This window comes from Panthera uncia (genome assembly GCF_023721935.1).
Source record: "Panthera uncia isolate 11264 chromosome C1 unlocalized genomic scaffold, Puncia_PCG_1.0 HiC_scaffold_3, whole genome shotgun sequence".
Lineage (NCBI taxonomy): Eukaryota > Metazoa > Chordata > Mammalia > Carnivora > Felidae > Panthera > Panthera uncia.
In genome coordinates this window covers 68,268,371-68,340,459 of record NW_026057584.1, presented here as the reverse complement: position 1 = coordinate 68,340,459, position 72,089 = coordinate 68,268,371, and the positions used below count along the sequence as shown (strand labels likewise).

Below are 72,089 nucleotides of genomic sequence, written 5' to 3'. Positions count from 1 at the left end.
GGTGATGGTGATGGCCCTATGGCTCTTACTTGCATAACAGATTCAAGAAAATGTGAATGTAATTGTGTAAGGTATGAAATTGTGACAGGTACGCTCAAGATCTCATTTGGATACTTCACTCTTAAGATTGAGAAACTGACTCTTATTTACAGGTGATAAATTATCTGGCCCAAACCACAAAGGACAATGGAGGCAGAACTAAGATTTCCACATAATTGGTGGTTTTATATTGCTTTTAGAAATTAAGTGTTAAGGGGATTCACCTAACTAACAAGCTAGAGTAGCTAGGGAAGGATAGTGTGCAGAACAAGCCTTGTACAACAGTTATGTTGCCAAACAAAACCATAATAATATCAAACTTTTATTGAGCACTTTCTATGACATTTGCATGTGGATTATGATGCATAATCCTCACAAGTATATCACATCCTGCTTATTTGTCTACTTAAAGAATAAGGTTATGCAGCGGTAGTTCAAGAGCATTGTTGCTATGGTAGTGAGACAAATCTTGAATGGTCAGAGACATAGAATAATCATAAGTACACTATAATATGTACTGAGCACCTACTATAGGCCAGGCACAAATAATAACAGCATTTATTGATCACTTATTGTATGCCAGGCATTGTGCTAGGCTCTTTACACAATCACATGTATCTATTATCCTAAAAACAGCTCTGAAAGAAATGCTGTTATTAACTTAAATGGAAGAAACAAGAGAGTCAAGAAGGCAAGTAAATCGTGCAAAGTCACCTACCCACCAAGGGTTGGAGCTAACATTTGAATAAAAAGTCTAAGCTCTATAATGTCTCACAGATGGCACGAGACCTAAGAGAGATGTGGGATGTGTGTGTGTGTGTGTGTGTGTGTGTGTGTGTGCGGGTGGATATATTTGAGCATATATACACATAGACACATGCATACATATATACATACATACGAATATACACATACATACATGTACACACACAAAATTCAATACAAAATTTAACATGTAAGATGGGCAAATAATTCTAGAACTAGGGAGTTGATTATAGGAAAAGAAGTAAAAAAAATTATAAACTAAGCATCTTCACCCATGATTTCTTTGTTGGCTCTAGCAATGGAGCATTCATAAAAACCGTTACGAATGAAAAAAAAAAGAATGATTCCTCCCCAAGAAAAGCAAACTTGTTAAAGGCTTTCATTCCTCAGTGAAGAATAGCCATGAAAGTGGGAGGGATACAGGAAAGGGGGAATGACTATCTGAAAATCCAGTGTTTTCTCTCATGTAACAAAAGTAATGATTCTGGAGCCTCTGGGCAAAAGCCAAAGTTGAGCAAAAGGAGGAAGATCAACAAAAAGTGGTGAAATGCCTATTTTATACGAGCCACCTCAGTAACCTAGATTAAAATAACTACATCACAAATCACTAAATGACACAATGTTAATGCCACTTGAAGCTACCTTTTGGAAAATTAGGCCCTTTAATATCATTTTATTACTTTGAGCAAATTAGTTAATGCTTTTCTAATGGGCCTCAGTTTTCCCATCTCTAATGTCTCTTCCAAACTTTGAAACAAAGAATTTTAAAAAGTATTGTTGCCATTGTTGTTTAAAGTAAGAAAAGTAGGACAATTGATTGATTGAAGAAATCATTCTCCTTTTGTTTAAATCCCCAAAGCAACTGGTTCTACCTATCTTTGAAGTATTGATTTGTAGGATTCGCAAATATTGTCAGGATTTGTCATTATCTGGGCTTTGTCGTCAGGAAGTACCACAGCCCTGAAACAAAGAGGCCAATTAAAGATGGTTCAAAAGCACAGGAAACATTTAAGATAAGCTTGCTTTGAAACACTCATATGTAGCTTCAGAATACACTAAAGAAAAACCACAAAATTTCTTTGCTATCTTCTGGCTCCACCACTTGCTAATTTTAAGTCCATCAAGTTTCTCCTTTCCCTCCTCTTTAAAATGCTAATAGTATCAATCTTATAATATTGCTATGATGATCTAGTGATCACAATAATGCTATGTGATCTCCTTACCATCACCATTATCTTCAGTAAATATTATTAATATTACTGCTATTGATTCATCCTGTACTTTTGTACCTGGATAGGAGCTATCTATTTTTAAAAGTCATCTTTGTTATGCAATTACAGTGATCTCATTTTGCCCTGGCATGTTTGAGGTTTTCTTTCCTTACTTTCCTTTCCTTTCTCTGTCTCTCTTTCTTTCTTCCTTCCGTCCTCCGGAGCTCCCTCCCCTCCTTTCCACCCTCCTCATTTCTTTACTTTCTTCCTCCCTACCTCACTCCCTTCCTTTCTTCCTTCCTTCCTTCCCTCCTTCCTTACTTCTGTCATAATGTTTAGCAGATGACACTTTTTAAGATCTCATGGAAGCACATTTAAGAGGACACTCTAGCTGATTAGATTAATTTCTCTCTTTTTTTAGATAGTACCTTATTTTATGCTGTCAAAACATATTCATTTTAATCTAGTTCAATTGCCAAACTCGATGGTTATAGTACTATGTCCAAGTAATCCAAATATTTGCCTAGAAACCCATTTCCTCACAGGGGTAGATGTTGTGGAATTCTCTGTTCCCTTATTGTGAAGTGGTGCTGACTCTGGCTCTAGTTTTTGTTCCCTGACCCCCACTCCCATATCTCCATCCTCAGCCCAAGATCCCTTTTCTGTTTTCTATCAAAGGTCATCACTATATTTGAGTCGAAAGCAATGAGATAACCCAGTCCACTTTATCAGGACAAATCAGGTGGCTGTTTCTGTGTAATTTCTGGAGTTATTCCAAAACAAAAAATGATCTCCAACCCCACCCAAGTCAATCTCTTTCCCTTCTCATGACGAAATTCCAGGATTAGAAATCCATTTCTCTGTGTAAATCAATAACCTCTCCAGGCAATCTCTTTCAAAATGAAGATACTCAAGGGAATGTTCATCATTAAGCTCTTAACACCTCTGTGTGAAGGATTTTCATCAGCTTTTTCCCACTATGAAACAACAGCTTGACCCTGCAAGCCAGGCTTGGGTGGTGTGGGGCTGAACAGACACCTAGGCTGAAAAAAATGACAATTGGCTTCAGAAAAGAGTGTGTGTGTGTGTGTGTGTGTGTGTGTATGTGTGACAGATTTGCATACAGTTCAAACGTTTCTACAACAACTTCCTAGGAGTACTTTTAGGCATGGGGAGCATACCTTTCCTAATTGAAGCACCTAAGGGGCAAAATATAGAAGAAGAGTTCGACAGTACAGTTTGTCTCCATCACCTGCCCCAGTAGTTTCCTCAGGGCAAATAAATCCTGGCAGCAAACAATGGTGTTGATTAGAGCATTGGGAAAAGCTATGAAGGCAGAATTAGTAGGTGAGGCATATATGTGGGTGCCTAGCTAAATAAACAGAAATCCAGGTTCTTGGAGCCAAATCCTACCACCACTACAGACAGGAGATACCCAGGAGAGGAAAGTTTTAGCCACGTATGTGTAGACATAGTTTTTAGAAACCAGTCTGAAAACAGGCGAGACACAAAGAACCTAAGCTACTCAGAATGCTGACTGCCCACACACTGGCACTTAAGGAAAGAGCAGTGACTGTCCATGTCTATCTCTACAGCTGCTCCTTTCCTGCAGGCTACAGACCTTGCCTAGTTCTCCAGTTCTCACAAAAACAAGGTAGAAATTCTAGCTTTATAGTTTCTATGAGACAACTGATCTAATTATTTTCTCCTTGCTTCTACTCCAAGGAACCAGAAGTATTTATTTGGGCACAAATCAGCATTCTCTCAATTTCCTGGGATGTAAAGTCATGCCAAGCCAACCGTAGGCTTGAGGACTGTACATCTGCCCTCTTGTCCATTGGGTTCTTGATTGTTTTCCTTGAAAACTTTCGGAGAAGGCTACATTAGCTGTAGACAGATGCCTCTGTTCTCTCAGTGCAGAGACAAATAATTGGAAAGAATGAGAATGTACCAATGCAAATTTGATTTTTGTCTGTTGACAATTGTCTCAAACAAATACATTCGTTTTTTTCCACAATTGTTATAAGTTAAAATATTTTAAGCCCTTCCTTAGTACCTTACAATTCAAAATAAACAAGTTAATTTTCCCTCCAAGATTAACTATTTGTTTGCTAAAAACATGCATGTGTGAACTTTGCAGAACTTCAGCTAAGAGCTCATCCATGGGCTGTAGGGGTGGTTTCCTGCTCTACAGTCCATTGCTGATCATTCTTAAAAGGGCTTTCAGAAAAAAAAAATAACCTCACTGTTTCAAATTCCAGCACTACCCTTGAGTCCAGCTTTATCTCTCTCTTGTGTGCAGATGAGCAGCTCATATCATGGGCATAATCTCACTCCAGTTACCTTGAGTGAATAATGTCCAAGAGGTGGACATTGTGGACAAACAAAATACCCTGTTGAAGCTGGGAGAGTCACAGTGCAAAAAAGTTGTCTTGTCAAAAAATAGCAGAACTGGGAGAGATTATGTGATTATATCCTGTAAGTTTTTTTTTTTTTAATTCCATTTGAACACAAATAATACATAGTTCCAAGTCACATTCAAACATATATTCTTTAATTTACTGATTCTGACAGTATAAAAGTATTCCAAATTAAAGTTAGTTTCCTTTTCCTGCTAGGTTGGGCAATATTTGGGCAAGAGAATCATTGCCCAAAGGTTTTCTTAGATCAAACTGTTCTCCTTTGGGTCCCTTTTTAAAAGAGTTCAGGTACATACACTCAGCCTAATGTGTATGGCTTAAAAATAAGAAAAACATTTTTTCCCAAATTTTTTGCTGTGGACATTCATTCAAAGACTCATTCAAACACAAAGAAAATGGATAGTATGTTTATATGTCACCAGTTGGCCAATGAATTACATGCTGTGTTTCTCAACTTTCTGAAGTTGGCAGGGCACATAGGTACAATCTTATTTTCTCCCATATATAGCTCAAAATAAAGCTGAGGTTCAAGGAGATGACCTGACTGCCACAAGGATGTACAGGTTGTAATTGGCATAGTCAGACTTGAATTCAGGTGTGTTTCTCCCAGGTTTCTGGAGAGTATGTAAATGCTGTTTTATTCCTAGAATGTGAACATGCCTCTGAAGAAAGCTGGCCTACATTGAGCTGTTCCCTATAGCTAAGCTGTTATCTTGCCGTTGTTATAAGTGTCATTGTTTTATTCTGTGGCTAGGAAACCAAAATCTTCTTCTTTATTCCACATAATGCAGAAGAGAGCGTCCCCGGAATTATGGTATTTCTGAGTAGTGACACAGGGCCTGCCATGACCTTTCAGTGAACTTGAGCCTGTGCAGCAGGTTGGGGAGCCCCAGAGTGGTCAGGTGACCACATTGCCATCTGCAGTTCTGGACTGGTCATCTGGCCAGTGCTGACCTTTCGGAACATGATCCAGTGAAATCCAAACCCTGAGAACGGCTGGCAGGCAAAATCTGCTCCTCAATGTCAGTTTCACTGCTGAGTTGTTTAATTGTCCACTACAACTTGTAAAGGGCCCATCAGGCTCAGGTCATGAACCTCCCATTTAGCATTAATGGATAATCAAATCCTATTTGATTGGAAATGCTTTTGTCTTAATTGTATTTCCTTCATAATTATAAATACCTAACACTGTACTAACATAAACTTTAATATAATGACACTGCTTTATAAGACTGCCTTTAAGAGGCAACACCTATTGTTGAAGCTGCTCCATCAAGATAATATAATTTTATTAAAATTATATCCTAAAACTACATAACAATGATAACAATGGTGTTCTAGTCGATTAACATAGTGGATTCTAGTATTTGTTATCTGGCAACTTTTTAAAAGGCAAAGCTTAAATTCTTTTTCTTACATGACATTGATCTCCTTCTATGTCAAATAACCTGCAAGTTTACCAGCTCTTTGCCCAGTGATCATTCATTCATTCAGTCACCAAAAACTTTATCAAACATCTGCCAAGCGCTATACCATGCTATCTAGCAGGACAACAAAGATGAATAAGACCGTGTTCATGAGGAACTTGCAGCTTAGCTGGGATAAAAGACCTATAAGGATATAATTATAAAACAATATGGAAAAGAAACTAAGCTTTTTATGCATATGGGAATCACAGAGTATATGCGGCTGATACCTTCAAGAGTAAAAAGCTAAGGAAAGCTTAGGACATGTTGCATTTGAGCTGCTAATGAAAACCCAGAAGGAAATGGCTAGAAGGCAAATAAATCTCAGGAGTAAGGTTAAGCTAGTGTTATACATGTTGGAAAGAGCTTCATATAAGTAATAATTGAGCCATGGAAGTTTATGTCAGAAAGAAAAGAAGAAGTTCAAGGAGAGACTGTTAAGGAAAACTTCCATTTAAGGTTTAGAAGAAATTAGAAATGGAGAAATAACATGAAAACCCTAACAGCATAATTGTTATTACCACTAAGGAAGGGAAGAGTTTGAAGGTAGTGAAATACAGTTATCATGATACTTGAATAGCTAACAACAACACTAACATTAACCAGAAACCATACAAGTTGGAAAACCCATTGTTCTGGAATCGAATTTGAATAGCCTGGGTTCAAAGCCCTGTCAAATACTAATTTCCTTTGGATCCAGAAGCAGTAATTTATTCAGTCTCGACCTCATTTTACCTAAACCTAAAATAAAGATAGGATGTGAGGGTTCTAAATACCTCCCTTTTCATGAGGTCTTTAAGTATGAGAAAACTGGAGTTTGTTTAAGAAAAGCTATTCTGTGCATTTAAGATGTATCATTGTTCCAAGGAGCTTATACCTATTTATAAGACTAAGACTATTGAAAGTGAGAACCTTCACCTAAGTAGGCGGCAATTATTTAATTATGTGACAGTCATAAGTTATATATATCTGCACATAACAGGTTCTTTAAAAACGTGTACCACATAACTCTAAGGTAATTCTCCAAAGAGGCTATTAGTCTGTTGTGTCACAGGATATTATGTTATTAATAATACACAGATGAAAGAAAATTGTCCAGTTAATGTGGTTAGCTAGAGACACAAATTGAGAGGCAAGATTCATTGGTTCTATTTTGAGCTCTGCCACTGACTCGGAGCTTTCAGAAGTCACATATTCTTCAAAATAATATTGATCCCTCACAAGTGTACAGGATTTTAAAACCAGATAATTTTGAAATTCTCTGAGATCTCCTGAGCAGCAGCATATATATATTTTTTCAATTAGCAAAGGATCTTACAAGTTTCAAAAGTGTATGTCAGGTATGTTCTATTATGCACACACATTACAGAGAAGAGCTTTGAAATATTTTACATTTAGAGAGAGGCATTCTCAACAGATAAATTTACTAAATGAGCCATGAACATGATCTCATCTGCAAAGGAGTGGGATCTGAAGTAGATATTTAAGCAATAGTTCTAATAAAAGGTGATAAAGAAATAGGTAACAAATATGTTTTAAAATAAATGTAGACCCTAAATGCAAACTTTTGTGAAATATTTAACTGTTATTTTAATTTGGAGATACATCACAGTATCAGATGATGTCTGTGTTTTCAAAGTTCATCAGAAAATACAGTCTGGGGAACTGGAAAGACTGACGAATTCCCTATGAAGGCTGCCAATTAGAGTCATGTATGGGTGGGCTAAGGCTCCAGGAGTTTTCATTTTACTTCTGTTTCTCTGTTGGAGTTCCTTTCAAGCTGTCAGAGCTTGGGAAGAACCTGGGCTTTGGTTTTTTTTTTAATACCTTTCATTTTCCTACATGTAGCCAAGTTTTGAAAATTTAAACATGATAAAACTCCATGGGACATGACATGATTCAGTTAACATTTTGACTGTGTAATGATCCACAACTTAATACCAATAAGAGATTAAGATAGAAAAGGTGGTTATTACCGGGAAAAAATTATTATGTGAGGTGTGGAGAGACAAAAATGTCATGTTTCCCTTAAGTTGCATTAGGGTTCCTTAAAATTGCTTTCAGGAATTGGAGGACAATTCATGCTGTGATTTATATTGAGGGAGAGGGATATTATCGACAGCAACAATATATATCAAGTTTAAAATTATATATTATATTTAAAATATAGCAGAGAATATATAATTGTACATATAAATATGTACATAAAATTGTGTATATATATGATATATATACACATATATTGTGGAAGAATGTTTTGGATTTTTTAAGCAATTAGTACTAAATTTATGTTGTTCATTTTTTAAAATTATTTTCCTTTATATTTTATAGTCAACCATGGCAGGATTTTTAGTTTTCACAATTGGATAATATTTTAATTTCAGAACGATAGCTCCTGTGGGAAGGGAAATAATGCTGTAATAATAGGCAGCATTCAGAGCAGGGCCTGTCCATTCTTACACTTCCTTTCCTTTACCACCTCTCTTCTCCTCTCTTACTTTTTGCTCTGCAGCCCCATTCCTAACCTTCTTTTCTCTTGAACCAGTGGTAATTTTTGTGTGATTAGAGTATTAGAATCTATTGAGGGAGTTTGGTGAGAAAAGACAAGGAATATGAACACTCATTCACAAGATTATTGTTGGAGCAATATTAGTTCTGTTGATATTAACAAGAGACTGGATATAACCTGTATCCATCTAGAGCGGATGGGTTAAACAATGGCATAATCACAGAGTGGAATATTGTTTGATTGTATAGGAGACTTTAATAAAACTGAAAGTAAGGTAAAGACCAGTGTTTACATGGGGCGCCTGGGTGGCTCAGTTGGTTAAGCAACCAACTCTTGATTTCAACTCAGGTCATGATCTCACTGGTCATGAGTGAGTTCAAGCCCCACCTTGGGGTTCTCTATCTCCCTTTTTCTTCTCCCCCCCTCAAAAATAAATAAACACTAAAAAAAGACTAATGCTTACAATATTGCTATCTTTTGTATATTAAAGGGGATAAACTACTAAATCACATTAATATTTTCTTGCATTTGCAAAAATAGTCTATAAGGATAAGAAAAAACAATAAAAATGATCGTTTATGGAAATATATGAAGATGAGGGAGTAGTGAGACTTCTTACTACATTTTTAAAAAATTTCTGAGCCATATGAATTCATTACCTTTTAATAAAAATGCAGAAAGCACTTAACAAATGTTTGTTGAATGAATAAATGATTGAATGAATTAGAAGTCTTGAACCTAGTTAGCTATGCTGACAATTTAAAAATAGCTTGTTTAATTTCCTTAGCAACTGCCACTGTACTCTGAATCTTTAATTCCCTAAAACTTTGTGGACCAAGTTCTCATCAAAATGCACAATTCATTTGGAATCCTACTTTGTTCCAAGACATCTGTATGCCTGTACTTTGTTTGTATTTTTAAAATAGAGTTGAAGCTACTCTAGAGTGGAAATGATCTTTTGTGTTTATTTTTATTCTTTCTCCATCATCTCAATATAGGGCAATAATCAGAGCTAATGTTCAATAAATCATCAACCTCTATAAATTCTATTAATGTGTCATATAAGTGATGCTTATTATAGGACATAAAATTTAGATATCTTTTATCCTCATTCAAATTAATCGAGTCATATCATTTTACAATGATATGAGTCCTGGTGATATGTCATATATTCAGAAATAGTGGCTTTTGGATGCATTCCAGGTTACAATAAATCCCGAATTTCCTTCGGATGACCAATTCGAATATGTAGAGATAATTGATAGTGCTTTGGTGTGCCTCAGTCCTCATGCTAATATTAGGGATCTCCTCTCAGTGTAATATGCTTTTATTTTCCTTCCTTTCTCTTCAGGGAATTTGAAGTGTTGCCCTGTCACTTAGAAACCTTACTCTATCAGTCATCACAACTAAAATAATCAAGCAAAAAACGAACAAAAATTGAACTTTGGCCAATTTTTAGAACTTTTTTTCTAGTGTAAGGCATAGTGTTTATTTTATAAAAAGTTTCTGGGTTTCTGTATAAAGTCTTTTACTTTGTCATATGCCCCAGAGACTTTCTTTCATATTGTCTTAGGATCCAGGCTCATGAGAACACTTCATCGTAAAGCTTTTCAATTTGCTTATTGGGAAAAGTCTTCATTTAGTTATTTTCAAAATTCTTTCTCTTGCTTTAGAACGAAGACAGATCTTCACAGTGGTTGTTGTTGTTGTTGTTTTTAAGTTTATTTGTTTTGAGAGGGAGAGACAGCATGAGCGGGAAAGGGGCAGAAAGAGAGGAGAGAGAATCCCAACCAGGCTCCAGTTTGTGAGCACAAAGCCCAACTCAGGGTTCTATACCATGTGAGATCATGACCTGAGTCAAAATCAAGAGTTGGATGCTTAACTGACTGAGCCACCCAAGTGCCCCTCACAGTATTTATTTTTAATCAGGGTAATGTTAAGCAAGCAATAGGCACTCAATAATGAATAAATAATAAGCTTCCAGTGTTGAAATTTATATGTAAAGGCTAATTGTATGCAATACACTTAGTCACTGGTGAAAAATTATTGTTGGAAATATTATCTTCCCTTGTTTTAGCTAAAGCCTATAGTAGATAGTTTATGTGAAGATGAATAATACCTATCATAATATTTGTTAAATAATAGACTTGGTTAAGATATTTGGGCATAATACTTGAGATGAGTCCATTTGCAAGAGTTTAGAGAGTGCAGTTCCAAAATGTTTTATGGAGGAAACAACGTTTCAACAATTTTATAAGAATTTGAAACAATATGACAACAGAAAAGATAGAATGGCCATTCTATGTGGGGTTTTCTGTAAGTTCGTCTGGCTGGTTAAACACACATTAGACTGAAAAATGCAGTGGAGCTGAAAAAGAGAGAAGTGTGATGTAGAGGGCACAATGAGAATTGGGTCTCAAATAGAGAATATAAACTTGAAGCCACAAATGTGTTTCATTTAGCTCACATTGAATTAGTTCCAACTCCTACAAATTGGAGATTTCACGTAAGAATCCTATTTTCATCTTCTTTTAACAAAACACAGGGCAACCCTGGGAAGCTTGCCTCTTGGCAACCACTAGAGCTAATTAAAGGCTATTACTTTACATGGGGCATGTTCTCTAGAGTTCTCCGTAATTCCTACTTGGCTGTTCCCCGCCCCCCCCCCCCCCCCGCCCCAGTTAAGTTACTTGTGTGAGCCCTGTAGACACTTCAGTTGAAAAGGGGTTTATCTTTTATCAACTAGATGGTATCAGTTTCCCTTTCTGTCTGAATTTATATGGTTTCTGGGTTGGGATAGTAAGTAGTACCCAAACCAATATAACCACCATTATCATCAGGAGAGCTTGTTAAAAATATGGCTTCCAGTCATCTCCCTTCAGTAGATTTAGTGGGGCGCACGAGAGACATATATTTAACAAGTGTTCAGATAATTCTAATGAATCTGTTCTCTAACAGACTTTGGAAATTACTGAATGGGGATAGAGCAGCAGGTACATTTAGTCGGCTCTTGAGTGTGAGAAACTGAGCCTAAGCTGTTTCTAATTTATTCACAAATGTGACTGTAATAGCTTTGGCTCCTTGCCAGTGGTCCTGGGAATCTTGAGTTATCCCATTGGGTACTCTGATAATGGATGTTACATGAATACTGAATATAAATTTGAAGAAGTCTTATTATCATTTTTAAAAATACCTATCCTCTATGCACCAAAAGCCAAATATCAGAGGAGAGCTATGTCATTGTAATTAACCATCACTGTCTATTAAGTCCCTGTCATTAAGAATTTTCAAGATGGAGGGTATCTAGTCTAAATCATTCCAATGAGAAAATTGAGGCCCAAGGAATTAAAAGACTGATGCAGCGTCACAAAATTCAGCAGTGGTAGAGTTTGTCTGGAATTCCAATCTCCTTCTCCTTCCCCTTCTTCTTTATCTTTGTTGCATCACAGTGATTCACAGCATGTAGGTACAAAGGATGGATTTTGACATATATGTTCTAGAAGACCAACATTGTTTAGGGAGTATTGCATTCAGAGTTACAGTGTTATGGATTACAGATCCTGTTAACGTCTTCTTCCACCTTCTACTCCTTTTAGGTCTAAGAAGAACTCAGGTCTATAATTTAGCCTACTTTTACTAACTAACTCAATGTATTTAAGACTTTTGAATATTAGAAAATAATACATATAGGATAATATTAATATTCTCAGTAAGAGATGAAGCAAATATTTTGAATAATTAGTACTAGTTTAGGACTCAGAGGGGAAGATGGTGGCATAGGAGGAGGCGGGCTCACCTCATCCTGCTGATCACTTAGATTCCACCCACACCTGCCTAAATAACCCAGAAAACCACCAGAAGACTAGCGGAATGGACTCTCCGGAGCCAAGTGTAGACGAGAGTACACGGAAGCAGGTAGGAAGGGTGGAGAGGAGGTGTGCGCTACCGGACTGGCTGGGGGGAGCCTGGCGGTGGAGGGGCAGCCCGACCAGCAAGGCAGAGCCCCTTGCAAAAGCTGAGGGGCCGGATGCCATATGTTCTGACATCCAGAGGGACTTAACATCGGGAATGTTAAAAGTCAACGGCTCTGCTCTTGGAGAGCGGGGAGGGCGAGAGAACACTGGGAGGGAGAATTGTTGAGCCCTAGCAGACAGAGCTCAGCTCGGCGGGGGGTTGGGGGGTGGGGGGGTGTGGACAAAGGTGCTGGCAAGCGCCATCTCCCTCTCCCATCCCCCAGCCGAAATTCCAAAGGGAACCAGTTCCTGTCACCGAACTTGCTTGCACCATGCAAACACCCAATGCTGTGCTTCGGTGGATCCATCCCTCCAACGGGTCTGCCTCCCTCCTGGTGCCACAGAGCCTCTCCCGCAGGGAACCACCAAAGGCAAAGCGAGCTAAGCCTGCCCCTCCCACCCCTGTGCACTTGGTGGATCCACCCCGGCTAACACACCCTTGGACAGATCCAGTCGAAGCAGCACCACAAGCCTGGAAGTGTGCAAGTAGCCCAGACAGGGCCCACACCACTCCACAGTGAGTCCTGCCCCTGGGAGAGGGGAAGACAAGGTACACACCAGTCTGACTGTGGCCCCAGCGGTGGGCTGGGGAGACATCGGGTCTGACTGCAGCCCCACCCACCAACACAAGTTACTCCAGACAGCACAGGGGACGTGCCCTGCAGTTTGGAACCACCGCAGGGACTACCCAAAATGACGGGAGAATTAGAGAACTAAGTAATGCAATAAAACAGAAAAATATCCATATCATAGGAATTCCAGAAGAAGAAGAGAGAGAAAAAGGAGCTGAAGGTGTACTTGAACAAATCATAGCCGAGAACTTCCCTGACCTGGGGCAGGAAAAAGGCATTGAAATCCAAGAGGCACAGAGAACTCCCTTCAGATGTAACTTGAATCGATCTTCTGTAGGACATATCATAGTGAAACTGGCAAAAAACAAGGATAAAGAGAAAATTCTGAAAGCAGCTAGGGATAAACATGCTCTAACTTACAAAGGTAGACACATAAGAGTAGCTGCAGACCTATCTACTGAAACTTGGCAGACCAGAAAAGAATGGCAGGAAATCTTCAATGTGATGAACAGAAAAAAAATATGCAGCCGAGAATCCTTTATCCAACAAGTCTGTCATTCAGAATAGGAGAGATAAACGTTTTCCCAAACAAACAAAACCTGAAGGAATTCATCACCACTAACCCAGCCCTACAAGAGATCCTAAGAGGGATTCTGTGAGTGAAATGTTGCAAGGACCACAAAGTACCAGAGACATCACTACAAGCATGAAACCTACAGACATCACAATGACTCTAAACCCATATCTTTCTATAATAACACTGAATGTAAATGGACTAAATGCTCCAACCAAAAGACATAGGGTATCAGAATGGATAAAAAAAAAAAAACAAGACCCATCTATTTGCTGTCTACAAGAGACTCTTTTTAGACCTGAGGACCCCTTCAGATTGAACGTGAGGGGATAGAGAACTATCTATCATGCTACTGGAAGTCAAAAGAAAGCTGGAGTAGCCATACTTATATCAGATAACCTAGACTTTAAATTAAAGGCTGTAACAAGAGATGAAGAAGGGAATTATATAATAATTACAGGGTCTATCCATCAGGAAGAGCTAATAATTATAAATGTCTATGCGCTGAATACAGGAGCCCCCAAATATATAAAACAATTACTCACAAACATAAGCCACCTTATTGATAAGAATGTGCTAATTGCAGGGGACTTTAATACCCCACTTACAACAATGGATAGATCATCTAGACACAGGATCAATAAAGAATCAAGGGTCCTGAATGATACATTGGATCAGATGGACTTGACAGATATATTTAGAACTCTGCATCCCAAAGCAACAGAATATACTTTCTTCTCGAGTGCACGTGGAACATTCTGCAAGATAGATCACATATTGGGTCACAAAACAGCCCTTCATAAGTATACAAGTACTAGTTTACATGGACAAAGGCAGCTGTCTTACTAAATGGAAACACATTTAGAAATTAAAATTGGTAAATTAATGTAACTTTTCCTATGAGCCACCAGATGTCACTATTATAGGCATTTTGTGTCACCTTATATTAAGATTATTAGAGATTTTAGCCTCAAACAATGTTAATAATTTTGAGTTCATGAGCATGGTGTATACTTTGCAGAACATTTTATATTTTTATAAAACATTTTCTATTATTGATTTTTTTTATAAATCTTGATGTAAAGGAAAAAATGAAATAGAGAAATAAGAAAGATTGATTTCAGCCTAGAAATATTTGAGAAATATGAAACACTTGTGAAAGTCTAGTCCATCCCCCAAATCTGACAGTTTAAAAAATCATCTTTGTTCAGAATTGGAACTTTAATGCAATAAGTTATTTTACAACAATTAATTCGATTCCATTAGTTATTTATTTTTACCATTTATTCATTTTTTAGAGATGGAGGAAGACAGAACATGAGTGGGGGAGGGGCAGAAAGAGAGGGAGACACAGAGTCCAAAGCAGGCTCCGGGCTCTGAGCTGTCAGCACAGATCCGATGTGAGGCTCAAACCCACAGACTGCAAGATCATGACTTAAGCTGAAGTTGGACGCTTAACCAACTGAGCCACCCAGGCACCCCAATTCAATTCGTTTAAAAACCAGTAACTACAATTTGGAGACACTTAAGTGGATGCTAAAGGAATAAATATCAATAAGACATAAAAATTCTTGTCAAGGAACTTAAAATCCATTTGAGATACAAAAGCTAAACAAAGGTAAAATTGTAAATACATGGAAAGGGAATGGAAGGAGAGTGTGTCATTTAAATTGAATATTGAGGGGTGCCTGGGTGGCTCAGTCGGTTGAGCGACCGACTTCAGCTCAGGTCATGATCTCACGGTTTGTGAGTTCGAGCCCCGCATCAGGCTCTGTGCTGACAGGTCAGAGCCTGGAGCCTACTTCGGATTCTGTATCTCCCTCTATCTCTGCCCCTCCCCCACTCATACTCTGTCTCTCTCTGTCTCAGAAATAAATAAACATTAAGTTGAATATTGAATAAGTAGAGTTTTTTTTTAAAAGGATGAAGGAAGGAAGAAGAAACATAAAAAAAAAAAAAAAGACACAGTTGTGCAAGTACCTAGTATATTCAGGCAGGCAATTGCATGACTAAAGAGTCGGAATGACGGTGGACAGTAGTATGTCTTGAGTCTAGGAGCTAAGTTGGGTCTAATTGATGAGGGATGTCAAATGACATGCTGTCCTTTAATTTTCAAATTATAAAGATACACCTTAATAATTTTTGATCAAGGGAGTCATGTGATCTAATTACTGATTTGTAGTCACTGGCCCCATGAGTGTTGATGCATGAATTGGAGGTGCAAGAGGAAGGAGTTAGGGGGGCTTTTGCAATACTGAAATGCTTTGGATGGGAAAATGAAGGGTATAATATAAAGAAAGTCAATCCTAATGAGAGTTACAGAGGCTATGAAATTGTGCAAATTTTAGTCTTTTAAAAAGTATTACCACTAGCCTTTTTGGGGAAGGCCTTTTTAGGAAGTCTGATAAATTGTCACTGATGGAATTGTGGGCTTTTTTTTTTTTTTCCAATAAACAAAATGCCAGGTATTGAAAGGGCCTAAATTCTCTAAAGATTCATGTGATTATTACTAGTACCATTACTACGGTTATTATTAACAAATATCTGCAGTTTAAGAACATCTAAACCTATCCTACAGAGATAGTATTAGAGCACTGTAATTCTTATAAACTAATGACTTCAAATGCCAGAAATAAATTAGAATAAACATTTGAATAGAAACAAAAACGTTGACAAGAAATCTTAAGACAATACTGAAATAACTTCTTCCTCAAAAATCTATCCCCAGCTGTTCTCCCACAATGGCTAAAATACCCACTTCCCAAACCATTAAAGATTTGGTCTCCTTAATTAAGGTATTACGTTTCTAGAACGGCATTCATCCGTGCAACAAACATTGATTGCCTACCATGTGTCAGGACTTTGTAGGTTTTGGGGGATACAAAGACTAATGAAATGAGATCCCTGTGTTCAAGGACTTCATAGCTTTAGGAGATAAGTATGTAAATATTTTTCATACAATGTGAAGTATACTCCTCTTTCTTCGAGAAAGAATGCACTAACTGGAGGAATGAAGGAATTGGAAAAGGATGCCCAGGAAAAGTTATGGTTGAGGTGTCTTAAAAAATGAGAAAATCCTCAAGGCTAGAACAAGCCTAGTGAGCTGACACCATATGGAATAAAAGGACCATAGGAAGCTATTAAAGCAGCCCATTAATTTATTGCTAAAATCAACAAGTAGAGGGACTATCTATCCCATTTTCCCTGAAGTAGTCCCAGTTTTGACTTACTGCTGCCCTCCTTTACTCTTAAAAAAGTGCTAGTTTAGACAATAATTGTATTTATATGATAAAACATACAAATAAAGCTACAGTAAATACAGCTGTGAGCCAACTGTCACCAAGACCAGTAGTGTAGGTAGATCTGAAGGGCAAGAGTTGATTATGATGGCAGAATTGGCAAGGAATCAGTGGCCGGGAAAGCCAAGAGAAATGGAATGAGGATCAAGATACTGAAAAATACTGTGCACCTGAAACATGAAGGGAGAGTTGGCCTATTTTTCTAGTGGGATGTGAGGGAAAAAAAGATTTGGAAGGGATACAATGCAGTGTTTAGGGAGTTTTAGGAAAACATGAAAACTTTATATATCTTCTTAAGAACTATAAAATAACAGCTAATATTTATACTGTATTTACTGTACTATATGTATAATAGTAACCACTTCATAAGAGATAGCCTCATTAAACCTTACAACAGTTATGTGAGGCATATGGTACCCATTAAGCATGTTCACTGAGTATTTCAAGCTCTTCAACTTCTGGGCGCTTAGGGAGATTTTCCTTTGTGACCTTGGGGGGTTGAGTAGGGTCCTAGGACCAAGAACTTGTAAGCAGAAGTATGGTTGTTACCTGTGGTCTGAACGATCCTCTATGTGAGAGTCCAGAGCTCTCTTTTCCCACTATCTCAGCAGCCAAAAATCTATATGGTGGTTTCTCCATCAACCAAGATCCTGCAGTAAGGATGAAAGCAACATGGAACAGAGCCCCCAGCCAACCCTGATAGACCTGTAACATGAGCAAGAAATCGCTTCTGTGGTCTAGGGGCGCCTGGGTGGCGCAGTCGGTTAAGCGTCCGACTTCAGCCAGGTCACGATCTCGCGGTCCGTGAGATAGAGCCCCGCGTCGGGCTCTGTGCTGACAGCTCAGAGCCTGGAGCCTGTTTCCGATTCTGTGTCTCCCTCTCTCTCTGCCCCTCCCCCGTTCATGCTCTGTCTCTCTCTGTCCCAAAAATAAATAAAAAACGTTGAAAAAAAAATTAAAAAAAAAAAAATCGCTTCTGTGGTCTTAATCCCTTGAGATTTGCAGGTAGTTTGTTATAGCAACATTATATAGCCTTCCTGGATTGGTACAAGAAATATATTATTTTTATTTTTGTATCCATATTACAGATGAGGAAACTGATGCCTAAAAAGTCAAGTAACTTATTCTCAGGTTACAGAGTTGGTGAGTAGATGAGCCAAGGTTGGCATCCAGCAAGTCTGAACAGATGTAAGCCGTACAATATTGAATCTAAAACATCTAAACCTCAATCCTACTTATTCTAAACGACCCATAATTCTAATTCACATCCTTTCTCCTTTTTTCCATCCTTGAATTAGATCATTATATCCTTTCACCCAGCACTGGCACAGAAAATACTCTAAGAGCAAGAAAAAAACTTAAGGCTATGGGTCTGTTTTTCCTTACTCTGAAGTCAAGTTCAGACCTCTAATGAACAGGCAAAATGTGGGTAGGTACACAGCGTGAGCATTGGGAGCTGTTACAAGCAATAAACTAGTAATATACCTAACAACAGGGATGGGTACTAAAACATACAAGGTGAAAGTAGGACACAGAAAGAGTTATAGAAAAATATCATTTATGGGAAAATAAATGCACATAATACCTTGCACACTTTACAAGAACGCAATATAATAAAATGCTACACATGCAAATGGTTGCCCAATCAGGGAGTGACGAGTGTGGTTAAGCAACAAACAGGGATTAAAAGGAATTTTAAAACTTAAGCAGATGAGCAACCCACATACTCACCAAGATCAGTGACTTACAGAGACCCAGAATGATTATGTTTTATGAACTGATAATATGAATAGCTCAATTTTGTGTAAACCTCAGTGTTAAAAACAGAGGCAAAACCCAAACTTCCCAAGAGCTAGAGTACTAGCTCTTCCCCCCCCCCCCATAAGTTTCATTTTCAAACAGTCATCATTTTGGAATAATTCCAAAGGAGCATACTATTTGAAAAATGAAGAATTTTTATAAAGAGCAAGAATCATGGATGCACACAATGAGGTGTGAAAAATCTTGGCAATTGCACATTACCTATCCCACTACTCAAACTGGCTCAGACCCTAGTCGTCTACTGACAGATCAGACCCTTCGAAAAGCATAAAAATCTCCACAGAAACTCTTAATTATCCCATGCACAGATACATCCATTCCTTCTGCCTAGTGCATCATTCATGCCCATAATTTGTTTTTCTTTAGATGTTAATTATTTGTAGGTTATGTAGAGCTTTGTAGGAGTCTGGCAAACTTAAACACCAGGGAATTTAAGTTACAGTCAGATGCATCTCAATGGCATTGGGGAGTTTTTGCTCCAAGGTGATGTATGAAATTGTGACAGGAGCTGTATCTCAAGCTGTTTGTCTGGCTAGACCTGGAGATTTGGGAGGCTGGTACCTGCTTTTATTTATTTATATGGAGGGTTACGGAATACAGATGCCAATGCCGACTGAGAGTTAAAGAGAAGAGAGGATAAGAGCTTAGGCTTAACCTACAGGGGACCTGAGGAATAAAGAGCCCCAGAGTCCAGCGTGGAGAAGAGAGAAGAAAGGGGAGGAAGAAAAAAGACTAAGCGAGATCAGGCCTAATGAACCTTTTCCTGAAGTCAATGAAAACGGGGAAGTGGAGCCTCAGAGGCAAGACCATGCCCAAACAAAGCAGGGATAAAGTGGATCAGCCACAGTGTCACCAAATTTGTCAAGAGTTCAAAAACCAGCAAATAAAAATGTGCAGCGAGAGAAACCCTCGTGCAGAGCCACACGCTATTGTTATTATCAAGGTGAAGACACGACAGGAAACACACGACGCGCGCGTACACAAACACAGATGCGCTCACACGCACTTAGTTTTGATGCTCAGAGAAAGGTGAGTATAGATTTTATTATAGTCGGTGGTGATATTCTAACTTCATCCAACAGAAGATGTGGCTAAATACTTTTTGCTTCTACAACTGAGCATGATGAAAAGGCTGTTTTCCACTGTGAAGGAGTTAATAATAAAACTGGAAGCTCATTGATACCTTCCTGTCCTAGAAACTGCTGAGAAATCAAGTTACAGAAAATGCGGGGCTCGAACGTTACCTCAGGAGAGCAGAAACTGAAGGGAGCCTGAGCAATGCAAGTGAAAAATCTCAGTATTTGCTGTAAGTGGGAAGTAAATGGATGTGTTCACTGGGAGCCAGCTAAAACAGCCTTACTTCCTGTGCAATTTTGATCATTGGGAATTGCCAGGATATCAAGCAATTTTAATTAACAGAAACTTATCTACTTGTCATATTTGATTTGCAAGAAAAAGTTGTTTTGGATTTGTTTTATGAATATAGCATTATAATGAATACATTATCTCCCAGTTACATTTGTATGGTAAAAAAAAAAAAAAAAAAAAATGACATTTGACTCTCCAGACTCTTACTGTTCAAAGCATGACTCATTGTGGAAATAAAATGCTTTTCTTTTTTTTACGATCTCCCTTTCCTAAATCGTTTCTCTAGGTCTTTACGTCTGACTAAACATCGAGCTGGCCAAGAATGACACATTTTCTTGCATAAACTAGATTTAAATTTTTTCTCTTAGAAACTTCTTAATACCAAAGAGGCACACTCCAAATACACACCATGTTGCATCATAAATGTCACGTGTGAATCTGCCGGGAGACAAGATAAAAATAGAGGTTGGAAAACACTGAGTAACGTATGGAAGTGTTGACTCACTATATTGTACACCTGAAACGAATAGAACATTATGTTAACTATCCTGGAATTAAATAAAAAGAAAAAAACTAACAAAAACGTAGAAGCTAAAAGAGACCTCACAGAAGGCCAGACCTGAGCTGGGCTTCTCTCGCACTCAAGAGACTTACTGGCTGCCTCAAGTCACCATATTTCTGAAGGGCAATGAGCCTTGCTTTTTTATTTTTTTTTAATTTTTTTTAACATTTATTTATTTTTGAGACAGAGACAGGCAGAGCATGAACGTGGGAGGGCCAGAGAGAGAGGGAGACACAGAATCTGAAACAGGCTCCAGGCTCTGAGCTGTCAGCACAGAGCCCGACGCGGGGCTCTATCTCACGGACCGCAAGATCATGACCTGAGCCGAAGTCGGATGCTTAACCGACTGCGCCACCCAGGCGCCCCAAGCCTTACTTTTTTTTCACAGGCACATGCTTAAATACAGTGTAGTTGAAGACACCCAACACAGTACATAGAAAGAACCTAACTCTCGTCCTGAAGTCACCATTCTTAATTAGCAAATCTGCTGAAGGAAATCGTCTAATCCCTTGAGAATTGTTTTCTCACCTATAAAATGATTGCTAAGAGTGGTCATTTTTAGATTTAATATGCTATGATTTTAGTTTCTATTCTGTCTCTTTGCATGACTTACACTAATTTTGGAAGTTTGTGTCCAACTTTTATTAAGACATTCTCAAGGTGCCTGGGTGGCTCAGTCAGCACCTGACTCTTGATTTTGGCTCAGGTCAGGTCATGATCTCACCGTTTGTGAGTTTGAGCCCCGCGTTGGGCTCTGTGCTGACAGCGCAGAGCCTGCTTGGGATTCTTTCTCTCCCTCTTTCTCTGCCCTTCTGCTGAGCACTTTCTCTCTCTCTCAAAATAAATAAATGAACATTTTTTTAAAAAGGCATTGTCAAAAAAACCATATTCAAGGTAATAATATGTCCCCTGTGATTCTGCAAATTAGAGAATGGAAGACTGTGATCACATTAGTATCCTGGACATGGTACATTTTGAATTAAATACTTGTAGATTGATGCTTAGAAAATACCACCTTTCTGCTGTGCCCCGTTCCTTCTCACCCCATGATAACATTTTCCTGATATAAGAGGTACCTGTGCCAGACTTCAAGGGACTAGAGAACAGAGGAGAGAGGAAATTTCCCATTACAGGCAGACACACTCAGGAAAATGGCTGGTTGAGTCTTCCGCAAGTGCTCTTTAGTCTATATGAAAATACTTTAGTGTATGGAGACTAAGAGCAGTGATAGTGTCCCAAGAAGCCTCTGCCTCCATCACAAGGGCTAAAAGAATCTCAGTAACTTAGGGAAATGATCTTTTTGTAGCTTCTATTGCATAGTATTTAAATAGGATCTGAAATAATTGAACTAGAAAATAGAAAAAGGGGTTGATAATCAATTTTGAGATTTGGCTAGTAAGAATTATGATGAGGGGCGCCTGGATGGCTCAGTCGGTTAAGCGTCTGACTCTTGATTTCAGCTCAGGTCATGACCTCACACTTCGTGAGACTGAGCTCCGTGTTGGGCTCTGCGCTCACAGTGCAGAGCTTATTTGGGATTCTCTTTCTCCATCTCTCTTTGCCCCTACCCCACTCTCTGTCTCATTAAATAAATAAATAAATAAATAAACTTACAAAAAGAATTATGATGACAATAGCTACTATTAATTTGACAGCTTGTGTGTGCAAAGTCCAGGTATCTTACATATATTATTTCTATTTATAATTAAGATCCTATTAAGACAGATATTTTGCCCCTATTTTATAGAAGGCAAACCTGAAGCTCAGAAAGTCTAATAATTAGCCCAATTTTCTAGATCTTATAGAAATTAAACCTGTTTAAACCTGCTTTTTGTGACTCTAGAGTCCATGTTTTTTCCTCTACTCCATATTGCCTCCTTGCCATTAAGTTACAACTATGTTTTATGAATAATGCTTTCATGGCAGAACCTTAATAATCTATTTAATATGATAGATCCTACTTCACCATTTTTTACTAGTAAAGATTCGTTGTCCTCAAAATAGTACCAAGTGAATTTCATTTCTTTCTTTACTTACTTAATGTATACAAACTCTGTGCAACGTGCTCCTGTGCCATAGTGAGAATATTAGAAAGTGAGCCGGGCCTAGAGTATTGTAATAAAAACTCAACATTATTATACTAGTTGTGAAGAATAGGTAGCCATGTAGAACTTCATAAAAATAAGCAAACAAAAAATCAACATAGGAATTTAGAGCGAAAATACTTTAGTACAGAGACAGGTTAGAAGTGAAAACCAGTGTTCTGAGAACAGGTAAACTACTAAAATGGATTTACTGAAATAAACCAAATACTCACTTTCAATTAAATATTAAAAACTATGCTGTGAGATAAGAAAACAACACTTTGAGAAGAAGATGTTGAGAAATAAAGACACTACCCAAAACATAGTAGATCAACTAAAACCACGATGGAAACAATAACTAGATGACTTATTTTTCCTAGGTGTGATGTTAACGACCCTCTTACATTAAAAAATAATTTTATACTCATTGCTAATTTATTTTCCATAAAAGCTGACGAAAGAGTAATAGAAAAACTAAAAACAATGGTTTTTTTCTAGCATCATTATATTTGGGTAGATTGAAATGCACCCCTCTTTCTTTCTTTGGAGTATTCTAATGGTATGTGGAAAACTTTCTAATTCTTTTACATAAGACACAAATATTAAATCTAAATATCATAATCAAGAGGTATTAAATATTTTCCAATAAGAACTAAATATTCCTGTATTATTGGTTAGAGAGGGGAAAGTTTTTATAACCAACCACTATTCTTGGCCATCTCTGCACTTTTATTTTGTGAATGCCATTTGTAACCATTAATTATTATGAATGAGAGCAAATGGAATGATTATTTGCAAAAGGGATACATGAGTACTTGGGACTTGGTTTCAGAGCACGAGGCATTTCTTTTGCTGCATGCAGTTTTGGAGAGAAAGACTGTTTATTTCAAAATTCAGAAGATAAAATAGTACCAAAACCCAGAAATTGATTTTAGAAAGCTGTCAGAACACAGGCATATGGGTAGAAAAGGCTTTGCCTGCATTTTAGGTTACAACGTTCTGACACCTACAAGCATCTGACTTAGCAGACTTTTTTTTTTTAAGTGGTGCTTAAAAGTGTTGGTATGGAACATAAGTAGATAATGCAAATATGTTACCGACCCCTACCAATAGTTGCAATTATGCAAATTTAAAAACCTTCATCTTTTATAATTAGGTGTAGTGGGCTTATGTCGTTAAATTCTCCACTGGCTAGCTCAAATTCCCTAATCTGTTGAGCAGCTTTCTCCTAAAAATAATGCACCTCAGCTAGACAAAAAATATGCATTCTGCAAAGGAATGACAGAATATTTATGATGAAAGGGAAAGACATGACATCCAGAATAATTGTTAGTGACAAATTCCTTGTTTGTCATTTAAGAAATGTGTTTTTATGAAGAGTTGAGATTATTTGACAATAATTAAGCGTATAGTTGAATTGGTCTTAAGAGTATGAAATTTTAATGAACATAAACTGTAAAAATGAAAATTTTTGACTTAAGTGCTAGACAGGAAGAATGTTGCCTACAGTAAAATTCATGTAGAATCTAAAATTATCCTTAATAGGTAATTTACTTTAGTTATTTACTATCGACACTTAAAGAAATCTCATCATCCAGGGGCGCCTGGGGGGCTCAGTCGATTAAACGTGGCTGGGTGGCTCAGGTCATGATCTCACAGTTTGTGAGTTTGAGCTCGCGTCGGGCTCTATGCTGACATCTCAGAGCCTGGAGCCTGCTTCGGATTCTGTCTCCTTCTCTCTCTGACCCTCCCCACTTGTGCTCTCTCTGTCTCTCAAAAATAAATAAATGAAAAAAAAATTTTTTTAAATAAAAAAGAATCTCATTATCCATTATAAGCACATCGCATAACCATAGGAAATACAGTTTTCAGTGGAGTTGTACATATATTATAATTAAAACTTATATATTAAAGTTTACATATAATAATAAATATCTACATGTAAAACACACTAAATCTTTTGTTTCATAATAGTAAATAAAGACTCTAGAGGCATGTTGGTATGTCTAACTTTATCATTAAGAAATTATACTAGCTTGAGTAAGAATCTGTGGATTTTACTTTTATTTCAGGGATAGTTCTAGTATCTTGGTAGGCTACACTCTAAATAAATTACATATGCTATCTTTATTTTCTAATTTAATACCTATATTTAAGGATCTAGAAGTTATTTGACAGTGGGAAAAGGAAAGTAGAAAAAAGCCAATTCAAGCTTATTTTCCCTTAAATGAATCAATCATTGATAGGAGATGGTAAGGATGAAGGGAAGGATGATAGGAGAGGAACAGCTATGGTGATTTTTAAGGAGGAAAAAGTATTCAGTTGAAAGCATCCAGAGACTTGTGGGCCATGAGACAATTTTGGATAGTAACTTTCAAAATAAGGTTTGTGGTTTATTGTCTAGATTATTTTCCCCAAGCGTTTTTTCTACTAGCTCTCCAGGGATTAATGGAAGGAGATCCAATTTGGCTGGTGATTAGAAATAGTAATCCACTGTTAGTTCAAATAATGAGGGCTTAGATATAATAGAAAGACTTGGTAAAGGTAGATTTGATCAGTTCCTATTTCAATCATTCCCAGAACAGTGAATTCACAAAAACTTTCCACTAAAATGTCAGTAATTTGTACCCATTTAAAAAATAGTTGGAAAACATAGATTACCCAATGCCAGTTAATTGTGGTGTTATATTACAATGCACATACCTGGTCATGTACTTTCTTTGATTATAATTACTCCAAAACAACATGCTTTATTTAGTTCTACCCTTAGATTCAGTACAGAATCCACCTGTTCCTAATACTCCTTTGCATGGCCCCAGTAGATTGACCACATTTTAGTTTTAAAAAAAGAAAAAAAAGCACAATAATTTGCAACAGAGTGAGCAGAAAAAATGACTAGTGAACAAGAATTATTTAAAAGTATTTATTTGTTACTTAATTCAGGGATTCACTAATATGAAATTAGGGCAAAATCACCCATATTTGCTTCTGTATCTGGTTTAACACAAGGAAATGAGTCTTTGAAAACAAAACCAAACCAAACCAAACCAAACCAAACCAAACCAAAAACCCGTATCATCAACACAAGGTGGCGCTATGGACCAGTCTCTTAGGAGGAAGAGTTTGTGTTTAAGCATTTCTCTCTTAACTCTGAGACTGATTTATATAAATCCACCCCATCCCTATTTTTTTTTTAATCTATTTTGTTTCTTAAAAATCTGATAATGCAGTGGGGAATTTAGTTTTCTTAATTTAAAGAAAAATGCAAATCTGAAGCTCACTAGTAAATGTTTTTATATAATTAGTAATCACAAATTAAACTTCTAGGTTTCCTACCATATTGACAATTTATGTATATATTTATATATTGTCCCCACTTTTCTCCAAGAAGGACACCATGATTGTATTCTTATTATCTCATGAATGGACTCCTTCTCTATGTTGACATAGCCATCCATCTTTCTGTTCTGATTTGCCTAGAATCTGATCCATTCCTGCTTTAGTTCATCACATATAGTTACAAAGATCATTTTACTGAAGGGCCATTTCATATCACCACTATTTCTATAAAACATTTTCTTTCAATCAAGCATCTTCAGTGGACATCCCGTTATGTATCTGTTTAAATATAAATTCTTAATTTGATATTCAACTCGATCTCACTTTAATTCCAGGACACTGGTCCTCTCTCTCGCTCTCTCTCCCTCTCTTTCATCTCTCCAGCCATACAAGCCCTATTTTGTATCACTTAAAAGTATTGTGAGAATTCCTGTCATTTGTTAGAGCTTTTTCCTAACACTTGTGATATGAGCCCCCCTGGGACCATTGTTCATTGGTGTCAATCAATTTCCTTAAATTCTGTCATAAGGCGCATCTTCTTGAACATGTCTAAAGCCACATTCCTCCAAAACATAATTCTTCATTTTGCTCCACAAACACTAGTCTTATGTGAAATACTTATAAAATATTTAAAGAGAGACTATTATTTACAAAGCATAGTCTACAGTTGTTGGAGCCTGTTTTTCTTTTCTTAAGAACATTATAGCTTTATTATTTTGTGTTTCCCAATCATTTCAAGAATAGGGTATGTACATTTAATTAGTACTTGTCACAAGTTCAGAGAATAAATGTGTGAACCCAATCTTCTAATAACTTAAAACTTAGTATTGACAGATACACACACACACACACATATTTGGGCAACAACATTGTTTAAATTATGAAATATGTATATACTAATAAAAAAAGTACATATATTCAGTACAAGATTTGAGGGTAAGTATATTTAAAAGGAGAGTACAAGAGTCAATATTGTCATTTAAAATTTATTGAGGTTCTTAATCATGAGCAGTATTCAACAGAATACAGAATTGGATAAAGATCTAGTGAGGCAGTCCTCCTCATCCCATTTCTGCTGTTCAAACAATGAAGATAGCAGCCAAAGAAAATAACCCAACATTAAAAAATTTTTTTTTGAGAAAGAGAGAGGGTGAAAGCATTTGAGCGCGGAAGGGGGGGTGGAGAGAGAGAGAGAGCAAGAGAGAGAGAGAGAGGGAGAGAGAAAGAGAGACAGAATATTTGGCAGGGTCCATTCTGGGCTGGGGGTGAATCTCACCACCATGAGATCATGACTTGAGTGACAATCAAGGGTCGGACATTTAATTGACTGAGCCACCCGAGTGTCCTGAAAATAACTCAACTTCTAAGTATGAAACACTTAAGATCATACACATTTAAGATTTTTATATCATAAACTACATGCTTAGCACATATAACCACAAAAAATTTTGGGTATAAACTTTTAAGATTGTAAGGGGAAAGGTCAAGTGTCTCTTCAGTGCCTCTTTTAAAATTTAGTTGCAGTATGAGTTCATGTCACGTGCTGAAAATGATATTTTAATTTAGAACCATTTTTCACTCACATTGTATGAAATAATATTATTTAAATGCTTTTTATACATATTCAACATCAATTTCCTCGTTATCAATTGAGTTGTACCTTTGTCATTTAGAAAGATTTCCTGGAAAGCTTTATCTTCTAGTTTACACAGTTTATTTGACACAGAAAGTTTTTGAATCAATATACGATGCTGTCATGGAACTTTTATCCCAATTTATAAGTTCCTATTTGATTAACATTAGGAAAGTTTGAGATTTTTGTTGTCGTTTTTATTATTTTTGTCTATTTTTTAGTAATGAAACTTTTATAGTATGTGAGCTCTGTAATATAATCATTTACTGTCTTGCTTTTTAAAATGATCTCTACAAGATTTATGTAAAATGGCATCTAACACAATTGAAAGGTTTTAGTCCCAAAGATAATAAGTAGATCTGTGTTTGACCCCTTAAAAAAAGTAGAGAGATTATAGGTAACCTCTATGATCGTCCAAAAATGACATTGTTGATGGTTATTTCTAATTTGCCTTATCAAGAAAACCTTGAAACAATTCAATTTTAAGGTAATATTCTCCCTAAGAGAAAATTGGGGGCGAGGGAGAGGTACTCTTTGTCTTTAGACACAGTATGATTTTATTCTACCAGTGGAACCGCATTTTCTCAATTGTGTTTGGAGAACACACTAAAAAAGAAAAAGATTAGTATGCAATTTATGTTGGCTAAAATTGGAGTTCAGTTAGTATATATATACCATTTGTAACCATTTGCAAATATAAAGATAGATGGGGCAATAAATGTAGACAGAGCAGTTGCTACTTGTTGAGTTACTACAGAGGTAAGGAAGCATAGTGGTTCTGTGCACTTACCCTGGAATGAGCCTGCCTGTGTTTGAATATCACCTCCACCATTTACTGCTGTGTCATCCCGGGCAAATTGTTACCTGCTCTGTGCATTAGTAGTAATGTCAATGCCTACCTGTCAGAATTGCTTGGAAGATGATACAAGTTGATAAAGTAACTAACTAGTGGCTAGTGTCTAGTTACAATGAGTGCTACACAAGTGTGTGTTAAAAACAAAAAGCAAATAGTAAATTAAACCGGCAATGCAATCATCAATTTCCATGTGCTTTTTTTTCCTTTCTTTTTAAATTGCATACAGTAGAAAAAATGTCTATGTTTGGAGACTTTTAGAGTGGACCTTTTTACTCTGGTATACACTGTATCTAATCACTTTGTGTATTTTAGGTCTTGCTTCTTTTCATGTCTTCATTTCTAATGTTTTCACTCTTTTCTATCACATGGCCATTTTTCTAATGTGATTTTATGTTGACTTTGTTCTTTGGGATATTTTATGTCTTCCTGTGTCTACATTTAACTCTAAGTTGCAAGTTTCTCACTTTAAATTTTAATATACAATTTTATTGAAAAAGTGGATCATGTGGCCATGTTTTGTACTTTAAAAAAATTAGTAAATTTTAATCCAAATGAATAAAATTGAATTAGATCATAATTCTGATTCCGTTCGACTTAAATAATCATTGATGGCATATTTTTAAATTCTGCTTAAACTTAAATTCACTTTAAGGGCATTTTTACATATGAAAGAAAGTAATTTCATCTTTCTCAGGCTCAAGCTAAATTTCAAACATTTTCTAAAAATATATTGTGGCAGGAAATTCCTACTGAGAATCCTTCATGCTCTGGTACATTCTAAAACTCATCAAATTTATTTTCCAAATAGTTAAAATGATAGAACAGATTTGAGCCAAAGAGAAAAATACTATTTTAGAGCCTTGAAAGTGGTTTGACACATCCTTGTTAAAATAAATTTAGCATATGGACAACGAATAATGTTTCTTCTTTCGATGTAACAAAAACATGAAATTTTTTTTTATCTGTATTATAATCACTACTATCCCATTTAAGCAAACAACTAATCAGGACAATACGTACTTCAGACACTCAGAGAAAGAAGATCACCTTTGCTTATTTCCACTATGATCTAACATCCTTTCTAACTAGCTTCTCCAAAGCACTTCACAATAACTATCTATTTCTGCTATTTCCTACTGGAGCCTTTGTTCATAATGTTGTTTGGATTCCACAGATTTAAAAAAAAACAATGGCACTTTTGGCTTATTATCTGCCAACAAACATGCCTGTCAAACAACTAGGCAAACCAGTGACATTCTCCTCTGACATGCTTAGATTCAAATTGTTTGATATGGTTTATAACAAAGCCACTAAATATTCAATGTTGGATTACATTTGTAAATGGCCTATTAAAGTGACAGGAACATTCAATAAATAAAACCAATGAATTAGTAATATCCAATCTTCCAGTTCCTTTTCAAGTAATTCAAAGTGTTTACTTTGTCTAGTATTACTTACATGCTAAGAACTTCCTTTTATTCCATCCTTTGTTACAGACTAAGTATCCAGACACCTAGAGCAAGAGGACTGCATCAGGATTGTTCTGCACTTGAAGTCCATCAGCCCTCTCAAGGCAATGAGGCCACAAAAGTGGCCCATACCGTATGAAGCTTCTGGGAGGGAACTAAAGTGGCAGCGATGTGTCCTGAGCCCACAGTAATGCAGTTGATTGGTTGCCATTGCTACTTTAGCCTATCTTTCTAGGCCTTGTCCTCCGATGGGCCAATGTAGCCACCGGGATGCATAGATATCCTGCTAACAAGTGTTCGAGTATCTAACTCAGTCATAATTAAACCCTTAATGGCAATCATGAAAATCTCCTTTCACTGGTTAGGTAATTGCAGACACAGAGAATCAAAGCTTAACTATAATTGTAGGCCTTGTTGCCAGCTGAATATTGAAATGTGTTAGTATCGTGATTACTTAATGTCCCATCGTGGCTTGTGGCCAATGCTTAAAGCACACTCTAGAAAACTATAACAAAAAGCATAAACAAAGCTTAATTCTCTAATAGCATCTTAATTCTGCTTACACTGAGCATATGTAAGCTTTGATATTCTGAACTTAAGCCATGGCACAGGGTAGATGCCTACAGAAACTAAGTTTGAACTAGAAATGATGTTATAAAGATTGCCCATCTGGAAATAAAATTGTCTGATTATATATATCCTGGCTTTTGCCTTTGGCAAATAATTTTCATCGTAGTTCATTCTGTTACCTGTTAAAGACTCTATCACTCCATGATTTCCACTTAAGAAAACATCCCAAAACTCAGTAACTTGAAACAGCCATCATTTATTCTTGTACGTGTATCTGCCATTTGGTTAGGATTTGGATGATCCTGGCTAGGCTCAGCTGGGCTGAGATAGCCTTGGTTCCAAGATGGAACGTGGGTCAAATTCTTCTCGTCCTTCTTGGAGTGGTGCGTTTCCTGGGGCATGTTTTTCTCACAGGAAATGCAAGAAGGACGATGGTAACCGCACCAACCATGCACATTCAAGTCTTTGCTTCCTTCACATCTACTAAAATCCATTGGCCAAAGTCATTCATATGGCTGTACCTAATGTCAAGGCATGAAGAAATATATTTTGTCTCTAGCTGCAGGAACTACAAACTTACATGGAAATGAATATGAATTCAGGGATGTGTAAAGAATGAGAACCAACAACTGTCTACCATAAGCGCTTCCTTAGTGATTTTCAAATTGTATCTGTGTAGCTCTAGAGCTTTCTCAAACAATCCCTCTCTGTAGGCAGAGTTACACACATTCCAGAGAATATATGCTGTCATTTCTTAAATTAAGTCTCAATTTCCCACAGACTGACTATCCACTTTTCAGGTTCATTGTGGTGAAAATAACAAATGCACCCTTCTAAAAAAATTGAAAAAAATAAATGACAATAACTCAGTATCTAATGTAAGGATTCATGCATTGTACGGAACTGCAGTGTAACCAATAGTTGCCCTGTGGTGTCCGTGGCAACGTACAACTACCTCTTCCTCTGACCAAATGTATAAGCTGTTCCAAGTAATAATATCACCTCCCTCTGCCGACGCTTTACTTTGACAACAAAGTATGGCTCATGTCAAACAAAGGAGAGCTCAAGTGTTTCCAGATTCCAGGACTGTGATACTTGAACAATTAAATGTGGAAGGAATTTCTAGGAAAGTGGAGAGATGGAAGGATATCGCTGCTGCACTCCTTTTTGTTCCAGCCTAATATTAGAAGGGACTACCGTGTTAGAAACAGGCGATAGGAACACACAACTTTTAACACATTTTTATCCTTTTGACACTCAATGTTTATCCTTTGTTGTTGTTGTTAAGTTGTTTGTAGGCTCGTGATAAAACGGCAGTGTTCTTCTTCTTCCTGGGAACACATGTAGAACACAGTCCCCCGACTCTATTCTACATGTGTTCGGTTGGTGTAATGGGGGTGATGGCTTTCTGGCCAGTAGATTGTGAGCAGAGGGGTTATGTATCACTTTTTAGACAAAGACAATTAAAATGTGTGTACTTTCTACTCACTTTCTCTTTCCTCATTCAGCTTCTTAATGTAGAAGAAAACAAAGTTCTAGAAAATGGTTGAGCCACAGAAGAAAAAAACCTATTTCTGTGAAGGAGAGCTCCATTGCCGACCATACAAGACTTGGATGTCTGAAAAATAAATCTTTATTGATTTAAGATACCAAGAATTTGGAGTTGTTCATTCTAGCCATTAACAGATGCTGACCAAAAGATAAAATGATGCTGAGAAAGGGATGTTAATGTAAAAATATCCCAAAATATTCAGCAGGAGGCTAAGTAAGTGGGCCTTGTGTAATGAAGAACCAATCAATATTGGAGGCCAGTAGGCTGGAGGCTTTTGATAATCTTTGGCAAAATGTTTAGTAAAAATGCTGGCGTGATACTTTGAAAGGCAGATCTTGTGCCATTGAGCAGGCAGCTTTAGAAAAGGTGGAAAGAAGCGTTGCGTGAGCATATGTTAGAGGACTATTGGTGACTTTGGCAAGTTATTAAATGAAGTAGATGAGCTGGTTAACAAAAATAAATGAAACTGAGCTAAGAAGATCAGAAGTTCTGGAACCCGCTTCTAGACATTAAATAGTAAGAGATGGTATGGAAAAAGATTGAGGGATGGGGCCTTAAGGATAAGTATCACTAAGCCAAGTGGCAAAGGTGAGAGTTTTGTTCTAGATGGCCTCAAGTTAGCACCATTAATTTGAGGCAGAGAAGCGGGGCGGGGGGGGGGCGGGGGGAAGAAGCAAGAAATAAATCAAGCTTAAGAATTGTCTAGGTTACTGGCACATGGATTTTATTAAGGGTAGATATGTCTTATGCCTGTGATGTTTTTGCCAGTCTTTCAAAATATCATGAGCCCAGGCTTAACAAACACTTTCTTTGTTCAAGCTGTAAGCAAAGTTTGGGTCCTCGAGTTTACTTCATTAGAAGCAGTCTGCAATATATGCGTGGCCTCCAAGGAGGAAACAATCCCCAATGTCTACCTCAGATATGGTATAGAGAATAATTGACAAAAACAATGGGCAAATGAGTCCCTTCCAGAGAGCATCACTAGTGTCCAACTAAAGCAATTTTCTCAAATGCCTGGACAGATGACATTCAGTATGTCTGCCTGTTGATTATGAGAATATCAGGAAATGTGTCTATTTATTTCATAGGTCCCCGTGCAATAAGGAGCCACAACTAGACGGACAGAGTACTATCCATTATTTGGATAGCATAGGCTTACACTGAATGCAAAGATTGGATTGAGTTCTTTCCTGGGGAGAGGTATGCGTGTGTTCTATACGTGGAGAAAAAGAAATAATATTTCATGATAAAAATGACTAACTGTGGTAGATGTTGCTAATTTTCACATGAAATAGATCCTCTTCTTCTTGGCATATCACTAGACTCTCTTTTTCCAGATTCCCTTGCAGTTCTTTAGAACTACGCAACTGAGGCCAAGGAATAAGAAGTGAAATGTTATCCCAAGATTTAGGTGGTTAAGAAAGAATGTGCCTTCTCCCTCATCTCTTTGCTCATCCATACCACTGAATGCAGAGAAAAATGAGGCCTTAGGAGATGTTGGATTACAGGAGGTAAGGGCCCTGAATCTCTCAATAATACCATGTGGCAAATCCAGATTGAACGATGACATGAGAGAACAATATATTTTAATTGTATTAAGACACTGAGAGTGTGGTTTCTAGTGTTAGGGTGGCTTGCCCCTCCTGCTTTAGTGCTTATAATCCATTATTTTTTATATTTTAGGTTGATATATTTAAAACTATGAATGTGTTTCAAATGTTGGATTTCATTTTAACCAAGCTGTGTTGCATTAAATCCATTTTGTAGCTTACTACTAGTTATGTTTATTTTACAACATTATTTCTCCTTCTTCTTCTTCTTCTTCTTCTTCTTCTTCTTCTTCTTCTTCTTCTTCTTTTGGTTATTTATGGCTTCCTTCCCATCAAGTTAATTTCTGTATACTGGAATTCCATATGAGATATCCTGGGACCAAAGGGGTTATGTTACTGAAAACCAAACTAGTCAAATCTAGGATTCTAGTTTTATATATGGTGCATGGTGCCACTCCACTTGAAATTAGGTAATCTATATTTAGAAGGCAGATATAATTTTTCATGCACAATAATTTCCATAAAATTCTGTGGAATATATTTTTAGCTAGGGAAGGAGTGCTAAAATTGAAGGGAGAGTGGTTAAAACTAAGATGTTAAGTAGCCAGTGGGCAAAAATAATTATTTTTAATAACATCATTGCATTCACAATTTGGAATGGAACTCATTGACTATTCTAATGCCTTACATGGTACAGCCTTTTTATTATTCAAATAAAAAAACTGAGCCATAGAGCAGTAAATTAATTTGCCCAGGTTCATAAAGGTAGAAAACTGAGACTCAGACCTGGGAACCAAACCTCCTACTACCTAACCCAGTGTTCTTTCCACTATAACACACTTTTCAATCCATTAGACATTGTATATCAGAGAAACTTACCAATTTTGACTTTTGTGAGATATGTTTATTAAAATAAAATATAATTTTCTTCCAAAATTAATATATATATTTAATGAAAATCCAATAAAAATCCCAAAGAGATTATTTTAGAATCTGATCTATTTTATTAGAAAGAGTAAATAGACATCAATATTTAGGAAATGGTAAAAAAAAAAAAAAAAGACTAATAACAGGGTATCTGCCATACAAGATTTTAAACTTTACTATAAAATTACACAATTGAAACTGTGTGGTGGTATTATTAAGACAAACATCAGCTAAATAAGATAGTATAACATAACCTAGACACAGATTCTACAAAGAAGTCCATATATTGCAAGAACTGGCAGTATAAATAGGATGAAAGAAACAGTCTGTGACTATCTTCTGCTTTTCATAAGCAAGTCCAGCCAAGCCCTAGATGCTCCTTTTCTAGGTGATAGACTTAAATGAGGGAGGAGCAAACAACCTCTACAAAATCTTGCATTCAAATCTCTTTGTGTAGAAGTGCAAGTTATTCTCTTTGATTCTCTTAGCGGCTAGAGGAAACTGATTGCACTCTACCGAGAAGTTCGGAATTTTCGTGAAATGTTACAACAGATTCCCCTTTTTGCTGTGACAGAGGTTCACATAAGAAGATCAGAATACTCCTCCCTCCAAAACATTGCTAAGGAATAAAGGAACAATAAAACCTGCTTACTAGTCCTTAAGTGGGAGTTCAAAATATTCTCTCACAAGTACAATAGCCTAGAGAGAGAATTCATCCTTAATTTGCATAAGTCCTAAGACAAAGAAGTAGATATACTAAGCTTACAAGGAAATGAAGAAATCACTGTAGAAATATCAATAGTTTTTAGAATATGATCACCAATCTTCTATTTACGAAAATGACATAAAAAACAAACAATATAAAAATACCAATATTTTTATTTAATACGCAAAGTAAATGGTTAATATGAAAAAAGTTCATATAAAATCAACTAGAAAATATACATAGGCCAATAGGTGAGTAAAAAGGATGTGAAGGAGAAATTTACAAATGAATAAATATAAAGGTTTTGTTACAGTAGAGAATGCACATGTTTTCAAGATTTTAACAAAATATTTGAAATATGTATTGCAAGTTTTTAAAAGGTTGAAACACCTGACTATTAATTTGTTTTGGAATCTATCCCAAAGTAAAAATGCCTTAAAGAAAAAAAGATGTGCATAAAGAAAGAAAGAAAAAGAAAAAAGATATACACACATCATATTTTATCAGTAAAATTGAAATTTTAAATTAATTCAGACAGAAATCAGCCTGAATTAACCTGTATAGGAGAAATGTTAAATAAATTTCAATGAAATATTATGTAATTAATAATATGGGAATTGGAAAAAGTTTTGAATAATCTTTATTTGTTTCAATTATATGGAATATATGGGAATATTGACAAAATATAGCACAGGTAAAAGCTGGAAAAATCATGTATTAGTATCTGAATTCTATAAAAGGATACATACATCTAGGAAAATATATCTGCCAACTATAACAAAGTCAATATTGCTAAACACTGTAATTATGAGTGGGTGGTAATTTCTTTTCTCTGTTTCTCCAAATTTTCAAAATATACATTGATTACTTTCAAATTCTGAACACTTTAATATCCTTGCCTTCCCCCATACAAGTCTATGCATAAATACTATCAGAGTTGAAAGCTACTTGACTAAATAAAGATAGCATGGAACTATATTCTACTGGCCATCTATTTTCAGAGTTATTAAGGAGATATCATAAAATTTATGAGTGATTTTCTACTTTTATGTCCTTAAGTAATCTTTTTTAGATTAAACCAATTATTTGATTTTATAATTAAAATCCTTTTCTCTTTCTTTTCTTCTCCCATTAAACTAGCAGAACTCCTATTAAGATAGTGTTAATTGCCATCTTTTACATCTCACTGAAATAAAAAATTTGAATGTTTCACTTTGTGTGTCAAACTATGTATCTCAGAATACCGGTGTTTTATTACCCCATGGCAAAGCAGTACCAAAATTCAGTTAGAGTCGTACAGGAGATATGAAACATGTGTTTATCCAATCCCTGTTGATCTCTTCAATCTTTATCACATTGTTTCAAAGATGTTAAGATAACTGTATTTACCCATTATACTTATTGCTCTTCCAATTTCCTCAGGTTAGAAAGCTGATATGCAAAATCTCTAAATTGCACTGGCAACCCTCCAAGGAAATCTACTACAGACAACCAAAAGCTGGATGAGAAGAAACAGAAAGAAATTTTTCAAATAGGTATTTACAGAACTTTTAATAGCCAACTTACCTTCGGTATTATTCCTAAGACCTCTTGCATGACATTGGGAGCAGTAAGAATTTCGAAGTCTAGAATAATTCACAGCTCAGTACAATCTAAAGGGCAGCTATCCTTTGTAAGATGTAATGTGGTTTTTACATACGTAAATTAAAGTTTTAAAAACTGCGTACCATAGAAAAAATAATTTGGTGAGATATGATCTGTTGCTTTGATGCAATGAGAAGGTGTTTTCTTTTGCTAGGTTAAACAAGAGTAGTAGTTGTTGCTAATTGCAAGAGTTTACAGAAATTTTAATAAGCTAATGCACATCCTAAACCTTTCCCAGACTTAAAACATCATTCTCATCCTAAATTCTAATTAAAAAAAAAAATGCCCCCATGTGTGTCCCCCTGAAAACGGTTAGGAAATACTTATCCTTGGCAATTCTTTTACTACCACTTTTAATGTAAAGAATCTTTTTTTTTTTTTTTCCAAATTTACAACTTTTTTCAACAGTATGACTGCAAGTGATCTAGCCTGGACTACATCTACTCCCTCCACCAAAAATGATCAAAAGTATATATGGTGCGAGTTTTTCTATCTCCTAAGAGTCCTATACATTCTGGCTCTGGTTTCCTGAGACGAGAAATGGGGAAATGCCCACAAGCAAAGTGAGGCCTAACTTAAGTCACAGAGATGGAAATAACTTTCAGCATATACCCACAAGGACACAGCCAGCCACCATGAAGAAGTGGATGATTGTTTAGAGTAAAAACAGTTCTAGAGAACCGAGTTGTGCCCTCAGCACACGTCACCTCCTCCTCTCTGCTTTAGTGTTCCACATGACGCCAACTCAGTCACTCTCTCTCTGCATCTACAGCTCCTGCTGTCACTTGCAAGCTGGTCCTCATTATTCTCTTCTCTATTGAGGCGTTTTCTTAACCCTGAGTCCTACATCCCCATAGTTTCTGCTTACTGCTTCCTTTCTGTGTATCTCTCAGCAACTTTAACCACCCTATTGTCTTCAGCCTTTCTTTGAATGTCCCATTCAAACTTCACAAAGGACATGAAAATCTGATTGGGTCTGTCAGTCTCATCCATTTTAAGGCAGCTGAGTTGGCGAAAGTGCTCTCGCCAGGAAAATGTACACTCTGCTGGCCAGACGCCATGTGGGTGCCTTTGTGTCTAGCACGCACTCTGGGACCAATTGTATATGGTAAGAGTGGTGATGTCCCCCACATAAGGAGCCCCTCTGAGGGAATTTGGGAACAACAGACACCTTGGAATCTCCAAGGAAAACCACGAAACTGACAGATGGCTTAGGATGCCCCCTTTTGGTATTATTTATGTCCTCTTTTGTACTGTCTTTAGTACATCCCTTAAACGTTTATGTTGTTCTGTGTATATCCTCATGAGGAATTAAAAAGAAAAGTTCCCGCTTAAATGTGTATAGAGTATTGGTAAATGCCTAAGAGGAGAATGAGCACAGTAGATGAAATCCTCATTGAAGCCTTAGTAAAAAATGTGCAACTAATTTGAGACACCTCCTGTAAAAGAAATTAAAGGTGTTTCTGAGGAAGATCCAGCTTAGTGAACAAACGTGAGCCATGAAATTGGATGATCAACCAGTTGCTTGAAATAATGCATTGATTAGGTACTCTTATTAATAAGGCAGGAGGTCTCATACCTCCAGTAGTATTTTTGCTGCTACGAATTGGAGATGTGGAAAGCAACGTCTGGGACTGAGGAAGATCATTTCTTTCCTTAATCCTTACAGAAGAGTAGACCAGAGATGTTGAGGCTGAGAAGATACATTACCCTCCAACGCAGGACGTCAATAAGGCGTATGCACTGAAATGGGTTGGAAACCATCTAAGGCCAAGAAAATGACAAGCAGGGAATGTTAAGAGCCTTGTGCTCTGTCATCAATAGTTTGAATGCTCGAGAGAGGTCAAGACCCATAAGATTAGCCCCTTCTTCTGTCACACAAAAATTGAAAGGCTGGTTTAAACTGTGCTTTTATAATAGCACTATAAAGTAAGGTCATTCTTCCATGTATGCCAATAAGAACATTCGCATCTGCAGCAATTTGTGCTATGGTAAGCCATAAAAGCAAAAGAGCACTTGGCCATATATATTCTGAGAGAACCCGAGTGCCTGGAATCAGTGAAACAGGAAAGTCACGGAGTGAGCAAGAACGCATCTTGAAAAAGTGGCCGTGGCACGGGAATCGTGTTAATTGAGTTCCTTCTCAGGCTCAATTTGTACCACTGGTGGCAACATTTCCTCTGAGGGGGCCGGTGATCGATAACGTGACTGACAATGGTAAAGTAAAAGGAAGGAAGTGTTCTCTTCCAAGGGCAGTACAGGTGTGTCCATGGTGTTGATGTTTACAGAGCCCATTTCTCTTATGCCAGCCAATCCCACACAGCCTCTGTCCTGAACATCTGGGCACTATACACACCCTGATCTGAACTTAAAAAGGTAAAGATTCACACCAGTCTACCATCTTCACCCACCGAGATCAAATCAATATTCATGGAAAACGAAAAGTGAACGTTAATGCAACTCTAAGCAATCATAGTTCCAAATGCAATCACCTTGGTTTCTAAATTTGGCAATTTATTTACACGTCAGCCAATGGAGGAATGGACTTGAATATTTCTCAAAACATTTAATACTTCTCAATATCAGGCTTATTTGGTTTTATTCCGTATTTGTGACATACCTGACAGACTGTTCAGTGCCTAAATTAACTAACATGTGTTCAGATGCCAAGACTTCTTACACATAAACCTAGGATGAAAGACACAAAATATTCTTTCAGGGGCTGAGAAGGAGTTTTCCACAAATTTATGTAAGACATAAAAAGTCTCTGATAAGATCTTTAACTTAAGACAACTTATCTGAAACGGCTTCCACGTGAGGAATATATGAGAAACGTTAGAAGCCTAACAAGTTATTCTCATTACATTTGCTCATATGGGAGTCATAGTAGAGTGAAGTTTATAAAGGAAGCAAAAAGGTGACATTTTCAAATTGTTTTCCAGATGACTCTTTATAAAGTGAGTTGGCAGCTTTAGCATAATTTGAGCTCAACAGGTATGAAGAGCACAAAACAATCCCAAACAAGCAGCATTGTTCCCTGGGATAACAGTCTTTTAACAAAGTAAAAGCGGTTCTGAATGAATTGTAAAGAAAAAAAAAATCTGTCCAGTGATCAGAACACAGAGGGTTGTGGTTCACTGGCTCTGTCTCAAAGGACCCAGGAAACTGGGAGGGGCAACCACTTTCCACACTCCACAGGCCACATGGAAGCTTGGCGGATGAAGAAAAAATCCCCAGGGCTGGTGACTGGTCAATTACGAATTGTAATTCAACTGTCCCTACAGTTGCCAGAGAAACCAACTTGGGAACTGTGGTACCTTTTGAGACACGACTAAAGAATGGCCATGGCTGGTTAGAATACAGTACTAACAACAGTGTTTGATCCATGTGCTGAACAGTACAATACAGGCAATTCCTTGCACTTACCAACTGCCTTATTAGTAAAAAAGGGAGCAAAAACATGTGGCTATATCAACATGCCATGGTTCCCTCGTCCACAACTGACTGCATCTGGTGTTAAACTGAAAAACTGATACTTCAGAGACATGAATCTGCCACATTTCAAGGATATGACATCAATGAGAACAAAAATGTGAAAACAAAAAACAATTCCATAGAGCAGGTAAACACCTTGACAAATATGAACACTTTCAATCATGTCAAACTGTTTTAAAAATGCCCACTTTGCCATCCCTCTCCAGATACTTAACGCTTCCTAACACAAGAATAGAATAAATACAGGAGAGAAATCAATACTCTGCACGTCTAAACTGTTCAAGCCTGCCAGTGCAATCAAACTTTCTTCTTTTTCTCTGCAAAGAGCTCAGAGGTAGTTTCTCAGTTCAAGGATGAAACATTCTCACTGCTCCTTCTCTAAATATAAATATAGATAACAGAGACATTAATTTCCTGAGAATTTAGCTGAAGAATTGTTTTTAGTTGTGTTCTCAGCAGCAGTTTTCTCTGGCTAGATTGAATGATTCTTTTACAAATGACCTTGTCAGTAAAGCTCCTAATAATTGCTAACTTTTTAATACTTTGTAATTGGTAGAAAAGGCTTTTCTCCTGATTTAGTGAGAAATAACTTAATGTTCCTTTTTAAAAAGGGATTATTTTCCTTGAACTTTAATATGGAAGCTGTTAAATTAGCAGCCCTGGAGGCTGGAAACTTCCATTGAGCCACAAAACCCGTAGAGCAGGAAGCTTTCGTACAAGCCTTGGAAATGCCAATGAAGAGCCTGTAATCTCCATCCCCAACTGATGTAGGCAGGAGGGTTTTGACAGATCCAGTTGGGGCAATAATTTGAAGTTTGGAAAGGAAACATACCTGTCCAGAATAAGGGCCATCCACTAATGTATTTCCAAGAGACTGTCTAATTATCGTCGGGTACCAAGTAATCTTCTGAATAGACTGGGGCCCTCCTCCTCCAACCTGCTTCCCGAGTCACTGATGTTTCCACATTCCTTGCCTTTCCTGCACTTTAGACAGATTTCATTAAAATCAAGCTGGGTTCTTTTTCTCTCTTTGATGATCAGTGCTTCTTAGCATAATATTCAGGGCCTTTGTCCTCAGACACCCTTGCAGGACCATTCCCTCCCAGAACTCTCATGAATTCCATGGCTGGCTCCAGAAGGCTGGAACTTCTGAAGACAGTCTTCATGGTTGGATGGCCTGAAACTGTTAGTCTTTTTGAAAAGAAATTTCTTAATATTTATGGATTTCTAACAATGTGATATGTGCCAAAAAGTAGGCTAGGGATATCAGCAATTTGGTTTTTGATGGGAAAATAAACCCCAGAATTCAATGTATAAAGACTCAGATTATCAGTTTTTGGTATCAAAAATTGAGAAAATTTTTCTTTGGCTGATTTACAACACGTGGGCACTTTTTTTTCCTTAATATTTATTATTCTGAAGAAATGGATCATGAAATCATATTTTTAGCAAACTTATTAATGTAAGAGGAAAACAACTTTTTATATTATCAGCTATATTAAATAACTCCTTGATTCTGTTTCTGGGGTTATACATGACATGTGCAATTTTGAGGTCATAAGACATAATATATATTCTACCATTCTTGAAAAAAAAATACTATGTGCCTTCCTATTGCCTTCATTGAGTTAAAGGTTTGGATGTTTTAATTTTCCTTTAAAATATTCTCCACTAAAAACTATTTCTCCTGTAAATAAAGAATACGAAGATTTGTTATTTATTTAAATATTTTTAATGAGTGACTCTATTTAATCAGATTTCTCTAAGAAAATGAAATACAATTGAGGAAAATATGTTGAATTGATTTATTCTGTTGCTCACCTATATCCACATGATATTTTCCAATTTCCATACCAAGATACCAGAAGGCGGGTGTTATTCTTATTTATTTATAATTATACATTTTCTTTGAATACGTAGTCTTCCCCCTCTCTCCCTACCTGTGGTAAAGTCTTGTATGCATATTGCAGGGAGAGTGATGGTGATAATAATTATAAGTAGGACCTAGACAGAACATTTGGTGTAATGAATATTGAAAGGGTTCACACATATTAAGATCTAGGATGGTTATTCTTTCCTTAGTTTGAAAATTACTTTAAAAGCAAAAACAAAACAAAACAAAACAAAAGCTTTCCCTTTTTTCCTCTGTTTTTTTTTCAGGTTTATATTGTATATTTAGAATCGCAAATTAAATTTCTTATGAAAAGAACTTAAGATACACTCTGGTAAGTAGTGAGAAGTGGCTGGAGAAGCAGAAAGAACCTAGTATACTGGGTTAAGGGGTTTCTGTTACATCTCATTAGCCATCATGAAATATTGGGCAAAAACCCTGCATATTCACATTTTCACTTTAGAAATATGATTCTTGAGTCAATTTGGAAGGATGATTAGAATGAGAGACAACAGGAAGTAGAAGTTTTTCTACCACAGAAGATAATAATCTATATCATACACTGTAGACTATACTAATTATAGACTAATCTAAGCAGGAGATGGTGAAGGTTAGGTATAGAGAGAGAGCATTGAGATATTTGAGAAGAGTCACCAGACTTGATGACCCAACAGATGTGGGGTGGGAATGAAAGGATGACCAAAGCTAATCTCAGCTAATCTCAGGTTTTGACTTGAGGATTGGACGGAGGAACATGCTATGCAGTAAGATGAGGAAACTGGAAAGAGGAGTAGACTCATTTGGGGAAGACAACATCACTATATGGAGGTTTCAGTTGTGAGGTACCAGGTAGGATATCCCGATGAAAGCCAATAAAAGCTATTGAGTGAAGCCTTCCTTCCCTCCTCATTTGAAAATGTACACATTATTAGGAAGTGCTTCACTGAAATGTTTTGCCATGACAGTTCGATATTCCTCCAGCTTTGTATTGGCAGAGTAAGAACTCAACAAGTGTACATTAAATTGAGAAAATAAATGAATGCGTGAAGGAATGAATATTCTCACTTTGTCATCTCCCACACTAACTGTAATTATTTCCTCATGTTCATATCTCCCAATAGCTGTGAATTTCTAGAGATGACATCCTTATAAGCTCCAAAATTTAGCAAGTGACCAGAAGATAGAGAACATTCAATTAGTGCTTATTTGTTGACAGTATGAATTAATTCGTGAATTACTGAAGGAGTTAATCAGCCAGCTTGTCTCAGAGTTTACTATTTGTAAGGGGGAGTAGTAGACAAAACCATTTAAGGAAGACATTATCTCTTTCCAATCACTGGTGTACTTGACTAGTTTGCTGAAGCTGGCATAACAAAGAATTACCGACTGGATGACTTAAATCAACAGAAATTATTCTCTCAGGATTATGGAAGCTAGAAGTCTGAGATTAAGGTATTGGTAGGGTTGTTTTCTTCTGAGGCCTCTCTTCTTTGCTTACAGATGGCTGTCTCCTTCCTGGGTGTTCACATGGTCTTCCCTTTGTATGTGATTGTGTCCAAATATCCTCTGTTTCTAAGGACACCAGTCATTGAATTAAAGTCCATCCTAACAACTCATTTTAATTTAACTACTTTGTTAAGACCCTATCTCCAAATACAGTCACATTCTGAGGTGGTAAGGGTTAATACAATTCACTCCCTAACAGATACCATTTGGAATTCCTGGAATCTATATGGCCTGTCTAGCAATTTAAAGACAGCTGACTCTATCAGACATTACCAAACAACCTAACTCTAATTCACCTTAATGTTTATATCCTTAAAATACCCTAGTTCCTTGGTATTCTATCAGTATATCAGTCAATTGGAGAACCTAAAATAGTATATTGAGATGACTGCATGAATTTCTAAATACTTTTCTGAGTATAAGTACCTAAAGATGAGAAATGTATATTGTGAATAATGTATATTTGAATATTTTGAAGAATCATAAATATCATGTGGATAATTGGGATTTTTCAGAGTCACTACAATTATTAGACTCATTTTCTATATTTCAGTAAGGAAATAACTCATACTTTTTAAACAATAAATATAGAGCAATTAAAAATATTTCTATGATCAGTGATCTCATTTAGTGATAAATCATGATTGAGGCAGCAAGGGTTTATTCTGAAGAACTCATGCCATTTTTTTAATGCCATTTTTTTTTAACACTGACCTCAGGGCAGACATTTCTAGTTAAGTGCAAGTGTCAGATGCAGAGCTGTTGTACTGATTATAAAACAAAGGTGAGGCAAAGGAGGAAGAGGAAAAGCTCAGTGTACTGGGGGAAGGCAGGAAGCCAAAGGAGGGAGATGCCAGACTGGGTGAGCCTGCTCGTTTCACTAGTCACATCTTGCACTGTGGACAATGTTCCACTTCTCAGCAGAAGCAACCTGTGGGACTCAGGAGAGTCATGAAATTTAATCTGCAATTCCTTAAGTCCCATTTTGTCCTTAGTTGCTGATGATTCTACTTTTTCCCCCCTCAAATTAAGCAGTGTAAGGTCTTGGAACCCAGAATTTTTTTCCTATTAAAGAAATTATTCTACTGTAACATGTAAATTCCTTATATCTCTGTAATGAAGAGCTCAAACTTAATTTTTCGTTAATGTAAGATTTTTTTTTGCATCTAATTTGATGAATAATGTAAGCTTTGGAGACATATTCTCTTATTCTCGTTTAACCCCCTCATTGGGCCGACCTAATTTTTTTTTCCAATCCTTACCCATTTTACATAAACTACACTCCATGTAACAGCAAGATGGATCTAAAATCAGCATGGATGTCAGATAGGAGAATATCCATGTAGAGTAATTTATTCAGAGAGCCAATTTAAATGCCTCATTTAAATTTCATGGAAATGGTCTTGCTTGTCCAGCAACTGGCTGTGGAATAGGTTAGGAGGAGCTTATTTTCTGGCCCCTCATTTTCTCTATCTCTTTGCCACTGTCTAAAATCCAGCTTCTAGGACTCTATCCAAACAACACACACACACACACACACAAATCATTTTTAGGCTTGGGTAATTCCTTCAAGCCAATACATTTCCCTTGCAAGTTTGCAAGTTAACTGCCATTTGCTAGAGTAGATCCGGTCTAATATGCCTCAAGTCAACTTGTGTGTGGTTCAAATGGGGGTTCATATTTCTGTTCCGTGTCTACATGCATTGTCTGTTAGGAATTCTGTCTGCTGGTTGCACAGCAACCTAACCAGCAGAAATTAGGTTGGACACCAAGGCACTGATTAGAGTTATAAAAAGCATGGATTTATTTCTGTTTATCTTAGACTTTATTTGGCTCTAAAAATCCAGTCGACTGAAGCAGAGGTTCATTTAAGTTCCTTCAGTGTGCAAATCTTATCACCAGTTTTACAGCTTAATAACTGACGATTTTCTCCTTTTGTCTTTAAATTTCCCATATTCACACATCTCTTTGAAATGGACATTTTGAAATCTTTCAAAAAGGGTGAAACATAAACCCTCTTAATGACTAACTTTATAAAGCAGAGGACAACCTTGGCTTTGCCCAACATAGATCATAGAGACCTGTGGTATGCAGAGAAGAGGTAGATAACTGGCCTTCAGCTCCTGGGAAAATGGACTCATTGGGACGTCCCTCTGACTTCTGAGACCCAATCAAAAATGCAACTCACTGCTGAATTGGAAAACCTCAGCCAGGTCATCCTCCTGTTGTAATAATGAAGTCTTTATATTCTGATGACCATGGTGTTAAACCTTGTTTGTACTTGGTCTTCCTTGCAACATTTTCACAGTTCATCTTATTAAATGGTTGGGCCACATTTAACTCTACACCCACTTTCTCCAGATCACAGTGTTTGATCATAGATTTATAGATCATTTAACACGAGCAACAGCTATTTCACCAACAGTCTTGCTGTCGTTAAGCAGCAGCTACTGTCAAAGTTCAGGAACAGGCCCAGCAGGATGATGAAAAGAATCAAGACACAGTGCCTTTCCAACTGTCACAACAGCAGAGAGAAGCATCTGGTGCCCAGGACAGCCAGTAGAAAGGGCGCCAGCAATGGGGGCTCTGATTCTGCAGGCTTTTAGGAGAAGTTCCCATCTCTATCTCAATGGACAAGGCAAGGAACCCCATCAAATTCCACAAAGGACAGATTAGAAAGTTATTGTGCCAGAAATCCCCTGGAATCATCAATCTCAAAACCAGAGGAGATTTTCCTGAAAACTGAAAATAAACAAACAAAACTTATTAATGAATATAGACTGAGAGAACAAAAACTGTTCACACACAAAAAATTTACTTTAAAACATCTTTGCTTCTTGGAATCCATATTTATGGCGGAAATTAATAAACCTCTTTTATTACATATTCATGTATTATCTGGTTTGCATCATTTCTTGGTATAGCTGTGTCCTCATCTCTGACACTCTTTCCTATCATTGTGATATTGTGAGAACTAAATTAGAAAGTGCATGGAAAGTGTCTTGACTGGAGCCTAGAACCAAATAAATTTTCCATAAGTGGGAAGATTTTTGTTTTAAGCTGTTTTAATTCCAAAGAGCAAGGAATTATTTCCCATAAATTTAATTAAATGGTCCTACATTAGCAAGTACTAAACTTCTAGAAAATACAGTAATTATTCCTACCGAAGACATAGATTGGACTCCCAAAATTTGTTTATGAGTCAAATGGAATAGATTATTTCACAAAATGTTATAGGTAGTCATAAAGGCTCGAGGCCAGCCTGTAAAATCATTACTTTTTGTAAATTTAAGCTAGTATAATCTTCCAGGGACAGAAATACATCCCTCTTAAAGATACCACATTTTTAAAATATAATTGATTGAAAGGAAATATTGTTGTTAGTATTATGTATTTTTAATTTTGGTTCTTCAGTAAAGCAAAAAGTTTAATGAAAAGCAACTCAGAAGAAAGTGAGGTCTTCTGTGAAACTTTTACATGAAATGCATTTAAGGGCTTTGGGGATATATTATTTTTATTTTGTTTTATTTTAACAATGACAAATTATTATCCTGCTTCATATATTTCTTTTGCTTTAATCTAATCCTTGTGTTTCCTCAATAACATAAATGAGTCATTTAATAAAGATAAGAGTCATATCTTGATTATAATGTGTTTTATTTAATTTCTTAATTCCAGCGTTAGCACATAGCTGTAGATGTTATATATATGTATATGTGTATATACATATATATAAAAAGTATACACATTTTATATGTTTTATATATATATGGTTATATGTAATATACACACACATATATGTGGTGATATCTAATAAACTAAATCAATAAAAGAAGCTTTTTTCCCTCTGGAAAGCAGGCAGGGACAAAAGACAATAGAGAAGGAAAGCTAATATTATATGAAAAACTAAGAAATGGAAGTGTAGAATTTATTTTATTTTAATATGAAGAAATTAAAGAAGTATTAAGAGTCAGAGTATCATATATTAGGCAACAGAGACCATAGGACCTTGACAATTTAGCAATTCTATCTTGCAACTGCAAGTAACACCATGACCACCTGACAATGACTTAAACCAGAGCTTCTTAAATTTTGATATTCTTTTTAATTGACTTTATCTGTTAAAATGCCTATCTGATTGGATAGGTCTCAGGTGAGTCCTGAGATTCCACATTTTACAACTTCCCAGATGATGCTGATCATGACCACACTTTGAGTAGCAAGGGTTTGAGACACATTGTAGTAGCATTGTATTATTGTAATTAACATTGTATTAGCCAATATTTGACATTTATTGTTGACTAGATGAGAAATCTATAGTCATGGTTAGTGGTTAGTTCATGAGCTCAATGTTATCATCAAGAAACTGGAGAATTCTCATCCTCTGCTTTAATATTTCAGCATTTATTGTCATATTAATTATTGATCTCACATGGCTGCTACAATTCCAGTCATTATGTTCTCACACAACCACATCCAAAGGCGGAAGCATGCATAAGAACTTTACAGTAGTATCTCTTCTCTTACCATGTTACAAAACTTATTTCAGAAGGTTCAGAACAGGTTCCCCCTAATAGCTCATTGGCAGGAATTGGATCATATGGCCGTTTCTACCTGCAGGAGAGGGAAAGGAAGTGCTAGACTTTTTAGCCCCTGGAGTGAAGGTTGGATGAGGGAGGAGGGGGTTGAGAATGGCTATTAGGTAGCCAAGAAAACAGTCATGTATAGGAGGTTTCATTATGATTGCCTTCTGGGTGGAGTAGATCATCTTCCTTCCTGGAGTGCAGGAAAGAAAGGGAGACCACAAACTAATGGATTCTATAGATACATTTTCATTAGTCCATTCTTCATATTTCAAGAAATGTCTGAAGCATATCTGGCAGAAGGTGTCAGGTTATTTAAAATCATTTATTTTCAATTGCAATGTTTAACGCAGTATAGGTTTAACTGAGGTTTGTATAAAATAAATTGGATCTTTTTGGCTTTTAGCTAATAGGTCTCCATTCCTCCAGCTCACGGCTTATGCATTTGACACAGTTGTACATGTGAGTATGAGCCATCCTATAGCTTTTTATTCACAACACACATAACAAAATTTAAAATCAAAGCATGTTAAAGATGCACAATTGTTAAAGGGGACCTGGGTGGTTCAGTTGGTTAAGCTTCTTACTCTTGATCTCAGCTCAGGTCATGATCTCACAGTTCTTGAGTTGGAGTCCCATGTCTGTGCGGCTCTGCCCTGACAGTGTGGAAGCTGCTTAGGATTCTGTCTGTCTCTCTCTTTCTGCTCTTCCCCGACTTGCTCTCTCTCTCTCTCTCTCTCTCTCTCCAAATGACTAAGTAAACTTAAATTTTTTTTTTAAATGCACAATTGTTGAAATAAATAGAGCAGATGGGTAGAACAAATTACTTGCTATTTCAGGTAATTTTAACTCTTTAGGTATTTTTAAGGGAAAATATACAAAGCCCAAAATGTTTCAAATGGTTTATTTAATTTTGTATTTAATTTTGTGGTAAAAAGGGTAAACTTCAAAGACAATAACTTTATACATGATTGATATATTTCAGGGAGAAGCATAAAGAAAAAAAAACACTAAATGCTCTAAGAAAAAGTGGTAAAAACTTCAACTCATAATAAAGTGTCATTTTTTTACATAAACAATTTAAAATGAATAGTTTCAGATAATAGTTTTACATAACATTGACCCAGATTATTGACCTTTAACATATGCATTTAATACTGTAAACTTCTCTTAGCCCTGGTTTCATTCATCTCACAAATTTTGTTTAGTTGTATTTATTTTTATTTGGTTAAAGATATTTTTTTTGACATTTTTTCATTTGTGAGAGAGACAGGGAGACAGAGTGTGAGCGGGGGAGGGGAAGACAGAGGAAGGAGACACAGAATCCAAAGCCGGTTCCAGGTTCTGAGCTGTCAGCACAGAATCCAATGTGGGGCTCGAACCAACAGACTGTGAGATCATGACCTGAGCCGAAGTTGGAGGCTTAACCGACTGAGCCACCCAGGTGGCCCTGGTTAAAAATATTTTAAAATTCCTTTTCAGATTTCATCTTTGACCCATGTGTTATTTAGAAGTGTGCTATTTAATCTCTATGCATTTTTTAATTTTCCATGTATCTTTCTGTTGTTATCGATTTTTAAGTTAATTCCATTGTGGTGTGAAAGCAGACATTGTACAATTTCTTTATTTTGTTTTTTGTTTGTTTGTTTGTTTTCTTCCATGTTTTTACTTAAATTCCAGTTAACATACAGTGTAGTATTAATTTTAGGCATAGAATTTAGAGATTCATCAGTTACATACAACACCTGGTGCTCATCAAAACAAGTGCACTCTTGGGTTCTGTGTTGGGCATGGAACCTACTTAAAACACAAACAAACAAACAAACAAACAAGCAAACAAAACAAATGCACTTGTTAATCCTCATCACCTATTTAACCCCGCACCTTGTCCACCTCTCCTCTGGTAACTATCAGCTTGTTCTCTATAGTTAAGAATCTATCTCTTCGTTTTTCTTCTCTTTCATTTGTTTTGTTTCTTAAATTCCACATGTGAGTGAAATCATATGGTAGTTGTCTTTCTCTATGACTATTTCTTTTAGCATAATACTCTCTAGCTCCATCCACATCATTGTAAATGCAAATTTTCATTCTTTTTTATGGCTGAGTAATAGTCCATTGTATGTATATGTGTATATACATCTTCTTTATCCATCATCAGTCGATGGACATTTGGGCTCTTTCATAATTTGGCTATTGTTGATAATGCTGCTATAAACTTTGGGGTGCATAAAACCCTTTGAATTAGTATTTTTTATCGTTTGGGTAAATACCTAGTGGTGCAATTACTGAGTCATGGGGTACTTCTATTTTTAAATTTTGAGGAACCTTCAGACTTGTTTTCCAGAGTGACTGCTCCAGTTTGCATTCCCACCAACAGTGTAAGATGTTCCCCTTTCCCTACATCGTCATTAACACCTGTCGTTTCCTGTGTTGTTGATTTTAACCATTCTGATTGATGTGAGATGATATTTCATCATAGTTTTGATCTGTATTTTCTTGATGATGAGAGATGTTGAGCATCTTTTTACGTGTGTGTTGGCCATCTGTATGTCTTTTTTTTTGTTTTTCATTTATGAAGATGTGCTTTATGGTCCAGAATGTGGTCTATTTTTTTGAATTTCTATGTGAGTTTGAGAAAAAATATGTAGTCTGCAATTTTCACTACCCACATCTCTCAATTTTCATTGGCCAAAGTGAGTCACAGGGTCATGCTTGAGCTCAGCAGAAAAGGGAAATATAATATTTATATATGAAGGAAATAAATTCTGGTGAATAATATATCCTCAAAATAAACCCTCAAAAAAAAGTTGTTTTAATTCCAAAGAGCAAGGAATTTGAGGATTTTTTTTTAAATTCTTGACTGAAATCTGCCAACAATTTTCTCATTCATTTTATGATTAATTTACTAAATAAATATTGATTAATCATTATTCCAACTACCATGCTGAACATAGGGTTATAGGCTTAGCCTTTAACTTTTTGGAGCATATAGACTATCAACTTGAAATCTTTGCAGCCAAGAGACATAGATGTGGCCACTGCTTCATAACAGAAGAAGTCATATACATAGCACATTACCATTAGTAATCATCAGCATAATAATTTATTAATGTAAGAAATATCAATGGATGATCAATTGGTAAAACTTAAATGTGAAACAAGGTATTTACATAGTTTAATATTATATCCTCACAGCATACTTGTTGATTACAAAGAGAAAAATAATAATTTCACATTGGAGAAATATATCCTTAACCAAATGATCCAAGTTAACATCATAGTAATTGGACAATTAGCATCATATGCCTTCTGACAGGATGCACTAAAGAAAAACATCACTTCTTTGGTATTACGACAAAATTTTATAATATGATTATAGCTATGTGGACATATCAAACAAGCCCAAATTGATGTCACTCTTTAAAATGACTGACTTAGGGGTGCCTGTGTGGCTCACTCAGTTAAGTGTTTGACTCTTGATTTAAGCTCAGGTCATCATCTCATGGTTCATGAGTTTGAGCCCTGCATTGGGCTCTGTACTGACTATGCAGTGCAGAGCCTGTTTGGGATTCTCTCTCTCTCCCTCTCTGTCTCTTCTCCATGTGCTCTCTTTCTCTCAAAATATATGAATAAACTTAAAAAAAAATAAAATGACTGGCTTAAAGTCTTAAAACATGAATAGGTTAAAACATCAAGGAGAGATAGAGACACATTCAGAATGGCAGAGAAAGAACCTTCAAAAATCTGCTCCTCAATGAAGTCAATGAGAAGACTGACAAAAATTGTGAAAATCAAACAGTGGGCACCTGGGTGGCTCAGTCGTTTAAGCATCCGACTTCAGGCTAAAGGTCATGATCTCACGGTTTGTGAGTTCGATCCCCATGTCAGGCTCTGGGCTGACAGCTATGAGCCTGGAGCCCTCTTCAGATTCTGTGTCTCCCTCTCTCTCTGCCCCTCCTCCACTTGCACTCTGTCTCTTTCTCAAAAATAACTAAACTTTAAAATAATTTTTTTAAATATAAAAAAAATCTGTTCCTCAATAGAGTCAATGGGAAGACTGACAAAAACTGTGAAAATCAAACAGAATAAAACTCTAAATGCAAAAGGTAAAACTATAAAATTCTGAGCAAAACAAAATAGGTCCTCACAGCCCTGGATCTGGCAACGGGTAATTAGATATGACACCATAAACAACAGTAACAAAAGAAAAAAATAAATAAACTTTATCAAAATTAAAAAACTTTGTACATCAGAGAGCATAACCAAGAAAGTGAAAAGACAACTATGGAAGAAATATTTGCAAGTCATATCTGACAAAGAACTAGTATCCAAAATATATGAAGAACTCTTAAATTCAACCATAAAAGTCAACCCAATTAATAACTGGGCAAAGAACTTGAATAGATATTGCTCCAAAGGAGATACACAAATAGACATTAAGCACGTGAAAAGACACTCAATATCATTAGTTAGAAAAATGTAAGTCAAAATCACAAGAAAATACCACTTCACACTAATCATAATTCAGAAAATAAAAGGTGTTGGTAAGAATGTAGAGAAATAAGAAATTCTTTACATAACTGGTGGCAATATAAAATGATGCAGCCACTGTGAAAAACATTTTACTGGTTTCTCATATAGTTACACATCGTATACCACCTGACCCAGATATTCCATTCCTATGTATATAAGTAGAATAATTAAAAACATGGACTCAAAAAACTGCGTTCACATAAAACACAGTACTCAAGTGCACAAGATGATCATAGTAACATATTCATGTTAGCCAAAAGATTGAAAAATCCCAAATGTCCATGAATGGATGAATAGATCAACAGAATATGGTATATACATACAGTGGACTATGATTCAGTCATAAAAAGGAATGAAGTACTAAAAAGGTCTATGACATAAACAAACCTTGAAAACACCATGCTACATGAAAGAAACCAGACACAAAGGTCACGTATTGTATCATTCCATTTATATGAAATAGGGAAATCAATATAAACACAATACGGATTAGTGATTGTGGGGGGCTAGAAGTGTGGGAAAATAAGTATTAACTACTTAGTGGGAAATAATAGCCTGTAGGCACTATACCATTAGTTGTATGTGATGTTCATGCTGACACATGGTTCCACAAGGCTGCATCCAGCCAGTGACTGAGTAAGGCAACATTACCAGAACCAGACCATTTTTGCTCACTGAAAGATTTTTTACATGAACAAGAACCCACTGACAGAAAAAGTGCCTGGGTATCTAGGAGGAAGGACATTGTAGCAGAGGAACCTTATAAAGGAGGTGTTATTAATACCCCCCATTGTAGAGATGAGGGAACAGTCTTAGAACATCTGATCACCATGCCCTGTAAGTAAGAAGCAGTTTATGGGAATCTGATGCAAAGCCCATATTGGTTGAATACCTTAAATTGATTACAGGCATACCTCACTTTACTGTGCTTCACTTTATTGCAGTTCACAGGTACTGTGATTTTTGCACACTGAAGGATTGTGGCAATCCAGACTCAAGCAAGTTTTGCGCCATTTTCCCAAGAGCATTTCTTCACCTGTTTCTGTGTCACAGAAACAGTTTGGTAATTCTCACGATATTTCAAAATTTTCATTATTATATTTGTCATGGTGATCTGTGGTCAAGGATCTTTGAGGTTACCGTTGTAGTTATTTTGAGGGTCCCCAAACCAAGCTCGTATGAGATGGAAAACTTAATTGATAAATGTTGCATGTGTTCTCACTGCTCCACGGATCTCTCTCCATCTCCTCGGGCCTTCTGATTCCCTGAGACACATCAATATTGAAATTAGATTAACTAATAATCCTCTGATAACTTTAAAGTGTTCAAGTGAAAGAAAATGTTACAGATCTATTTATATTTTTGTGTGTTTTCTTTAATTTTAAATCCAACATAGTTAACGTACAGTGTTATATTGGTTTCAGGTGTACAATATAGTGATTCAACAATTCCATACATCACCCAATGCTCATTGGGACAAGTGTGCTCCTTCATCCTTATGACCTATTTTACTTATCCCCCCACCCATTTTTCCTCTGGTTACCATCTGCGGTAACCATCCATTTGTTCTTGATAGTTAAGAGTATGTTCTTTGGTTTGTCTCTCTCTCTCTTTCCTTTGCTCATTTGTTTCGTTATATATATACCACATATGAGTGAAATCGTATGGTGTTTGTTTTTCTCTGACTGATTTATTTTGCTTAGCATTATAGTCTCCAGCTCCATCCGTGTCATTGCAAATGGCAAGATTTCATTCTTTTTTATGGCTGAATAGTATTCCTGTGTGTGTGTGTGTGTGTGTGTGTGTGTGTGTGTGAGTGTGTATCACATCTTATTTATTCATTCATCTATCAGTGGAAATTTGGCTATTTTAAATAATGCTGCTGTAGACATAGGGGTGCATGTATCCCTTTGAATTTGTGTTTTTGTGTTTTTTGGGTAAATACCCAGTAGTGCAATTACTGGATCATAGTTCTCTTTTTAATTTTTTTAAAGAAGCCTCCATACTGTTGTCCATGGTGGTTCTTTCAGTTTGCATTTCTACCAACAGTGCAAGAGGGTTCATTTCTCTACACATCTTCACCAACACTTGTTGTTTTTTGAGTTTCTGATTTTAGCCATTCTGACAAGTGTGAGGTGATATCTCATTGTAGTTTTGGTTTGCAGTTCTCTGATGATGAGTGTTGTTGAGCATCTTTTCATATGTCTGTTGGCCTTCTGGATGTCTTGTTTGGAGACATGTCTTCTGCCCATTTTTTAAATTGAGTTATTTGATTTTTGGGTGTTGAGTTGTAGAAGTTCTTTGTATATTTTGGATACTAAGCCTTTATCAGATATGTCATTTGCAAATATCTTCTCCATTGAGTAGGTTTACTTTTAGTTTTATTGATTGTTTCCTTCACTGTGCAGAAGCTGTTTACTTTTATGTAGTCCCAATATTTTATTTTTGCTTTTATTTCCCTTGCGTCAGAAGATATATCTAGAAAACTTTTGCTATAGCTAATGTCAGAGAAATTACTGCCTGTGTTCTCTTCTAATATTTTCATGGTTTCAGGTCTCACATTAGGTCCTTAAAACATCTTGAATTTATTTTTGTGTATGGTGAAGGAAAGTCCAGTTTCTTTCTTTTGCATGTAGGTGTCCAGTTTTCCCAGTTCCATTTGTTGAAAAGATTATCCTTTTCCCATTGAACATTCTTTCTGGCTTTGTCAAAGATTAATTCACCATATAATTATGGGTTTATTTCTGGGATTTCTTTTCTGTTCTATTGATCTATGTGTTTCTTACTGTGCCAGAACTGTGCTGTTTTGATTACTACAGCTTTGAAATATAATGTGAAGTCTGGAATTGTGAACATATCTCTTACTTTAAACCAAAAGCTAGAAATGATTATGCTTAGTGAAGAAGACGTGTTGAAAGCCAAAAGAGTCTGAAAGCTAAGCCTCTTATATAAAGTTAGCTAAATTACAAATGCAAAGGGAAAGATCTTGAAGGAAATTAAAAGTGTTACTCCAGTGAATACACAAATGATAAGAAAGCAAAACAGCCTTATCGCTCATATTTGAAAGAAGTTCTATTATGGATAAAATGATATCAAACATCATTACATGCTACAGAGAAGTTATTTGTGAAAGGAAGAATCGATCAGTGCAGCAAACTTCATTGTTGTATTAAGAAATTGGCACAGCCACCCCATCCTTCAGCAACTACCATCCTGATCAGTCAGCAACTATCAATATCAAAGAGTGACCAGGGGCGCCTGGGTGGGTCAGTCGGTTGAGTGACCGGCTTTGGCTCAGGTCATGATCTCGCAGTCTGTGAGTTCAAGCCCCGCGTCGGGCTCTGTGCTGACAGCTCGGAGCCTGGAGCCTGCTTCAGATTCTGTGTCTCCCTCTCTCTCTCTGCCCCTCCCCCACTCATGCTCTGTCTCTCTCTGTCTCAGAAATAAATAAACATTAAATTTTGTTTTTAAAAAGCATGACCTTCCACCAGCAAAAAAAAAAAATGATGACTCTGGAAGCTCAGAAGATGGTTAGTATGTTTTAGCATAAAGTATTTTCAAAATAAGATACATATATATTTTTTTAGGTATAAGGCTATCATATACTTAATAGACTACAGTATAATGTAAACATAACTTTTAAATGCACTGGGAAACGAAAAATTCATTTGACTTGCTTTATTGCAACATTTGCTTTTATTGCAGTGGTCTGGAACCAAACCCACAAATTCTCCTAGGTAGGCCTGTACTTCCCACCATTTTAGGCTTCTTGCCAGAAACATTTCTTGATCCATTTCTGAAGAAAAATGGGAGAGGAAAGAAGTAAAGCAAAACTCAGAGTGGCGTGGAAAATAGAATGAAAAGTACAAACTTGGGGGCAAACACAGCATTCTTGTAGTAAGGACCACCGGGTAATAGAGGAAACAAGCCAGGAAAAATGTAGTCTTCATTTCTGTTGTGATCAATGCATCCTTTGTTTGGCACCTGCTCACTCATCAGTGTTAGGTCTTCTCAGACTATAGATGCTCATCACCCCATGCAGATACTCATCAGAACCACCTTCTTCCTTCTAACTTCTACTTCCAAACATCACTGTCAGACCACTTTCTATATGATCTTTCATTTACCTATTGAAATCAATGTCTGAATAGCTTGTAAGATACTAGAGGGCAGGCCCTGGGCTGTTGTGAATAGAATCTAAAACTCTACCACAATCTGTACAGACAGACAAACATTTTACATGCACATGCAAATACATAATTACAAATGTAAGTTATATGGATTGTTTTAAAACAATGTCATATACATTGTCGCATTTATCATTGTTACCCAGCATACCTCCAATACTATTTTGTTCTGTTTCCTAAACCCTACACCTTCATTCATAGGATATTAGAAATCCTGACCTTGCAAACATTCAACAACTTAATTATTTCAAAACTTTGTTTATGGTTTTATCTTGGCTTTGAACACCCCACCAGTGTTCTTCAAATTTTATATTTCCACTTATCCTCCAAACTCAAGACCTCTAAATCTTTTCTTATCTTCCTCAACCATAATAGTTCAGTCCCTTTCTCCAGAATATCCACATTACTTTGTTTATATTGATTATGGTAACTAACACACTGACTTCCATTGAAGTTACTGCTTTGCCAAATCTTTGTCCTCAGTTTTCTTATTTATTCAACAAATACTATATGACATTTCTTGAGGGCGGTGACTTTAATTTTACCTAGTTATGTGATTCTTTTCAGCTTTTAGCTCCATGAAACTATGAACTCTTTTTTTTTAACCTTTTTACTACTACCTGACACATTAAAATATTAATTAGAATAACAATATCTGAGATGTTTTAGCAATCTTATTTCAATATTTCTTAAGAAATGTTTGGAGTGATTATTACTAAATTTACTTTATAGGAAAAAAGAGAAGTTCTAGGGTGGATTAATACATCTAAATCCATGCAGGAATTACGTCTCAGATCTGGGATTTGAATCCAGTTATGTTTGAGAGGAAGTTCTCTATTTTTAACCGTTTTGTGCATGGTCTCCCAAAAGCAAGTACTCAGAAAGTGGGGAATTTAACTGAATGTTGACCATTTGATAAACGATAATTTGCTATTAAAGAATTTCATGAATTATGATGAATAAAATACTATTTCTGGTGCTAATGATGGTGGAAGAAATATTCAATTCCATCTAAATTTATTAAGATTTATTACATAAATAGTCAACCTTTAAAACCAAAGCACTTTTTATAAACTAGATATAGTATATTATTATTACTTCTTGACTTTGGAATCACTTTAAGACAATATTCTAAATATTCACTTGGAAATGAGAAGACAAAAAGATAATAATGAAGAAATTGGGGAACAGTAAGTTAAATTGTTAGAAAATAGGTTATACAATCCATACAAAGACCTCATCAAAAGGCAGAGAAACCACTCAAGGATTACATTAAGTAATAGGGTTAAGAAGAATATGGTCTGAAAAAATTGAGTATCTTCTAATAACTGTAAGTACATGAGTTTCTAAAATGCCATACATAATATCCATGAAATTATGTTGCATAATGTAATAACACGTTATGCTACCATTAACGCATTATAACTATGTCATTTGGAAGGCTAATTTTTTTTGTGTAAAACCACTTAACTACATAAAATTGAAAATAATGATTATTGTAACTACTTTCACTTTTCATCTTTAGAAGTTCAGGATTAAATACTCCATACGCAGTTATTTTATGGTGATGTGTATTTTTATGGAGTGGTCATAGAGTATTCTAAGTAATAATTGTCTTAAAATTCCCAAATACATAAATCATAAGATCTTTTTACATATTATCATTATGAAGAGTCAAGGTAAGTCACTTAACACCTACTTAACAATGCATATAGAGTTGAACATAAAATTTGGATAAAATCTAAAAAGAAAACTACAAGTTTTAAGAAGAGGAAGGGAGGTAAAATTTTATGGGCTAAACACTGTATTTTATATACAGGATTTATTCCCAATCCATGTAAAATAGGATATTATTTTCTCCAGTTTTTAAATTTTCTCCATTTTTAGGAATAAGAAGAATGAGGCTCAGAAAGTTAAAAGTCTTTTCAATATCACAGAACTAATATGTAGCCAAGAGAAGTTTCCCAAATATCATGTAACATGTATTCATCCAGTTAACTTTACTTGAACATTTATTAGATATCAAACATGGCTCTAGATGTTGAAAATTATAAAGATGTTTAAGATATGGTTTCTGCCCTTAAGGATCTCACCACATAGTGAAGAGGCACAGATAAATAAACATATACTGTAATGATAAATAGTGTAAAGGATCTATTTGTAAGACACTATAAAAGTTGAATCTATGAAGTGTTCCTGCAATTGGATATCATGACGAGGAGAACAATAGATTATGGAGAATAAGAAAAGAAAGAACTGCGTTTTCATTTAAAGTTTGTCTGCCATTTTTCCTCATCTCCCTTCTAATTTATGGCTATTTAGGTTTGAATATATGATAAAAAACTACTCTTTGTTAGCAAAGAACCTTGAGAGTGTGCCTGATAAATACTACACAATACATTTCACATTCAAAAGGCTAACAAATTAGGATTTTTTTTAAATCCCAATTGTCTGCCTTAAAGAATAGGTAAAGACAATGTAAAGGCTGGCAGTAGAGTTTTCAGATGGAGATTAAGTAGAAGAAAGCTTAAATATGATTTAGTTTGATAAATACTCTTACTCTGGTTATCATATTCATCTCCCCAAATCTCAAACTCCAAGATTTCCTATATCTTTTGTGTTAGGGCTTTATTTTTCTTGAGTAAAATCATTGATTATCCATATGTTTATGATATGAATGCATTACAGATGGCATATTTAAGCTTATAATATTTATATTACCAGCTACAATTTAAATGTTTAAAATTATTTGTTAATATATTCTTTTCATTGATTTATGATTAGGATTCTTTATTCTTTCATTTTCCTCTATCATATTTGTCATTGCTTTCTTGTTTTCTTATAGTCTGAACATATATCAACCCAATCTATTTTTCCTTTTATTATTTCTCTTTCTTTCTTCTTTTTCTCTTTCTTTATTTTTTGCATCAGAGTTGGCAACATTTCCCAATTATTATCAGCTGCAAATTTAATTAACATGCTGTTTATTTCTTCTTCCAGATAATTAATAAAGTTGTTAGAGAAAACTTGGATGAACACCAAACACCCCACCAGACAACTCCCCTAAGTCGGATGCTCTGCCATTTATAATTACCTTTTTCTTATGGTCCTTAAGCAAATTTTCAGTGCTCATTCCAGAGCCAATTTAAATTAATTTGGAGGGAACTACTTTAAGAAATACACCAACTGTTTCATAAGTCCTTTCTTAGAACTTTGATTCTGTAAAATATTTATACTTTATTACTCATGCCAAAACCATATTAATGAAATTGAACATTTAAGCACAAGGAGAGCAAAGTCTGAAAGTTCTCAATGAGAGAGCGTGGTCTCAATAAACATTTAAGACAAAGCTCTAATTGCATTATTTATGAGTTAAATGAGAACATGAAAGAGGCATTTACTTTTCACCTTTTGTGCCACTGATTTCCCATTTCACTTAATGAAATTACTAGCTGATTTCAACTTTTATTAATCATTTTTGGCATTTAATATATCTATAGTAATACATTGAAAAGTCATTAACTTTTTGCCAAAATTGAAGAAGAGTATTTCAAGAAAGCTTTACATTAATATCATTTCAACAGCTCCCAAGTGTAAAATTTTAGCACTAAACCAGGGTTATTCTCATAATTTTAAACTTATGTAAGTCAACACATCCAAATTTAAATCTCTTTCTTAGGTTTTTACATTATGTGTTAATACATAAGTATATTATTATTGTACATGTTACCATCTTTGATTCCTATAATCACGGAATTTTAAAGCTAAGAGGTATGCAAAATAATAATACAATTCTCTTGTTTCATAGGTGAAAAAAAGATACTGAACTTAGAAATGATAACTAGCCCGGGTTGATCAATCTGGTACTGTGATCATAGAACCATTCTCTCTGAACCAAAACTTTAGAGACTCAGATCTCTTAGATATCTAAAAGTTTTCATTTTCTGAACATGTTGATTGTGGCAGCAATCCAGAAGAAAATTGTGTATGTACATGTGGATTAAGTAATCAACTTACATATTTTCCAGAAGCCAAAGAGACATCACAATCAGAAGATAGCATTGTAAATAAGGGGCAGTAATATAATTAGATTGTTATAACACTACAAATCTATAGTACATGGAGGTATAGAATGCCTGCTCAATTACTGGAAATAGACAGATATGCCAATGGTCATTTGTCATTGTTAAGTTCAAGCTAAGTGTACTTATTAAAAGAGGAAAAGTTCCAGGAACTCAAGAAGCAGGGCCGATAAAGAATCTTAATAGCCAATAATTCCTTCTTGTGTCTAATCACAATAGGCAACCAAACATAATTTAGAAGTTTTAGTTAAGTCTTCTCTTGTCTTAACTCACTAAGCAGTTATAGTTACTTAAATATCCATAATAGACTAAAAGATTTCCAAAGGAAATAGCTTTGATTTTCTATTATTAAATTTAACACACTATGTTTAAAACACATCTATTCCTTCATTTTCCCACATGAGAGCCCAATGTCATACATTTAAATGAACTACATAAGACTTTGATATTAGACAGTTTTCCTTAAGTGTGAGAATCCCTTGCCAAACTCTTCTCCTTCATCCCACCTTTCCCAAGAAGGTATTGACTTTGAGGTCATAAGATGTGTTATAGATAATTTTCACTTGCAGCTGTATCCTGGAATATGCATATAATATTATTAGCCACAAATCTGGTAATTCAAACTGTGTTCCTCACAATTACTTAATACCATACCAGAGATCTATTTTTTTAAGTGAGAAATCTTCCCAAAAGTCAGAATTTAAATTGTTTTTGACGAAGTTATTAAGATGCAAACCAACCATAGGATTCAAGACAGAGAGCTAAGCACACACTGTAATTTCTTTCATTAAGACTCATTGAAATGAATATAAAGTAGTACAGAGATGAAAAACTACTTTAAAATTCTGAGGTATAAGCTATAGAAAAAAGGAGGACAAGAAGATCAGAGGACTAATCATTTTGCATAATTTCTTAAAAGCGAAAGCATACTGAGGCGCCTGGGTGGCTCAGTCGATTAAGGGTCCGACTTCAGCTCAGGTCACCATCTCGCGGTCCGTGAGTTCGAGCCCCGCATCGGCTCTGGGCTGATGGCTCAGAGCCTGGAGCCTGCTTCCGATTCTGTGTCTCCCTCTCTCCCTGCCCCTCCCCAATTCATGCTCTGTCTCTCCGTCTCAAAAATAAATAAATGTTAAAAAAAAATTTAAAAAAAAAGTGAAAGCATACAGAATCAAACCTATGATAAAGAAGGTCCAGCTAATTCATAAATATTATTCAAATCTATCTTCTATCTATCTATCTATCTATCATCTATCCATCCATCTATCTATCATCTCTCTGTATACATCCTAGAATAGAATATTGATTTTCCAGGTTAGAACTTTTTAGAATTGATAGGTAGAATGCAGTGTGGTGTGACAAGTGGTTTGTCTGCTACACCAAAAAGAAGCCTTCCAGTTATTAACAAGCTATCCACTCACATAGGTTTTGTGGTCAGTACTCTTAAGTCAGGTGAAGGGCCAGTAGTAGTAAGAGAAGTCCACATCAACTATCTATATTAATCAAATTAGTTCTCCACTCATAAATGAAAAATAATCACTAAAGAATCATAAGACCTAGGAATTATCAATAGTTTGAAAGAAGAAGACTGAGATAAAGAAATAGAAATACTAGGATCAGTAGGAGCAGAGAAAATGGAAAGAAAAGGATGTTAAAAGAATTCCAAAGTTACCTCTCGAAGAGCATTGAGATAACATTACATCATTATACAAAAAACTGCTTCTATGGAAGAGGAACAGAGAAGAGGAAATAGTTCTGAAATTGAACTGATGGCTGAAATAATAATAATAATAATAATAGCAATAATAATAAATTTACTAAATTTACTGAAAAATTCTCTGAACATAGAATAAAACATCAAAAAGATTGAACACTTAAAAAAGATTGAATACTAGAACAAAAAATAAAAACTCACATAAAATAAATCTAGAAGGGCAAATGTTCTTCAACAGAATTTAATTAATTTATTAGCCAACTATATATATTGAGTGCTTACTATGTACTACATATTGTCCTCATGGATTTTGTCATGGTAATGAATGAGAATCTTTGCCTTCATGGAGTAACTAAGACTCAAGACATTCTAAAAAGAAAAAAAAAACTATATACAGGAGAACAGAAGAAATATGTAACCAATAGAAAAATGTTTTCCAGAGCTTCTCAATATATAGGGAAAGTAATTTTGAATTGAAAATTCTATACCCAACCTGGTGAGTGAAGTGGTATGCAGAAAAAAGCTTAACAAACAGTACTCTAAATAAATAAATGAATAAATAAATAAGCCCCAAACTTAACAACCAGTACTGTAAATAAATAAATAAGTAAATACATACATACATACATACATACATACATACATAAGCCAAACACTCCTATCATGGGAAATTTCAAGCTACCAAAGTGAGGTCACAGGGTTCGGAAGAGATGCTAAACAGTCAGCATTTGTGAGCTGCTACGAGTCAATTCTGGCATACCACTGGGGGCGCAGTAAAATAAACAACACTTTTTTGGAAACGCAAGTTCCCAGAAATTTACTACTCATCCACTCTTTAAAAAAATATTCCTAGACAATGAAAATGAAATTTAAGAAAGAGGAAGATATGAGATCTGAAATATATTGGTCTTATCTAAGAGTGCTTTGAGTCCCTTAAAGAAGTGTCTTCAAATTTCACCACTCATCCGGTAGTGCAAAGAGTATATATTTCTATTTTTTAAAAATTTTTGAGCTTATTTATTTACTTTGAAATAGAGAAAAACAGAACACATGAGTGGGGAAGGGACAGAGAGAGAAGGAGAGAGAGAGAACCCCAAGCAACCTCCGTGCTATCAATGCAGAGCCCGATGTGGGGCTGAAACTCACAAAACGTGAGATCATGACCTGAGCTGAAGTCAAGAGTCTGATGCTTAACCAACTGAGACACCCAGGCGCCCCTATATTTCTATTTTCAATGTTAATGGTAAAACCATAGGATTAAAAACTCTTGCTATCCAGGAAAGTCGTAGCTCCAAAGTTTGGGGGTATAAGAAAATAAAACATGTTTGACTTTGACATTTAGCTTACCCTCTCTAAAAAAATAGATTTAGCTCAAAAAACTGTACCAGCTTCTTTATGGAACCAATATTTACTGTATTCTGTACTCTATAGTACTCCCTATTATTTTAATAATAACAATATTTCAAAAACTATTCATTACCAGATCTCAGAATTAAGTAGATATGAAGTATAGAAAACTAAATTACACTATATAAATATACATAAAATATATTTTTTGTTGTACTATATATATATATATATATATAAATCATGAAATAAATGTACAACTGGCGACATCATACTCATGACAGAGCTAACAAAAATTGGGAGGGGTTAGAGAAAAGATGATGGAGAATGAGATGGAGTGTTAATGTCTTCTTATGCATAGGGGAGTTATATATAACACCAAAAAGCTATGGATCAAGAAGTAAAAGTTTAAGTTTTTATGCTGTAATCTATATAGCTAAAAAGAAAAATATTTCACAAACTTTGGAGTTTAAGAAAAAGATAATTTAGCAAGCTAAATTCCTTACCTTTCTTAATGAGAAGATAGTAGAAGTCATTTTTTGTTGATAGATAACTAGAAAGTTTAGTATTTAGTTTTATGGAAGAAAGCAGCCGGAGTTAATAGGAAACTCACTTTTATGTGAGTTTAATTTCATGTCTTTCTGTACTTTCAAATATTTCTTTTTGAAGTGTAGATACGTACATAGGAGACACATTTTCAGGGCAAATAAAAGCTACATGGACAAGATGGCAGCCAGTCTCGTGGAATTTTCTACTCATTAGCAGCAGTATCCTATGTTGATGGTTCACTGCATTGTTCCTTTGCAGAATATTACCAATTTCAGCATGTACAATTTGTTGTCTGCATCATGCTGCTTGACAGTTTCAAAAATATTCCATATGCTCAAAATAGCTTGTGTATGGTATATAGAAAGTACATAGTAAAAAACAGATCAAACAATTGATTTCCCCATTTATTAATACTGTATAAAATATTTCTAAAACACAAGCTTCCTACTTTATGTTATCCTGTACACACACACACACACACACACACACACACACACATTGAGTTTGTTTAAAATAATAGCCCATAACTTGTACCAGGAGTTATACCCAAGAAAACAAAGGAAATAAATTGTGTTTTATTTTGATATATGCTGCTTCATTATTTAACCATTTGGAATTTAGACTACATGATTTAAAAGGAAGAACAAAACATAAGTATTTGGAATCATAGACAAAAAAGAGTTGGAAAAACACAAGTTGAATGCTCAACCTCTAGAGTGTGGTCAAAAATGAGCACTATGAAACAATTACACATCATATAAGTCTGACTTAGTTTTAGAGTTAAATGGTACACGTCATGCTGTTTTTGAAAAAAACAACTTTTAACTTTCTTAAAAAACATTTGATGCACTCAGATAAATTGTATTATCAGGAGTCCAGGAAACTAGGTAAAGAAGATGGCCTTGGGCTAACTACATACACTAAGATATCGAATTGGTCCTTTCACATAATTACTGTTATGCTTAACTTTCAGATATCTCCTCTACAAACCTCTAAGTTCCCAGGAAACAAGCAATGACATCTTATTCATTTTCTAAGAACCTCAATAACTAGCAGATATATACACAAAATACAGTTAATAAATATTTATTAAATAATAATTGAGTTCCACACTATGTTGGGTCATATAGGAAATATAAAAGAAAATTAAACCATTTCCAGAACTTGATACAAATTAGAAAAAAGAGAAATCACATTACATATATTTTAAAATTAGAAAATATTTCTAAGAAAAGAATAGAATATGAGTAAGAATGGCCAGGTATATCTCAGGCTATATTTCAGTATAATAAGAAATTTATATTAGAGAAAAATAATCATCAAATGTGTTACTCTGTTAAGATTTTGTGGAAGAGGGGGACTAGCCTGTATCTTACAGGTGAGCAGAATTGGTTGTGAACGTGTGGGACTGGGGGAAAACCTCATAGAAAAGCCCTCCAGGCAGGAAAAAGTGTATGTGATTGGCTGGGGAGGGGGTTCCATGTCAAGAAACAATGAGAAATCATTTTTAAGACAAAGTTTGTGTATTTTCTATTTTCTTTCCTTATTAAATACAAGGACTCATTTTCTGCAGACTCAGCGTTGCATGGATTCTCATGAAACACAGGACGTAACTTGGTTATAAAACCAAATTGTTGTTGGTCTGTGGAACGATGTGTGCTTACCTGGGAGGTATTGCAGCAAAGTTACATACTGTGTCTTCAATATTTATAACATCTAAACAACATGTTTGTAAGTATACATTTTCTTTGTTCACTTTGAATTATTAAAGTCACCTCAAATTTTGGAAGAATAATTTTTAAGATGTTTATTCCAGAAAGGAAGTACATGTTAATGTTTAAAGCTTAGGCTGTTGATCAAAATTCCAGCCACTGGCTATGTGACCTATGGCAAATAAATTATTTGTGCCTCAGTTTCTAATCTAGAAAATAAGAATAATAGTATTCAATTCAAGGGGTGAGTTAATTAGGGTAAAGTACTTAGAACCCTACCTGCCATACAGTATAAGCAAATCATAAGAATAAGCTATTTTAATGTTTATTTTAAAATAATAATTGTACACAGATAACAAACTATTAGATAGACATTGAAAAATAACTGTCCCATCTCTGAATTGCTTCTCCCAGAGGCAACACTGTTTGAAAATCCACAGGTATCTGTAGTCCTATCCAGGAACCAAGTAGATCTTTCCACTTTTCCAGTTTTCTTTTTTATGTCCTTCAGAACGTGTTACAATATTATAAATATAGGTCTTGCACAATTCTCTTTAGGTTTTTTTCTCGGTATTATGTCTTGTTGTAAATATGAAAAAAGATAACTTAGTCATTATTTTCTAATCCAATATATCCTCAGTATGTGAGAAATCTATTGACTTCTATATACCAATTTTATGACCAGCCAATGTACTGAATTCTCCTAATGCTTGTGACCATGTTCATTTATTCAATGCTATTTTTATGTTTGATATGAGCGCTTTAGCCTCAACTAAAATTCTATTCAGACACCTGTCTTCCTAATCATCCCACCGCATCCCGTGGCTGTTCAGAATGGCGGTCTCCAAAGTGGACAAGCCATTCTAAGGATATAGAAAAATATCAAGTCTTGTAATGAAATTTATTTTCATCTAATAAACCAAAGGAAATTATGCTTTTCTAAAGATTAACACTGGTCCAAAGAGAGGGGTTTATTCCTATGCATTCCATCCTGGGGAAAGAATGAGTTTCCACAATGTAGTTGAAAGAGATGGCCTCACACCGCTGTTTGCCTTCAGTGTATTATAACAAATCACAGCTTTCATACTGTAAGATTTTTTTAAAAAATGGAGTTTATTCTCATATAAACAATCCATTTAAAAGGTAGAATCTTTATAGTAATTTTGAATGACATGAAGAATGCCATGAAAATGTTCACTGGTTATCTTATGAAAAAGCTCCTAGAAAAAATGTACTATATGTCTTTATTTTATAAAAGAGGTAAGTATTCCAAATTCATTGATGATGACAAGTGGCTCCAATGGTGTGATAATTAGCTGGCTTTTTTCCCCCAAAAGAATAAAAAACACTCATTTTATCTCTCTTTTTTTTTAAATGTGTATTTATTTATTTGAGCGAGAGTGCAATTGTGGGAGGGGCAGAGAGAAAGAGAAAGAGAATCCCAAGCAGGCTTTGAGCTGCCAGCGCAGAGCTGGATGTAGGGAGCCCCAATCATGAGATCATGAGATCATGACCTGAGAGTCATGAAATCAAGAGTTGGACACTTAACCAACTGAGCCAGCCAGGTGCCCATAATTATATCTTTTAAAATAAAGATGTTTTAATTTTTAAAAATCTTCATTTTTATAAAAATATATAAAAAATAAATTTTGAAAATAGGCATTTGGAGATAATATGTAATTTTGGGATTTTGTGGCCAAAGTGATATATCCTTTCTAAAGATGCATCTTTTTCCACTTGAAAAGAAAATAATCTTAAGAAGAAAATTTGCTAACATGTTTTGAAATTTCCTAAAGCATTTCAGCAATATTGAAGCTATTCATTAAAAATATTAAAGTATGGGGCACCTGGGTGCCTCGGTCAGTTAAGAATCTGACGTAGGCTCAGGTCATGATCTCATGATCTCATGGTTTGTGAATTCAAGCTCACATCGGGCTCTGTGCTGACAGTGCGGAGCCTGCCTGGGATTCTCTCTCCCTCTCTCTGTCCTTCCCTGCCTTGCTCTCTCTCTCTCTCTCTCAAAATAAATAACTAAACTTAAAACAATATGTTAAAAGGCTACTCAATCCAACTAAATGCAAAAGGAATTGTCATCAAACAGATGGAAATTTATTATCAACATTTAAATTAAAATATTGGTGTATTTTGGGATGGAATTTGAAAATCAGTATAACGATTTCATAAAAGCATTTCTTTTATAATAACTTTGTGAGGTATTATTTCCAGCTATAGTAACAATTAAAACCAAGTATCAAAATAAACTGAATCTAGGGCCAGTTTTTGGACTTAGTGTAAACTAAGACTTTAAACAAGATTTCCAAAAATAAGGAAGCATATCCAGTTATGTAAAATTCACTAAAATAGTATAATCAATATCATTACTAGAAGCAAAGTATGTTTTTCCCTGTGAATAAATAAGACATTAATATATTTTCTTTATTTTCTCTCATCCTTAGTATCCTCTTTATGTGTATCTTAGAATATTTTCTGAGTAGAGTAGATACACATATATAGATAGATAGATAGATAGATATAGATATAGATATATAAAATTTATCTATAAATGCAAATATATTAAGGATGCTTGGCCAAGTGGTTTTACTGATAGAAGTGGGAAAAATAAAAATTCAAACTGAGTGGAAAGCACCAGTCAGTGTGATATATATATATATATATATATATATATATATATGTATTTAATGGGACCCTAGTGGCTCAAGAGTGAAAGTCTCTTTCCAAGGACCTAACTTACTGTCAGGAAATCCCCTTGCTTAGAGAAGAATACAGCTTATCTATTGATAGGCTAAGATAACATTGTGCTTTACTTGCTTTTCTCCAAAAGCTCAGATTCTGAAGAAAATAAAGAGAAAAGAAGGGAGGTCTTCTTACAGTTTTGGTTTGATAATTCATTTGTTAGACATTTATTTAGGTTCTGAAATATTTGGCCACTGAGTGGCACAGAATATTTTAAGTCAGATTGATCTAAAATAAGAGAAAATTTAAAGAAAATTGGATATATTTTGACAAATGACTGACAATAAAAAAAAAAACAACTTGATGCTAAAACAAAATTTTACATATGAAATGTAGAGTTCCAAAGGACAATGACAATATTATATCCGCCGTGCCCCTGGGTATCTCAGCAAGAGATATAGATACAGAACATTCCATAGTATTTCAAGATCACTTCTTAATAAGAAAATAATATATTAGTTAAGAATTTATTTTTCTATTAGGTGTGAATATACAAGGACAGAATTCCACAAACAGCATGATAAAAAGAGACATTTTATTCAATGTTCTATCACTACAGATAGTAAAATTCTCAAAAGATAACTTTTAACAGTAGCAGGTTATATTCATGATGAGCATGCCATTTATGTTGGTGAGCTTAACTATATTTTTCTCTTTCCTCTTAGATTCTAAGTTTCCTGAGAGTAAGAAGGTGATTTTTGCATGTTGGGTAGCTCTCTACTGAGTTGAGATTGACTCAAAAACCTTAATTGGTTAACCCCTACTTTTGCTTTTACTCTTGTGGCAACTTGATTATCAAATAAAGAAATTAAAAAAAAATGTACTTTGGAGTACCAAGTTTAAGAAGATAAGGATTTCTTGGTGACAAAGTTCCAGATCAGACCTGTTATAATACAACTGTTACCTCAAACATTTATTATATTATTTATATTTCTGTTTTTCTTCACTCTTTTTTTAAGAAGTATTTATGTCCAGCCCCCTTTTATGAGAATTCAGAACTTTCCTAACAGGAAACTCCAACTCGCTCCCCGCGTTGTCAGAAACGGGTTCAGAATTCAAGCTCTCTTCTTGCACCATATCCAATAGCAAGAAGGGTTCAGGGGCTGATATGCAGGTAGATGCTCCCCTGATTTGCACTGTGCTAGTTGTGAAGTTAGGCTAATACCTATCTCACGGGGGTATCCAGAGGATTAAAAAAATAGATTTCTATAAAGCTCTTTGGAGATGCTTGGATAAAAGGGGCCGCCGAGGCACACGAGGTTCTTATCTCCCCAGTTGCCACGGAGCTTGCGATTTCCCATGGCATGTTGTATCAACCTGAGAAAAAGCAAGGGTGAGCTGTGGAAAATAGGAACATTGGCAACTGGAAGGGACAGATAGCACTAGCCCATCTGAACTGCATGGGCTGCCTCCTGGGATGCTAGAAGATAGTCAGGATTGTAATTAATGGACAGGGATGTTGATCCTCTTTCTGGGATAACTGTGGCATTGCAAATTGGTGAAATTACACAGTGTGTATTCTGTAATTTTGTTTGACTAAAAAAAAAAAAATTAACTAGTAAAATAGCCTCTAGGAAAACTCAAAGGAAGCATAGCATCAAAACCTGTAATGTGAACAGCTTAGCATTGAACTTGAAAGGTATCCTGCAGTTAACTATTTCATTTATGGGCCAGGAATTTCTATAAACCAAGTTAAGTAAGCGTTCTTTATAAAGATCTTGCTGGGTTTTGCTATGGATAAAGATGTTGAACAGGCATTGCTAGAGAGAGAAAAGTCTTTAAGTTATGCTGTATATTGTTTTAAGTGTCAAAATACATGCCATATTTTGAATCCCTTTAATTCAAATAAGCCATATTTTGGTTTTTAAAAAGCTATTGATTTCAATTGCCTCATTTTATAAATATCACCTCTGAAAAGCACATATTTCTCTCTCCTACAGAAAAATTAATTAGGTATTCCATATTGCTATTATATGACATGATGACATTAATTTCTCATATATATGTGGGTGGGGGAGGAAGGCGATAGAAAGAATAATTCTTATTTTTTTCTCTGATGGTGCTAGAAATCACTGAAGGAAAGTAAAATGCAGGGGCTAAATAAAAATATGGGGGTAGAGAGGGAAAATCAATAAATATCTAAATTATTTAAAGAAAAGCTACTACCGGGTGTCTTACTGTCATGCATCATACCCTGGATCTGAAAGCAGACAGGTGAATTGTCTCCAGCCTGCATTGGTTTGGACACTCTCTCCAGCATGCTCATTAGCAGCTCCAAGTCTAGGCTCCCTGTTAGTAGAAAGGCAGGGATCACAGCAGGGAAGTTATATCTCAGGCTTCTCACATTCCTGCTCTATCTTAGCAAAGCTTTACAAAGCCTTTTCTGGCAGCTCATTAGTAGGTGCACTGATGCATAAGAGACAGTCATTAGAAGTGTTTTTCAACATTGGCTTTTGATCAGGTGACTAGTAGCATCGTGGAGACATTTACTTACATTGTTTTCCATAAGAGATTCTGTTGCTATATTGAGAATGACATACATAAAAATGTTGAAAACTAGCTTGACCTTTCTATGACAAAAGGGGAGAAGAAAAAGAAACTCCATTAGTTCCCTGAATCTTGCCTTTATACTGTCAACTATGACGTAATAGATGCGTGGACAGCTCCCTCAGTAACTGCTGTCTTGTAGCTTTAATAATCTAAGCCAAGTTCAAATCTACCATTTGATTTAGGGTTATGACAAGGGGACACTAGTGTGAGCAAATACAAATAAAATATCACAAGCTTTAT

General features: G+C 35.7%; 1 long non-coding RNA gene across 2 annotated transcripts; it reads left to right on the top strand.

Annotated features, from left to right (window-relative positions):
- The first annotated feature begins 33,214 nt into the window (after positions 1-33,214).
- On the top strand, positions 33,215-66,553 carry LOC125911582 (uncharacterized). 2 transcript variants are annotated; one of them, XR_007454371.1, is made up of 4 exons: positions 33,215-33,322; positions 33,460-33,633; positions 36,728-36,840; positions 66,407-66,553. It is a non-coding gene; the product is annotated as an uncharacterized LOC125911582 (long non-coding RNA). The 2 variants fall into 2 exon arrangements; XR_007454372.1 differs by lacking the exon at positions 66,407-66,553 and adding an exon at positions 42,605-42,669.
- Positions 66,554-72,089: the final 5,536 nt, after the last annotated feature.